This window comes from Rhinopithecus roxellana, chromosome 20, assembly GCF_007565055.1.
Source record: "Rhinopithecus roxellana isolate Shanxi Qingling chromosome 20, ASM756505v1, whole genome shotgun sequence".
Classification (NCBI taxonomy): domain Eukaryota; kingdom Metazoa; phylum Chordata; class Mammalia; order Primates; family Cercopithecidae; genus Rhinopithecus; species Rhinopithecus roxellana.
In genome coordinates, this window is record NC_044568.1 from 51,207,471 (window position 1) to 51,278,927 (window position 71,457).

The 71,457-nt window shown below is 49.1% G+C and overlaps 2 long non-coding RNA genes across 4 annotated transcripts; one reads left to right on the top strand and one right to left on the bottom strand.

Moving 5' to 3' along the window:
* Window positions 1-17,585: 17,585 nt before the first annotated feature.
* LOC115895254 lies at window positions 17,586-33,359 on the bottom strand. Of its 3 annotated transcripts, XR_004055463.1 has the most exons (5): window positions 33,194-33,359; window positions 32,761-32,862; window positions 27,868-27,927; window positions 19,107-19,433; window positions 17,586-18,435 (listed from the first exon to the last, which is right to left on the bottom strand). It is a non-coding gene; the product is annotated as an uncharacterized LOC115895254 (long non-coding RNA). The 3 variants fall into 3 exon arrangements; XR_004055462.1 differs by lacking the exon at window positions 32,761-32,862; XR_004055464.1 differs by lacking the exons at window positions 27,868-27,927; window positions 32,761-32,862; window positions 33,194-33,359 and adding an exon at window positions 19,905-20,055.
* A 5,777-nt stretch (window positions 33,360-39,136) lies between these two features.
* LOC115895172 lies at window positions 39,137-40,404 on the top strand. The gene is made up of 2 exons (XR_004055337.1): window positions 39,137-39,332; window positions 40,092-40,404. It is a non-coding gene; the product is annotated as an uncharacterized LOC115895172 (long non-coding RNA).
* The last annotated feature ends 31,053 nt before the right edge of the window (window positions 40,405-71,457 follow it).

Consider the following 71,457-nt stretch of genomic DNA (forward strand, 5'->3'; position numbering starts at 1 on the left):
AAAGGCCCCAGAGATGTGCTTGAAGAACGTATTTTGGGTAGGCAGAGCCCTTGGTTAATTACTGGCTCTCTGAAAAACTCAGTGACCCAGTACTTTGTGAAGCTGAGGTGGGAGGATTGTATGAAGTCAGGAGTTCAAGACCAGCCTGGGCAACATAGTGAGACCCCATCTCTACAAAAAATAAAAGAAGTAGCTGAGCATGAAGGTGTGCACCTGTAGTCTCAGCTACTTAGGAAGCTGAGGTGGGAGGATCGCTTGAGCCCGGGAGTCTGGGGCTGCAGTGAGCTATAATTGCACCACTGTGCACTCCAGCCTGGGTGCTGGGTGACAGAGTGAGACCTTGTCTCTAAAACTAAAGAAAAAGGGAGAAAGAGAGAAAGTGAAAGAAAGAGAGAAAGAAAATTTTTAAATGTCAAAACAGAAGGAAAGAAAGAGAAAGAAAAGAAGAAAGAAAGAAGGAAGGAAAGAAGAAAGAAAGAAAAATTTAAAATATCAAAGACCTAATTTGATTAGATGCCTTCAGTTTCACGGATGGAGCAAATGGGCTCGAAAGACCAGTGACGTTTTCTCACAAACAGGGACACCCATTTCTCTTCCTGGTTTTGCCTGCTCCCTTTCAAGTTCTTTCTATTTCCCAAAGAAGAAGCTGGAATCACCCAATGCAGCCCTCTGACACTGCCGACTAATGCACACTGTCTGAAGCATTATCATAGCAGTGATGATACTAACATGTCCCTAAAGGGCGCTTATACCCTGTGCCTGGCACTGTACGAAGCACTCATGCACTGACCCCATCTTCAATGCCACGTGATACAATAGCTTTAATATCCCTCCTTTACATATGATGAAACAAAACACAGAGAGGTTAGCTGACTTCCCCAGAGACGCACAGCAAGGAAGTGGGAACCAGAACTCATACACAGGCAGCCTGGCTCCAGATCCCACACTCTGGAGCCCATGCAGATCCCACACTCTGGAGCCCATGCAAGCCATAACTGATCTAGAATAAAACACAGACAAATAGAGGGAGTCCATTCTTAACTAGCCCTTCCTAGATGCACCCTCAGACACAGCTAACCAAAGACCAGGTACCAGCCTGCATTTTCATTGGATGGGTGGGTTAACCTCAGAAGTTATCAGGGGTTAGTCAGTGGTTCAAGATCTCTTGGTTCAAACCTCTTTGCTCTAGAAACACATCTGGAGAGATTTCTTGCACATTTTCCACTATTTCCTGGTTTATTCCAGATAGAAAACTCGTGAATATGGAAGGTAATAAGCTTTGCCCCTTATATCTGCTAAAATGTAGCCACCCAGAAACGGGGGTGGGAATTAACATTGCAAACCCCACCTGGCATCTTTAAGAGATGCCTTCAGGCTGCTTCTCATTTCATCCACATCTTTCCACCCATGGCCAGTGAAGAACATGAAGAACACGATGTGGTACATTTTTAAACTGTCTGACCCTGTGATCAACCGATAACATGTGTTCACTTGAGCCCACCCGACACACTGGCCAGCCTTTCATCATCATCTCCCAATCACCAAGCAGACTGCCACCCAGGAAGGCTTCTGGGGCAATCTCAGGGCGACGTGTGAACTTGGTAATCTTGAAAGCATTTTGCTCACACAACTTGACTTTCTTTGGAACTTGCAGCTCGCTTCTGTTCAACTGGCCTCAAAATTGCCTGTGTCGTGGAGATGTGCTTGCAGGCTGTGACTGTGGCTCCACACTGGAACTTTTAGCTACAACCTCCACAAACACTGAGAATACTGAATGGGGTGCTGGGGTGAACGGAGGAAAACTTTGGATGCTGAGGAAACGATGCAAGCTCAGTGGCTTCCCCATCCAACTGGAGGGGGTCCGTGGGGATCAGAAGAAGCAAGGCTTGAGTGGTTTCCATTTTCCTGAGCTAACGGCCACAAGCTTATTCCAATGGACCCTTGTGATTTGAGATGGTTTGTGCTAGCTCCATTTGGAGCTCCAGCTTCCATGGGAGTTGGAGCGGAAAGAACCCTGAAATGTCCTCTTCTTGCTGGGAGCCGTGGACACCTCTTCTGGAGAAGGGTGTGTAAGGAGCCCAGATGTGAAAGCAAAGTATTCCAATCCCTCCTCTCAGCCCGGAAGGAGTCCTGCCCCCTGGGAGTGCCCCATGATGAAGAGTTGGGCCAGGTGCGGTGGCTCATGCCTGTAATCTCAGCACTTTGGGAGGTGGAGGCGGGCGGATGATGAGGTCAGGAGATCGAGACCATCCTGGCTAACACGGTGAAACCCCGTCTCTACTAAAAATACAAAATAATAATAATAATAATAATAATAACAATTAGCCGGGTGTGGTGGCTGGCACCTGTAGTTCCAGCTACTCAGGAAGCTGAGGCAGGAGAATGGCGTGAACCCGGGAGGCGGAGCTTGCAGTGAGCCAAGATCGCGCCACTGCACTCCAGGATAGGGGGACAGAGTGAGACTCTGTCTCTGTTTCAAAAAAAAGAGATGGCAGAGAACAAGGTGGGGGGAGCCTGAGAAGAGCCCCAAAGTGAGGGCCACCGTGGGATGCTCGGTACACTCTGTGACCTGGATCAATTATCTTCTCTCTCTGGCTTAGGTTTGCTTGTCAATAGAAATAACAATGACAGCAGCAATCATAATTGCTGAATATGGATAGTCCTCCCTCCCTGTTTGCACAAGACTACTCCTTTGCCTCTGTCATTATACAGAACTATGCCCATCATAACTTCGTGAAGCAGACATAAGCATTAACCCATTTCTACAGATGAAGAAGCTGAGGCACAGGGATGTGAAGTTAACTGCCCAAGTGGGTGACAAAGTTGGGATCGGAACCAGGTAATTCAACTCCAGACCTGTGTTCTTCACCACAAAGCTATCCTGCCTCCCTTGTGAAATAGGGGTTTGAGCTGGAGCTGGGGTTCTCAACCTGGAGTGACTAGGCAGTGGGTTTAAGGGGTCCTGTGAGCCTCCGAAATGGACTGGAATGTGAATATACATAGGCATTTCTGCATGTTCGTAGATTGTGCTAGATTCTCAGAGGGGTTCCTAACCCCCCAATAAGACCATGAATCCAGAACCACCAAATTGAGGACCTGAGACCCCCCTCACCTCCCAGCATAGAAAACTTTCATCTCCAAGACAGAAATGGCGTGATCCATGGACACATGGCCACAGGCTGCTGTCCCATTCCTGCCATATTCTCTGGGCGTCCACTCTCAGTGCCGCCCCCCCACCCCACCACAGGGCCCCCTCCTGGTCATGAGCAGGCCAGCAACACCCTCCTCTGGCTCCGTCTGGATGAGCCTTGTGCAGGCATCTCCCCTCATCTCTCACACCTCTCATCTTGTGCTTCTCCCAGTTCTCCTGCTTCTTCATGACCTACTTCTTGTTCTGTTCCCCATAAAAGAACAGAAGAAAAAAAAAAAAAAAAAAGCCTCCGGACAGCCCCGTGAGCACCTTGCCCTGGATGCGTTCCTCGTTCTGATTTTCCATGTTAGTGCAGCAGATGTTGTGTTGGCTCAAAGCAAAGACACTCAGGTTTCCACGTGGGTAAGAAGAATCTGCAAAATTTGCCTTAAAAAATGCCAGTCTCCTTTCATTCTGATGTAATTAGCAGGTATTTACGATTGTGATGCAATCAGTCTCGGAGACACCCTGAGAAACGCCACCTAATGGAATCCATCCCTCGGGACAGAAGCCGGCCGGTCTTCCCTGCCCGCACCCACTTGCCCCACAGAGCACCCCCTCCTTGTCAAAGCCGTCGAGTCTCCAGGCTTCTGGTGCAGACAATGTGGTCACCACATGCACAGCACCCAGCATGCAGGGATGCTGGGCAAATGTTATTACAGCGATAACAGTGATTCTGCTTAGGATAACAATGATGGAAATCTGTATTAAATGACTTGAAACTGCTGATGCCTTTCCTTTTCCCCAAAGAGAAGAAAGGGATGCGAATCTGTCACTTGAACCGGCAGCTGCGGTTCATCTGGACTCCATCGTTCCTGCCATCATCTTTATTAGTAGCATTGTTTTTAAAAAAATAGTAAGTTTGAAACCACCAGGTGTTTTGAATTTTTATCTTGTTCACTTGCTTACATGAGGTAATTCAAATGGAGACCAATGCATTAATAAAAGCCCAGTGGAAGGAAAGTGCCACTTCTCTCCCGGGTGGGGGGTGCTCCCTGCCCTCCCTGGCAGGCTCCCCCCAGTTCTGGGTTCTGGCTGCAGTTCCAGCCCCGGCCACCAGGAGTTGATCTCCGGGGCCTTATCTGTGCGGCTCCTTCTCAGTCCTCCTCTGAGTCCGCTGTGACTTCAAGCAGTCTTGCAGGCTTCCTTCTCCCTCCCTGTTAATCCCCACGGAGGGGGCAGGCTTGGTGTGACTGCCCCCCAGACTCACAGGCCCTTCCTGGTTATTTCTGCAGAATCCACTCTCCCTGTCAGTCTGGGAAAGAAAGGAGAGAGAGAAAAAAAGAGCTGCAGCATCAAGGGGACTGCCAGATCCCGCAGCAACCCTTCGTGCTCCAGGGTCTCCTTCGGGAGCCTTGCAATCTCAGTGCCAGCTGCTGAACACCTAGAGTATTGTTCAGTGGAGGATGCCAAGGGAGGCTTTAAGCCTGAATTAGCCCCATGAAAAGGGTCTTGCTCCCCGCTCAAAAGCTGTGGTCCAGGGAGCAGAGGCAGCTTACCCAGGGGGACCACAAGAGCCCACAAGCAATTTGGTGACCCCCTTTCCCTCTGTCATTTGGTCACCTCTAGCTATTAGAACAGGATGCCATTGGCCAGGCGCAGTGGCTCACGCCTGTAATCCCAGCACTTTGGGAGGATGAGGCAGGCAGATCACGAGGTCAGGAGATCGAGACCATCCTGGCTAACGCGGTGAAACCCCGTCTCTACTAAAAAAAAAAAAAATTAGCCGCGCGTGGTGGCGGACACCTGTAGTCCCAGCTACTCAGGAGGTTGAGGCAGAAGAATGGCGTGAACCCGGGAGGCGGAGCTTGCAGAGAGCCGAGATCATGCCAGATCATGCCAGATCATGCCACTGCACTCCAGCCTGGGCAGCAGAGTGAGACTCCATTTCAAAAAAAGGAACAGGATGCCATTGATGTTTATTGCCGATACACAGTGTGTGTGTCAAAGGCGCCATGATGGGGATAGAATGGTATTTCTATGCAGCCTGGAAGAAAAAGTGAGAAAATACCCATTTTACTGGGAAAGCTCTGTCCCCTTCCCCACACTGTGTAGACTGCAGGGTGGCCCTTTCGTGGTCTTTCTTATCTCTGCAAAAATCTGGGCAAGGGCAGGAGGATGAAGCAAAGCCCAGCTTTTTAAGTCTCGTACTGGTAGCTTTGTGGAAACAGGTTTGTGCAGGAGGTGGAAATTAACTAAAATGAGGTGGGAGGATTACAAGGGGATTTTACCTACTCAGGCAATCCTGAGAAGAGAGGGGTGACTTCAGCAAAGGGGCACATGCTGAGCCTCCTCTCGGGGGAGAATTAGACTTAAGAAACCACTTGCTGATAAGGGTTAATCCATGGCTAAATGGGACAGTACCAGAAGTAATTAACATTCCTTGACTCAGTTTCCCTTTGGCTACACAGCACTTACCTGGTGAACAAAAATCTCCATTTGCTGTAATGAGCCCATCAGCCTAAGTCTTTGAGTTCTGTGCTGTTTTTCTGTAGCTCTTCTGACCCATGGGGCTAGGTTTCAGCCACTGCGATAACTGGGTGTGTAGCAGAGCCCTGAGGAGGTGGCCCATCTCCCGTCCTTTCGCACTACAACAGTTAATCCTGAGCCACAAAAAAGTACTGCAAGCAGCAGAATGCACTGTTAAGGGATTTTCTCAGACAGTGTCCAAAACAAGAAAGGAATGAGGAGGCCATTTACATGGATTAGGACCCTGGGGTTGTGGAAACACAGGGTTTTTATTCTGTTTTTCTGTTTTTTCTTTTTAATTGACATCATCTCTTGATATACCCCAAACAGACTCTAACTTTCTTATCCTATTGGAAAACTCTAAAAAGGAAGGGTAAAAGAAAATTCCAGAAATGCAGTTTCTGGAACACTCGAAAATAACAGTTCATGAAAAATAAAAAATTAACTGAAGACTAAAGTGGGCCCATGTGCAAGACTTAAACGGAGGCATGATTTAGCACACTTTGAGTTTTGCACCTACATGAAGCACTTAATTTGTCTGGGAAAAGAGAGTTGGGGGTGGGGAGGGCCATATGCTGGAAAACGAAACCTTAGCTGATGTGAAAATAAAGAAGATGTTGTGCCTTTCAGGTTATTTTTAAGCTTCTCTTTTAAATGAATGAATTTTTTTTTTTTAACTGCGCCCGATTCCAGATTATCTTCTATAATTGCATTATCCTGAGATTTACCAGGATAAAGTGACCCAGCTTAGTTGCAATAATCAATAGCAGTTGTAACAACAACCACATGTGCAGGCTGCCTTCCTTCACGCCTACTTCCCGGCTCCCTTCTCTGTCGGGATAGGAGCATGATGTCTCCAGCTGCCCGGCACTCCCCTGTGAAATTACAAATTACCAGTATTTTTCCCAGCCTGGTTTCATCTGATTCAACACAAGGACCTGTCACCAAATCCCCTAATAGCTGTGACCGGGCAAAAGTTCTTGATATCCAGTTTGATTTTTCCTTTGCTCCATCCACTCATTCATTCTGTTAATCCAAATTATACCGCCTGGTACCGCGGAATAAGGTCCTGCTTCTTGGAAGGAAAAGATTTTTCTCTGTTGGTCCACACAGATCACTTGTTACATCTTAATTCTAGATGAGAAATGTCAATAAACGGAGGGCCTTTCAGTTTACCGGCGGCCACTGTGAGTCAGAGTTAAGGAGAGACGTGGAAGAAATCTGGGAATACGGAAACAGAAAAGTGAGGACGATAGTCCTGATAGCTGCCTGCACACCCAAGTAAGGGGCATGGAAGCACGTACACCCTTGGCCTTCCTTTATTCTCACAACATATTTCTTAAGAGATATGTATTAGTGTGTGAGGCCAAGGCAGGTGGATCATGAGGTCAGGAGACCGAGACCATCCTGGCTAACATGGTGAAACCCTGTCTCTACTAAAAATACAAAAAAATTAGCCAGGTGTGGTGGCGGGCACCTGTAGTCCCAGCTACTCGGGAGACTGAGGCAGGAGAATGGCATGAACCCAGGAGGTGAAGCTTGCAGGGAACCGAGTGCCACTACACTCCAGTCTGGGTGACAGAGCACGACAGAGCAAGACTCTGTCTCAAAAATAAATAAATAAATAAATAAATAAATAAATAAATAAATGTATTAGTGTTATCCTTACATTAGGTTGACAATACCATAGGTTGGTGCAAAAGTAATTGTGGTTTTGCCATCGCTTTTTCTTTTCCTTTCTTTTTTTTTTTTTTTAAGTTTCTCTCTTGTTGCCCAGGCTGGAGTGTGGTGGCACAATCTCAGCTCACTGCAACCTCCGTCTCCCGGGTTCAAACGATTCGCCTGTCTCAGCCTCCCGAGTAGCTGAGATTACAGATGCGCGCCACCATGCCTGGTTAATTTTTGTGTTTTTAGTAGAGATGGGGTTTCCCATGTTGGCCAGGCTGGTCTTGAACTCCAGTCCTCAGGTGATCTGCCTGCCTCGGCCTGTCAAAGTGTTGAGATTACAGGCGTGAGCCACTGTGTCCTGCTGACGTCACTTTTAACGGTGAAAACCACAATTACTTTTGCCCAACCTAATATTACAGATGTGGGAACTGAGGCCCAGAGAGGGTAAGTAACTTGCCCAGGGTCACACAGCTTGAGCAAGTTGCTACCTAACAGTAGATCCTATCCTGCTACTTTTTGGAGATGTTAAGACAAGGGTTACCCAGGGTTGCTTTCCGGGGGCAGTAATAACAGAAGTCAGTGTGTGGGGTCAGTGCAGGAAAGCAGACACAGCACAGCGGGGTCAGGAGGGTGCGGTGGCGGCAGGTTCCTTCCAAGCTCTGCCCAGAGTCCTGGGACCTGCTTCAAATCCATAGCCAGGCCCTTACCCCGGACTCACCCTCAATTTCCTTTGAAACCTGGAATGCTCTTCAAAAAGTCAAGGCTGTTTCCTTCCCGGTTCTCATTTTTCTTCCACACTCCGACCACAAAAAACCCTTTCAGAAACACCCGCAGACACAAACCCACCAGCCAAATTCAAGAGAATCTGAGATAAGGTTGAAAACCCCCATTCACTAAGGCAAGGGCTTTTTGCCGCTTTCCACATCCCTGGCCCGTGGAGGCCGTGTGGGGACCTCATGCTGCCAGCCAGACCGTGCTCAGTGTGAGAGGGAAGGACAGTGAGTGGTGGGGGCTCCACAGAGACAGGAAGCAGGGAGAAGGGGGAGCACCATCGATCCTAAAGCAGGTGTTAATGGGTGCTCATTTTCCCGTGTTAGGTGCTTTGCAGGTACTTTCTCAACCCTCATTATCTCAACAACTCATGCACTCTCTAGTAAGCTGACGCTGAAAGGGGAAGCTGTTCCAAGCCTTCCGGGCAGAGGCAGGGCCCTTCACTGCCTCCAGGTGACCTTCTCCTAGACCAGAACAAGAAATCCTTTCGCTGGAGCCAGAGCGCCTGACTCCAAATCTTGGCTTTGTCTCAGCTCCTTGCGTCTGTTTCCTCATCTATATAATGGGAGTGAAAACTGTACCTCCACCATACAGTTCCCACGAGGGTGAACAGAGTGCATGTTTATGAGAAGCTCAGAGGAGTGCCCGGCCACAGGAAGCACTCCACAGTTAGTGAAATCTCATGGAATCAAATAAAAACGAGGCTGGGTGTGGCGGTTCATGCCTGTAACCCCAGTACGTTGGGAGGCTGAGGTGGAAGGATTGCTTGAGCCCAGGAGTTTGAGAACAGCCTGGGCAACATAGTGAGGACCCCCGTCTCTACCAAAACACTTTGAAATTAGCCAGGCATGGTGGCATGTGCCTGTGGTCCCAGCTACACTGGAGGCTGAGGCGGGAGGATCACTTGAGCCCAAGAGGTGGAGGCCGCAGCGAGCTGTGATTATACCACCATACTCTAGCCTGGGTGACCGAATGAGACCCTGTCTCAAAAAAAAATAATAATAATAATAGAGGCCAAGGAGGGTAGATCACTTGAGGTCAGGAGTTCAAGACCAGCCTGACCAATACAGTGAAACCCCATCTCTGCCAAAAAACACACAAAAAGTTAGCCGGGCATGGTGACATGTACCTGTAATCCCAGCTACTCAAGAGACCAAGGCATGAGAATCGCTTGAACCCAGGAGGTGGAGGTTGTAGTGAGCCGAGATTGTGCCACTACACTCCAGCCTGGACAACAGAGTGAGATTCTGTCTCAAAATAATAATAACAATAATAGATTTGATAAAATAAAAAATAAACGAAATGAATTGGTAACTAAAACTTGACAGTGAGACAGGGCACATACATGGTTCAGCCCAGACAATAGGTATGGGATGGGTACTCCGGGGTCTTCGAGCAGCTTCAAAGTAGCATTCAGGTGGAGACGTTTGTTTCCGCTCTTGTTGCCCAGGCTGGAGTGCAATGGCGCGATCTCGGCTCACTGCAACCTCTGCCTCCCGGGTTCAACGAATTCTCCCGTCTCAGCCTCTGGAGTAGCTGGGATCACAGGCACGCACTGGTGGGATTACATCACATCCGGCTAAGCTTTTGTATTTTTAGTAGAGACGGGGTTTCACCGTGTTGGCCAGGGTGGTCTCAAACTCCTGACCTCAGTTGATCCACCAGCCTCGGCCTCCGAAGTGCTGAGATTATAGGCGTGAGCCATGGCACCCAGCCAGGTGGAGATTTTTTTAAAAGAGCCTGCAATCCAGTTCCTTACTGCTGCCTCCATCCACCTGGGGGAGGCCCCTGCGCAGTGGTGAAGAACACTGGATGTGGAGTCAGATGGAGCTGGATCCAGGCCCGGCCTCGGCTGCTTGCAGCTGCGTGACTGCAGGCCCGGGTTTCCACCCCCTGGGCCTTGGTTTCTTCCTCTGTTGGCTGGCGGCAGCGAGTTCCGGGAAACTGGCTGTGATAAAAAGCAGCGGAGCGCAAGGACCGAGCCACACTCTGCTAAGCCAGATACCAAATAAAGACAGAGGCAAAAATGCGGACCAGGGCCACTCTCCTCGCCACATTTTTTGGTTTTGTAAGATAGTTATTTCTTATAAAAATATATTTTTCGTGTTAATGTGAAATGGGCTTATTCTTACTTTAAAATGAATCAAGACGTGGAATATGTTAAAAATTACTTTGTTGGCTGGGCGTGGTGGCTCAAGCCTGCAATCCCAGCACTTTGGGAGGCGGAGGCGGGCGCCTGTAGTCCCAGCTACTCGGGAGGCTGAGGCTGAGAATGGCGTAAACCCGGGAGGCGGAGCTTGCAGTGAGCTGAGATCCGGCCACTGCACTCCAGCCTGGGCGACAGAGCGAGACTCCGTCTCAAAAAAAAAAAAAAGACTTTGTTTAATTTTCTACTACGATGCATATTGATGGCTATGACTGCAGAGGGGACAGTTTGAGGATCCTCAGTATTTTTTATAAGTGTCAAGTGTTCTTGGAGCAGAAGAGTTTTCACACCATGAAGTTAGAAAAGCACCAACTTCCATGATCTCTGAGACCCTCACATGTCAAAACAAAACAAAACAAACAAAACAAACCCCACACTCAGTTCCACGTCCTCTAAGTTCTCCGTCTTCAACGATCACGGTTGTTGCTGAGTTTTCCTTTTTGTGGCCATCACACGGGTTGTTTGAGAGAATATGAGGTTAGACCTTTCCAAATAAATAAATAGAAATGATTTTGTAGTTACAGAGTGTACACATTACCGACCACTAGTAAATGTCTCTCTCTTTCTTTTAAGCTAAACACAGTCAAAATATATTCATTTTGAAGCTGAGTATGAAAGGAGAGGGAGAAAGCGTTCAGAGCTGTTTTCAGGGTCCTCTCTCAAAGAGAGTGAATTCTACCTCTTGCTTGCTCAAGAAAATGGTTCTTCCCACTGAGTCTGGAAACCTACCATCCTAACAGTGACATTTCCCCAAGAGCCTTTAATCTGTCAAGGGAGGCAGCTGTGGTTCCACAGAAAGTGCAGTCCTGGATGAAAAACAATTCCAAATTCCAGCTCAGCCTCTTGTGATCTGTGCACCCCTGGGCAAATCACCGCACTTCTCTGAGCCCATGTCCCCATCTGTAAGACAGCACTGACTCCAAGTGCCTCACAGGGGAGTGGTGGAAATGCAATGAGATAATGCATGTAAAAGTTCCTAAAAAGAGTTGAAGATGTAGGCCGGGCGCGGTGGCTCACATCTGTCATCCCAGCACTTCAGGAGGCCGAGGCAGGCGGATCATGAGGTCAGGAGATAGAGACTATCCTGGCTAACATGGTGAAACCCCATCTCTACTAAAAAAAAAAAAAAAAAATCAAAAAATTAGCCAGGTGTGGTAGTCTCAGCTACTTCGGAGGCTGAGGCAGGAAAATGGTGTGAACCCAGGAGGCGGAGGTTATAGTGAACAGAGATTGCGCCACTGCACTCCAGCCTGGGTGACAGAACAAGACTCTGTGTAAAAAAAAAAAAGGAAGGAAGGAAGGAAGGAAGGAAGGAAGGAAGGAAGGAAGGAAGGAAGGAAGGAAGGAAGGAAGGAAGGAAGGAAGGAAGGAAGGAAGGAAGGAAGGAAGGAAGGAAGGAAGGAAGGAAGGAAGGAAGGAAGGAAGGAAGGAAGGAAGGAAGGAAGGAAGGAAGGAAGGAGAGTTGAAGATGCATTATTGTTTTAACCATAAAATGTGATTACAAAAGTAATGTATGTTCCATATACAGAATTTAGGAAAAAAATAAAACAGCACAGTGCAAAGGAGGGAACAAAAATTGCCAGGACTCCCATTCCACTGTTAAAATGGCTTGCAAACTCCATTAGGTGGGTAGAGAGGTGCTGGCCGCGCCACCCAATCAAGCTGACTTCACTCTGCATGGCATGCGTTCCAATACATGTGTGCCCACGGGTGTGCACTGAAGCTCCAGGAAACATGGTGTGGTGCCAAGTCCCCACCATACAGCAAATGATTTCATCATTACAAAACGAAATTTGGAAAACTAATTTTTAAATAAAAATGTAAATGGCTGAAAACAGGAGTAGAGCATCCTCAATGTTTCTTCTCTTCAACATCTCTGAGCACTTTCAACAAAAGGACTCTGTGCATAGTAAACATCTCGTAGGCCGGGAGGCTTGCTAGATGGAGCTGCTGCTCCTTGAAGACTTGTCAGCCTCTTTCCAGGGACATGGATGGCGCTGGAAGGCATTATCCTCAGCAAACTAAGGCAGGAACAGAAAAACCAAATGCTGCATCTTGTCATTGATAAGTGGGAGTTGAACAGTGAGAACACATGGACACGTGATGGGAAACAACACACACGGGCCTGTTTGGGGGGTATGAAGGGAGCGAGAGCATCAGGATACATAGCTAATGCATGCGGGGCTTAATACCTAGGTAATGGGTTGATCTGTCCAGCAACACAGCCTGGAACATGTTTACCTATGTAACAAACCTGCATGTCCTACACGTGTACCCTGGAACTGAAAAATTGAAGGGGGAAAAAAAAAGACTCGTCAGCTTGTCAGGCTTCTAAAAGCCTCCTCGTATGTCCAAAGTGAGTCTTAATGTTGGCTTCTGGCCAGGCATAGCAGGGATGAAGTGTGTGTGGGCTCCATTAGATTGTGGAGTTGCTCCTTTCCTGTTGGAGATACAGGAACACCAGCTAGTGTGCGATAGGTTTTCAGAAGGCATCAGGCCCCAGGCTCAGGCCCTCAGCAAGCTGGGTCTCCATCCCTCCTCCACAAGGTAATGAGGAGTGGATTATGCTGCCTGTTTTCCAGATGGTTTTTCAAGGCGTCCAGTTGTGTTTTTTTTTTTTTTTTTTTTTTTAAGAGCGCACACAGTCGAAGTGGGAAAGCCATGCTGTGAAGGCCTGCGCCAGACCCCAAAGGGACGAACTGTCATGGGATGCTGGTTCTCTTCCAAAGCTTCAGGGAAGCCAGCCTCCTCCCTGGGGCCCTCGAGGCTGACAGGTTCCTCTCCAAGCCTCACTCAAGTGGCTCCTCTCTGCTCCCCACTCCGCCACCCCGGGTCTGTGAAGCCCTGGAGGGAAGGAGCGCCTCTCTCTGTGCACTCTCTTGGTGCTGAGTGACGCTTGGGTCCTGCGGGAGAGGAGCCTCTGGATGAGTCGCATTGCATCAGCCGGCAGCCCACGCAGCGCCCTTCCCTCGCCTTAGACATTGCTTAGTGCCAGAAGAGCCTTCGTGGTTCCTGCTGGTCTAGAGGAAAGGTTTAGGAATAAAACACACAGCCTTGGACAGCCCTGGACACCCCAGGGTTAAGAGCCTTAAGGAAAAATGGGAGGAGAAATGGTTTTTCAAAATGGAAAGTGTGATGCAGACAGAGCTGGACACAGAGCTGCTGTTTGCTAAGATCCGTGAGTGACTTAAGGCCCCTGAACACGCTGCGTTCTCTACATCCCTGCCCTGGAAGCCCTGGGTTCCGACTTCCAACATTGGCTTTGGTGCCTCTCGATATTTGAAAAACTTGATCCTAAAGGATTGATCCACAGATCTGAGAGCTGACTCCATGGGAGTCCCTTCCATGAACTCTCCGGTGGGGTGTGAGGATGTGATGAACCCCGAGGGACGCTTGGAGTCGGGCGGAATGGTTCAGTGACCAGACCTAGACCTGAAACGCTGCAGAACAGGGGGACTGTAGGGGATGGATCAGCCAGGAGAGGCTGCGCCTCACCCAGGTCACAAACAGCCTTGATCTCCAGGTTTATGTTTAAACAGAGAAAAGGCCATTCCCTCTTCACACTGCAGGCCTGTCACAGGAAGGCAGGGGCTGCTGTTCACAGAAGCCCCCACGGACATGGCCCATGCAGTGGTCGCCACCTTGGTCATTTCAGTTGCTCCCCCCACCCCCAAAAGGGGGCTTTGGAGGCCGCCATTTAGCAATTAAACGCCCTAGCCCATTCTTCACTGCCTCATCCTTCACTGGCCGAATTAGGTGCCCCACCCGGCCGCAGTGGGGACTGATGGACGGGCTGGCAGGAAATGGTTAGCAAACAGCACCAGTGACCACCACACAGAATAGAGAGGTTCCTGCTGAATCCTTAATCGCTCGCAGAGAGCCGGGTTGAGGAAGATGCTGAGGTCAGTGGGGTAATGCGTGGCTGCCAACAGAGGGTGCCTGGGGAGGGCTTTGGTGGGGCTGCGTGCCCTGGAACTGCCTCCCCTGACCCACACCAACTCTCCCACTTGATGATAAGAAAATGAGGGTGCAAGGCAGCAGTGGAGGGTGAGGCGAGAGCCAGGGTTTCTGACTCCCAGGCCAGTCTCCTCCCAACTTTGGTCGCGTTGTAACTTCTAGGACTCAGCTGGAAAATCAGACAATTGAGGGTTTTAGATTTCCTGTCCCCGTTACACAGCAAGACTCTCTCCCCTCCTTAAGAAATAACACAGAGGTGCCAGCGTGTGGCCTCTTCCCTCCAATCTGGAGCTGCTGACACAAGGGGGTCACACAGAATGCCTAATCTGGAGCTGCTGAAATCCCTGACATAAAAAAAAAAAAAAAAAAAGACGGAGAGAAAATGTAACTGAATCTCTGTTGTTTGTTCACATAAGAACTCAGATGATCCTGTCTTTTATTCTTCAGTGCAGGGTCATGCGGTTGGCCACATGTTGGCATCTGGGTTTGTAATTCTCACCAAATGAGTCAGCAGAGAGGGGAACATGGAGTTTTTCTTAACAGGCATCTTTCAGTCAGTGCCCACTACCATTTAAAAGAAAAATGCTGGAGTCCCCGCTTCCTCTCCTGTTACGGAGAGACACGGCTGGCTTGTTCCAATGTGTGAATGCACACTTGCTTCCTTTCTGGAGGGCGACCCGGGCAGGGTTTCAGGCACACAGGCGTGGACACAATGCACATGCGCACATGTGTGCACAAACACCTTTGATGAGTTTGCAACTGAAAAAGTGTTTACATCTACCCCAGGCAGGAGCCACCACAGCTACAGACAGGCTCAGCTACAGCTCACCTGCTGGGTCAAGCCCTGAAACAACTGGCACCAGAAGGCCAAGCGCAGCCCAGAAAGGGAATCCTTCCATAGCTTCCATAGCTTATGTATACTAACATGTAAATGACTGACATCCATTTTTTTTCTTTTTCTTTCTTTTTCCTTTGAATAAGCTTTGGTGGGGCAGGGGAGCTGAGGGTCCACAAGGTCACAGATGGCTGGATGGTGGGGAGGGCCAAGGATTTGGGGAAAGGAGTTGCTTTAAAATAAAGGAGAAGGCTGGGCACGGCACGGTGGCTCATGCCTGTAATCTCAGCACTTTGGGAGACCGAGGTGGGCAAATCACTTGAGGTCAGGAGTTTGAAACCAGCCTGGCCAGCATGGCAAAACCCTATCTCTACTAAAAATACAAAAAAAAAAAAAAAAAAAAAAAAATTTAGCCAGGCGTGGTGATGCACACCTATAATCCCAGCTATTCAGGAGGCTGAAGCAGGAGAATTGTTTGAACCCGAGAGGTAGAGGTTGCCGTGAGCCGAGATCGTGCCACTGCACTGCAGCCTGGGTGACAAAGCAAGACTCCATCAAATAAATAAATAAATAAATAAATAAATAAGAAAAGTTTTAACAGAGAAAGATACAGGATTAAAGACAGACTTTTGTCTTTTCAGACATGTATCAAGAAGTGACTTTGAGCTCATCTTGACTTGGTCTGATTGGAATATATCAAAGATCTTTCTCCCCTAACTGCTGTTTCCAGCTCAGGGCTGCACAGCTCCCACAGGCCTTGTATCTGTTCCTTGGTTTCAGGCCCCCTTGGAAAATTCCCCAAAGCACACTCTAGTCAAACCTCTTAGACATCCTTTCGCAATAGACGACCTGTGCTACCTAAACCAGACACTGTGCTTTTACGTGCAGTGTTTAAATGAAAAGCAACGTGTAAGGGATGTTAGGGAATGAATGTGGAACCAGGGAGAAGAAATGGACAATACAGAGAATGACAGCTGGAGTCCTCTCCCTCTCTTCTCTCCAAGTCTCAGAATGCTGGAGAGGAATCTAGGAAAGGGTGCTTGGCCAAAACCGTACTCAGGGCTTCTTAAATCTCTGTGCCTTTTTCCTGGAGTACTAGGTTTCACAAGACTAAAAAGGTATTATTATTTGCAGGCATGGAAAAATGAAGTGGGAGTTGGGTTTGGCTAATATCACTCATGTTCAGTCCCTTCCCTGCTCCCCACGGAGCTCTGTGAGTTCACATCTCTGTATCTGATCTTGAAGAAAATACGCATTTCAGGGGCTCTGATGTGCATTGCTGCCCACGCATGTGTACACGAGCACACCTGGCCACGAGCCCACACCAAACACGTGCTTGCCAGGGATGCTGGCAGAGTTCTGTGGGGACAGCCCCAGGAGGCGATTGACCAGTGGACAGCCAAGGCCAGGTAGGGCACAGGTGATGGGAACCTCATTCACGGCCTTCTGCTGACCCAAAGCCCAGTTCTTATCACTCTATGCCCTGAACAAAGCCCTTGGTGGATACCGCCCACCTATAGGATAAAGTCCAGGCAAGTGTTTTCCCCTGGCTTTCAGAGTCCAGGACCCAGCATCACACAGTGGCACTTACCATGACAAGCAAGGCCCCTCAGCAGCTGCCCTGCCCCTCTAGTCCCTCTCCCATCCACTTCCCTATATGCTGGTCCATTCACTGACAGGTCATAGATACCCTCTTTGAGCCTCAAGTAGCAGTGAACAGCATGCCCTCCTCGCAGGGGCACAGGAGCAGGAATAGGAGCAGTGCAGCCAGGGCCTGGCACCAGAGGAGGCTTTGGTCCTGGTACTGCTCTGGCTTCTCTCACCTTGGCATGCAGGATCCCTGCCCAGATTCCTGGCCTAACTCTCAAAGTCCCACCCCTCTGTGCTCCTGGGAGCACCCACCTCTGTCCCGGGAGCACTCCCAACCGCCTGAGCCTCCTACGGTGCCTCTTGGAGCTCAGGAGGCATCAATGTGCCTGACTGTGCCTTGCCCCAGAGCTAGTGGATTATCAGGTCCCAGCCACAGCTGTCCCTGAACATCTCTCGGCCACTGACTGAAGGGAGCTGGGGTAACTGGGGCAGGGGTCTATGCTGTTGTCCAGGGCCCCCAGTGGGATTTGGGTCCAAATGCCCTGAGTGACGCTGGGTGGCATCACATGCCCTCAATGGGCCCTTCCTTTCCCTGCCTCCCTCCCACCCTCCTACAGGCGTGGCCGGGGTCACCTCCCAGATACACGGATCCTTGATCGAGAGTTCGCTTCTGGCAACTCAAACCAAGGCAAGAAACTTTTTTCTTTTTTCTTTTTCTTTTTTTGAGACAGATTCTCGTTCTATCACCCAGGCTGGAGTACAGTGGAACAATCTTGGCTCACTGCAACCTCCACCTCCTGGGTTCAAGCAAGTCGCGTGACTCAGCCTCCCGAGTAGCTGGGACTACAGGCACGGGCCACCACGCCTGGCTAATGTTTGTATTTTTAGTAGAGACAGGGTTTCACCATGTTGGCCAGGCTGGTCTCGAACTCTTGACCTCGTGATCCACCCCCCTCGCCCTCCCAAAGTGCTGGGATTACAGGTGTCACCCACTGCACCCAGCTGGCAAGAAATGATTGGTGGTAAAAAACAGCATATTTGAAATGCTGCCATTTCAGAAAAAAAAAAAAACCCAGAACACAGGATCACATTCAGAGGCGACACGAAGTAAAGGCAGATGAGGAAATGAAGATCTTGGTGGCTCACAGGCTATAACCACACAGCCTCCTATGGCGCGGTCCGCAGCTCTCCAACGGCAAGGACAGTCTATGGTCATGTGTCCAGGCATCAGTTCTGGTCCCACCCTACACTGGCCTGGTTCCAACTTCTGATTCCTTCAGAAGGAGGCGATGGCCTTTGCTGCCGTCTGTGAGTTGAAAGCGTGGGCAGCCCATCCACGCTGCCCCAGGGCACTGACAAGGCCCAGCATGGTGGGTGGTGAGCCTTGCCACAAGATGAGTCTGCAGTGAGTTCAAGCAAGAAAATGAGATCTTGATACGCTGTCCAAGAGTCTTCCAGGAAAGCATGCAAGTGGAAAATAGACATGACTTCATGATGAAGGCTGAATATGCCCAGGAGGACGTAGAAAGAGGAAGCTGGCAAGTGTGCCTGGGGGAGAACAAAAGACAGAAAAGGGGGTGCAATTTGCTTGATATGGTTACATTAGTTCATCGAGTGATCTTTGCTATTCTGGGTTTGTCTGCTGGAGGAAGATTTGATTTTGTACTCATTCATCTCCTGTTCCTGGAGAAACTCTGTTGTGTGTCAGGTGCAGCTGAGCCTCCCTGCATAGTCTCCTCTATCTTCCACCTACAGAGGAGGAAACGGAGCCTTAGAATCGGGGCCTTTCTCATTTGTAAGAAACATCTATTAATGCCCAGCTCCCCCTCGAATGTCAGTGCTACGTCCCACCATGCCACACGGTGCCGATGAGCTGGCTGGACCTTCATAGCAATGGTGGCCCTCTAAAAATAGGATCCCCCACCCCGAGGAATGGGGCGACCACAGGAAGCAGCTCAGACCACTTCCAGGGGACATTCTTCTGCCTCCAGTAAGCTGGGGATAGAAGTGGAGCCGCTGACGGATGAATGGACTGTTTGCCTGAGTCATAAATCAACAGGGACCAGCCCTGCATCCGAACAATTCTGGTCTCAACACTTCGCTCCTGAACACAGGCCGCAGAGGAAGCAAGTCTCCCAGGCTGGGGCCGGTGTCGGATCCGACGCTGCCTTTCCCTCTAGCAGCAGCTCCTGCAGGGAGGGTCTCCCCGTCCCTAGAACCAGAGCGTGAAAGTCAGCAAAGTCCCATAAATCGCAGGAAATGAACTTCTGCCTCTTTAAATTCCTGCCGCCGTCCCCATCCCGCCCACAGCCACAAATAGATTTCTTTCAATATTGGCTCTGACCTCAGCCCTCCCCGCCCCCATGTCTCCTTCTCCTAGGTCCCCCCCGCCCCAGCAAACCCTACAAGGCAGAACTTACCCCGCTGACCTCACCAGCGTGGTTTCTTCTGTTGTGTGTCTGTTTTTGTTTTGCTGTGACACTGATGACTTGTGGTTTGCCTCACACTTTGTAGCGTGCGTGGCAGTCATATAAGAAAACAGCAAATTTGTCAGTGAGCCTTGTTATTTACTACAGGAACCACCGCGATGCCAGGCAGCCAGGCCGGCCTCTCCGCCCGCCACCTATCCCATGGCTGAAGGGACTGCACTGGCCGGGGATGCCGGATCAAGGCCCCAGATGAGAGGCATGGCTTCCGAGGGTGACAAACGGCGAGGTCCTCGCAGCTGCCACTCTTCAGACACAATGCTAAGGAGAGAATGCTTTTTGTTTTTGTTTTTAAAATTTCTTATTTCCATTGGTTTTTGGGGAATAGGTGGTATTTGATTACCTAAGTTCTTTGGTGGTGATTTGTGAGATTTTGGCACACCCATCACCCGAGCAGTATACACGACACCCAATTTGTAGTCATTTATCTCTCATCCCCTTCCCACCCTTCCCCACCGAGTCCCCAGAGTCCACTGTATCCTTCTCAAGCCTTTGCATGGGAGGATGCTTTTAACTGGTAAAAGGCAAAAGTAGAAGTAACAGCGTGAGGCCTCTCCATGGTCAATGCCTCCCAAGATCGCGAGGGCACCCCTTCTCCCGCCTCCCCTGCCACCTCCACCTAGGCCACACGGGCCACGCCGGCCCCAGTGCTCCTGTGCCACGGGCAGGACACAGCTGTGCCTCAAAACCCTATGCCCAAGGTGCCTTTTCCCAGGCTTCCTTCCAGCTCACCTGTCACCTTCCTCTGCACTTGGCCCAGACGTCGTCTTTGAAGTCCGGCCTCCCCTGGACCTCGGCTTCTAAAATTGCCAAGCACCCACACTCCAACACGCCTCTTTTGCCTGGCTCTCCTCTGTACCTTCGTCCCCACCTGCGTTACTGATCTCTGTAACTTACTGGCTCCTTCCCCCTCAAGGGTATGAGATGCGCAACAATGGCTTTGTATCTTTGAGAAGCTCCAATGTATTTGCTGTTTATTATGGGCTGGGTTGCATTCCCCCCAAAGTCACATGTCAAAGCCCAACCCTCAGGATGTCAGAATGTGACTGTTTGGAGATAGGGCATTTATAGAGGTAATTAAAGTAGAATGAGGTCACCAGCGTGGGAACTAATCCAGTAGGACTGGTGTCCCCATAATTAGAGGAGATGAGGACACAGACACGCACGGAGGGCGACCTTGTGAGGACACAGAGAGAAGACGGCTCCTACAAGCCAAAAAGGGAGGCCTTGAAGGAACCAGTCCTGCTGGCACCTTGATCTCAGACTTCCAGCTTCCAGAACTGTGAGAAAATAAATTTCTGTCATTTAAGCCACCCAGTCTGTGGTACTTTGTGATGGCAGCCCAAGCTAATGAATACAATGTTCAATAAATACTTACCAGATGAATAAATGAATGAATGAGCCAGGTGTGGTGGTTCACACTTGTAATCCCAGCACTTTGAGAGGCTGAGGTGGGCGGATTACCTGAGGTCAGGAGTTTGAGACCAGCCTGGCCACTTGGCGAAACCCCACCTCTACTAAAAATACAAAAATCAGCTGGATGTGGTGGTGAGTGCCTGTAATCCCAGCTACTCAGGAGGTTGAGGCAGGAGAATTGCTTAAACCTGGGAGGCAGAGGATGTAGTGAGCTGAGATTGTGTCTCTGCACTCCAGCCTGGGCAATGGAGTGAGACTCTGTCAAAAGAGAGAGAGAGAGAGAGAGAGAGAGAGAGAGAGAGAGAAAGGAAAGAAAGACAGAAAGAAAACAGAAAGAAAGAATAGAAGAAAGAACGAAACAGAACGAAGAAAGAAAGAAAGAAAGAAAACGAAAAAAGAAAGAAAGAAAGAAGACCTCAACTACAGACAAGAAGCCGAATAGAAAGAAGAAGAGCCGTGCTGTCCCTCTCTCCCTTTTCACATGCCGAGAAAGAGAGTCAGTGGACCGACCCGGCGAAGCGGCCGCCTCCTTACGTCCGTTCTAACCCTACAGACTTGCCTCCGTCCCCTCAGCCCGCCTCCCTCAGAACCTTCCCCCCCTAGCCCCTTCCCCGCCTCCGCCTTCCTCCTCAAGATCCTTCTTCCGCGGGTTCTTCCGCCTTCCTTCCTGCCTTAGGCCTCCTGCCTTCTAGCCTTACTGAGGAGGAACTTATCAGACACTTCACAAGTGGGGAACCGTTCCTGGCTGGGGCTTGGTGGATTGGGAGGACATTAGTAATGGAGGTGTTTTGCTCCTAAGGCTCCAAGACTGCTTTGCTTCTTCATTCTTTGGACACAATTCTGTGGCCATTCTACTCATTTTTTCAAGGATAAATGATCTCAGTGGTGAAATATTGTCATGGGTGAGCAGTGACTATCTGGGGCCAGCGGCTCAGGGTAAAGACAATTGCAGATAAAGAAAGGCAGATTTAGGCCAGGCGTGGTGGCTCATGCCTGTAATCCCAGCACTTTGGGAGGCCGAGGCAGGCAGATCATGAGATGGTCAAGAGAAAAGGCCATCCTGGCCAACATGGTGAAACCCCATCTCTACTAAAAATACAAAAATTAGCTGGATGTGGTGGCAGGCGCCTGTATTCCCAGCTACTTGGGAGGCTGAGGCAAAACTTCTTCTCAAAAAAAAGAAAGAAAAGCAAACTTATTAAAGTAGGAAAATACATGGCAAGGAGACAACAGGCAGGCCAGCAAGAGAGGAGCTGACGGCAAGGAGACAAAGGCTTGCTGGGGACTTTATAGGGTGGTTCTTGTGCTGTGTGGCTGGACAGAGTGACGTGCAGTACTGATAACAACAAGGTTGTGGTTCGCTAGCTTGCATTTTTCTATCAGCCAAGGGTCTAATGATAGCTGGACACAGGAAGATTGTGAGTTACTTGTGCAGGATGACTATGTGTTCTGGACCATGAAGACAGGCAGACTTGGAGCTTATCGATCTTCTCTTTTTGCTTTCCCTGGGTCCTGCCAGCCTGACTCCCCCTCCCTAATTAGGACTCCACAAACCTCAACTAGACATCAAGTATTTTCTGAGCACCTGTGCAGGGCTGTGGGTGACAGTCGATAATGAGGCTCATCTTCCTCACCATCACATCTTTCTAACCGTTTGGCCTTCTTCTGGTGGTGGCTGCAACCTCGTCAATGGCCAGCATGGAACTAACCCATTGGGTTATGTTTTCATTCCTGTTTTTCTTTACTTTTCTTAAGCAGGAAGTGCAACTGGATCGGGGAGCCTCTCAAGGGGCTCTAACTTTTTAATTCATCTCTGCGATTCTTCAAATTGTAGGTCATTAAACCATGAAGCCAACAGACACCTGGCTGCTTACTGGATTCAGGGCACTGGGATGTTTCACTGAAAATGCCAGTTCAGGGCCCCTCCTCTCCTGGAGCCAAAATTCTGGAGTGGGGCTGGGAGACCAGAAAGGAACAAATTAAACCAGCACTCACTGCTAAAAACAAGCATAACAAGCAGTAGTGCAATTAGATCAAAACACACAAATCGAAGATGGCTCAAGGGCTTTCCCGTGTTGAGAAGGGCTGGACCCTGTTGTTTGTGAGAACTCAGGTTTGAAACATCTGTGCTGAAGGAGGCTCTGGACACTAGGAGAGGTGAGGCGACCCTCAGTCCAGGCAGAGACAGGGAAAATGAAGCAAAGGTGTTTACTAAAACATACAAATAAGTCTGCAGTTTCCACGGCTTTGTCTGCCTGAGAGGTTCCCCAATGCTATGGCCTCCTAATATGCTCATTCTTCTCAATTCAGCCATTCAGGGGTCCTTCCATCCATCTGTCGCAGGGCTGCTCTCTGGGGAGCACCCTCCTTCACAGCACATTGAGACCTGCACGTCCAAAAGCCAGGAGTGAACCACTGCTCACTGCACACAAGCGCTTTGCCGTGAAGCTGTGACTCACAGTGCTCAGAGCTAAGTGAGGATGGAGAACAAACACGCGCACCACTGTTTTAGGAAACTTTAGGCCTGAAACAGGTCCCTGAAACAACAGAAAAACTGTGGGTTTCCTTCTCCTCTCCCCACCACCCCCTGCATGCGGCAGACACACAGGCATGCGTCTGTTTACTTGCATGAATGCATGTCTGTATCTTGACCAAAAGTTAAGTCATATCTGAAGTCTTAGCCCAAGTTTTCCACAGGGCCATGGGCACTCGGGGACAAATTTAGCCTCTAGTAAAAGAGCAAAGTCTTCTGAGGCCAAACATTAAGCCACCATTTACCCAAGGACTGTATGGAGCTGGAAGTGAATACCACATTGTTTCAGACTATGGTCTCATGTCTTTGGTGTGAAGTTTCCTGGTTTCAACTACCTCTAATGATATCCTTCCAGATGGAAGGCTAAGCCAACTTGATTTGGACCACATGTCACAGACGCTGGTATGTGGCATGGTTTGGGAAGGCTCAATCTGCCCATTGATTGAGAGTGTTTTTAGGGACTCGTATCACACAGGCGCTGCTAACCGTTCTCCACCCACCTCCTCCGTGCCGCCGTAGGGAAGCTGCAGCCAGTAATTACAGGCTCAGCCACGGCTGACTCTCACCCAGATGTTTACAGTCTCAGGGACGCCAGATCCCAAATCCAGAGTGGTCACTGCAGACAGCAGAAGGAAGGAAGGCTCCAGCCTGATTTCCTAGGCTTCTGGATCCATGCTCATTGACAGGGCTTTTGTTCCCTCGTGGGGCAGACAGTCCAACAACTGGAGAAAACACTGTGGGGTTTTAGCTTCCTCCTGCCTTCCAGGCATGAAATGATCCATTTCATGGGAGGATTTTAGGGCACTGTCCAGTAGGATCATGGTGGTGGGTGTCGTTTAAGGCTTCAGGGTATAAGGGGCCATCTGACATAAGGAGAACTCTAGAGCTGGACCTCAGGGTGGGCTGGGGTTAGGGCTGGTCAGGTCCCTCCAGGATGGCAGGGCTTTAACTAATCTCCCTGAGAAAGCCAAAGTTGGAAACAAAGCCTAGTCCCTGAAAACAAGGGGGAGAAGGTGGCATCTGGGTTGACACCACCCTTGAATTTCCATTTGTAATACAACTTTTGTTTTGTATCCATTAAGTCAACTGCCACGGTTTGAATGTTGTCCTCTCCCAAACTCATGTTGAAACTTAGTCCCCATGGTGACAGTAAGAGGACAGGAAATCTGTCCTCTGTTATCGGAGAGGTGGAAGCTTTGGGATGTGATTAGGATTAGATGAGGTTGTAAGGGTGGGAACGAGCAGCTTTCCAGGGGGAGAAAGGGAGGGCTTGACTTGCAGGCTCAGCCCCCTTGCTCTGAGATGCCTGCACCCCCATGGGACCTTGCAGAGTCTCCACCAGCAGGAAGGCCCTCACCAGATGCCGCCCCTTCTGGAGACTTCCCAATCTCCAGAACTATAATAAATAAATTCCTGAACTCCCATGGGACCTTGCAGAGAGTCCCCACCAGCAGGAAGGCCCTCACCAGATGCCACCCCTTCTGGAGACTTCCCAGTCTCCAGAACTATAAGAAATAAATTCCTTTCCATTGTAAATTACCCTGTCTCAGGTGTTCAGTTATAGCAACAGAAAACAGACTAAGACATCAATTTAATACACAAATTTCAGTTTACCTGATCATTTAAAAGTGTACAGAATCCCTTTCCATGGTGTTTCTCACTATTCCTTTTTATACTTTTAAGTAATTTTTGCTTCTTACAAAAATGGTAAAGCATGTTATTTGGGTAATTGGTGATGGGTACTTTGTCATTTTTTTCTCCCAGGGTACACACATTATTATTTTTTTATCCTGAATTTCTAGAAGTGCAATAGGACTGTCATATTATCTGTTGAGTCTGGGGCCACGTGTGATGTTGCCGTGTGTGGCCTTGAGCCTCTCCCAGCCTCCAGCCCATGGTAAAATGCAATTATTACTCAAGGAAGGAAGAAATACATGCACATCCAAGTGAAAGAACAGCCTCAGGTTTGGGTTTCCACGTGTGTGGGCTCTGAGTCAGGCCAAGGGGAGTCAGTCACTTCCACTCCCTCACTTACCAACTGTGTGACCTTGAGGACTGTGGTCTACCTCTCAGCGTCCGTCGGGTGTCCACAGGACATTCACTGAGCCTGCTGGGCTGTTGTGAGAACTGCCCTGTGCAGGGCTCTGCACAGAACTGGGCACAGCAACCGCAACCCCATCCCACTCCATGTGCTACGTGGCTGTGCCCGGGTCTCTCTGCCCCAAACAAGGATATGGGTCACAGCCTGTGGATTCCTATCTGCTCACTGCACACTCCCCCACACACCCAACCTTAATAAATTTTGCCGAATTAATAAGCAAGGTCGTCAAGTTCTCTCCTCTTCCCCGCCTCCCTTATCTGTAAGGAGGAAACACTGACCAGCTTTGGTGCTGCCCCTGTTCTCAGGCCAGGGAGCAGTGGCTGCTGTCTCACCAGCAATCTCTAATGGATACAGAGAAAAGAGTTACTGATTGACTTTTTTTTTTTTTTCCTGCTTTGCAATCTCACTAAAGCATTTCCTTTCCCTACCCCCATGCAGGAAGGCGAGAGCAGCATTATTCAGTTTCCAAAGTCTGAGCTCTCCTCACACCCACAGGACTGGGGCCTGCAGCCAGTTGGGTGGGGAGGGGGGTGGGGGGGGGGTGAAGGGTGGGGGAGGGTTTAACACTTGCAGTGTCCCGGGGGTGGGTGACCTGCGCTCTCTATCTCCCACGGAACCATGGAGGCCTGCAAGACGGCGGAACTGCAGAGGGGCAGGACACACACGGACGCTGGGGGACGCAGGAAGAGAGTTACCAGATAAAACAGGAATGCCTTTTTAGTATAAGCATATCCAATGCAACATTTGAATTTCAGATAAACAACAAATAATTTTAATATCTATGTCTCATGCAATATTTGAGCTTCAGGTAAAAATGAATAGCTTTTAGTATAAGTAGGTCTCTTGTAATATTTGAATTTCAGATAAAAAAAGAACTATTTTCGCATAGAATAGGTCCTGCAGAAGCAAAACAACTTTTTCATTGTTATTACGGGTTGAATAGCGTCCACCAAGAAGTTCGTGCCCACCCGGAACTTTAGAAGGTGACTCTATTTGGAAATAGGTTCTTTGTAGAGGTAATTAGTTAAGACGAGGTCATATTGAAGTAGGGCGGGCCCTAAGTCCAGTGACTGATGTCCTCATACGAATGACATGAAGACAGAGGAGAGACGCGCAGGGAAGAGCCCGTGTGAGGGCAGAAGCAGAGGCTGGAGCAATGCGGCCACGAGCCAAGGGACGCCTGGAGGCCCCAGGAGCAGGAAGAGGCCAAAAGGGTCCTGGATCCTCCCGAGGGAGCCCAGCCCTGACACCTTGACGTTGGTCTTTTGGCCTCTAGACTGTGATAATAAATTTCTGTTGTTTTAAGCGCCCCAGATTGAGGTGATTTGTTACAGCAGCCACAGGACATGAATACAATTGCTTATGTAAAATGCACATTTAATTGGGCATCCTGTATTTTTATTTATGACTCTGGCAGCTCTGCTAGAGAATGGCTCCCAGGGAGGAGCTAAATGGCTGGCTGGCCTCCCAAGGCTTCCCGCTGCTCTTCCTGCCCTAGAGTTTGGGTCGGACATTCCTGCGGCTCTTAGCAGGCTCTGGCCGCCCCTCCACGCACCTGTGTCTTCAACAGCTCCTCACGACGGGAGATGTGACTGTGCACCACCGTTGCCTCTACAGTGAGACCCTGGTGGAAGGAGCACCAGACCCCCTCCCCCAAATATTTCTGATGGCTTGAGACCCCCTGAGGCCCTTACCATACTCTGGAGGATGTTAAGGATCTCAGCCCAACCCCCTAAAAGGGTAAAGGACCAAAATTAAATCTCTTGAAAACCCTGATGCATGGGGCTGGGCAGGAGAGAGTTGCAACTGGATTGAGGAGAAACTGATAATAAAGAGAATTTCTCGTACATTCAAATGTCATGGGCTGAATTCGTTCCCGCTGCAGCTATTACAGCATGTGCCAGAGTGATTCGTGCCTCCTGGTAGAACATTTTCCATTTTCTCCTTCCAGGAGTGAAATGTGAACCTCCTCTTCCCTGTCCCGGGAACGGTGGCGGCCCTGGCTCCTGGTCGCCCAGAAATCCTCAGGCGCTTCCCAGGCACTGATACAGAGGCCCGGGTGCCGCTCCCCCAGCTTCCTGCGCTGTCGGGATGCAAGAGGAGGCCCGCGCTGAGCTCACCGAGCAGCTGAATAAATGCACACGTCTGCGGGGAAATGCTTCCTCACATCTAATTGCCTGGTGATTAGGAGACCACCCACCGTCTGAATTGCCCTGGATTTGTGAAGAGCCCTGGCAGCTCTCCTGCGAGATTCAGCGTTCAAAAGGAGGAGGTAATCATCTGGAATTAAATTCCTGGGTTCCTCATCTGTCCTAGACTCACGCGAGGGCCTGGCAGGCTGCGCAGTTATTCACCCGGTTCACCCCCAAACCACGCACAGTTCACACCAAGCCAGCAGAGCTGCTGCCATGCCCCAGCGCCAACAGCGCCTGCGTCCTACCCGGAAATCTCACCGTCTTTCCTACAGCAAAGCAACCATTGGTGCCCAAACATAAAGGGGCAAAGAGGTCCCCGGCAGCCTTGCCTGCGACAGCTCCAAACTGGCAGAAGCCTGCAGAAATGAGCGCTACTCAGAAATGGTCAAACAATTGCACCTCCCAACCACACACCGCGGTTTCTGAAGGAGGGGCCCACTACATGCTTACCGGAAAGAGGCTGATGGCATTTTCGAAAGTGAGCAGCAGATTAATACACTCCAAACGTTTCTGCAAATGAAAAAATCGCAGAACTGAATATGTGTTTAGCACACATGCACACACACACACACCCTGACTTGACAGCCAGGTAGAGAACCACGCTGGCTCTGACGTCTGCCTGTTTCAAAGTCCTCCTCCCCAACTCACTATTTCTGCTCACTTTTTGGTGTGTGATTTTTAAAAATTATTCTGTGCATGCTTTCACGTCTGTGAAATGGGCGCAGTGGCAGTATCTCCCTACAGGTTGGGTCTGAGAACTGAGAGAGATGGCACCCACAGTGCTCAGCCCAGCGCCTGGCTCTAGTGAGCTGCGCTGGAGAGCCCCGCTCCAGAAGTACCTTTGTCTATACTATTTTAAATTAGTTACAAGGTGGAAGTTTCATCTGATAATTTTTAAAACTGACTGATGTCCATCAACACTTTTTTCCAAAGCTCATTGAACAGCAGAAATCCACACTATAACTCCTTTTTCAGTGGCCATGAGAATAACTAGGTATGTCTAGAATCTGGGGTCCCATGAGCTCTGAGACTTGGGCTAATTCCTTCTTCCTTTGCTCAAGGGACAGAGGGGATGTCCCCACCATGGTATTTCATCTTGGGACCTCAACCAGGTCTCTGAGTCCTTTTGGCATCCTTGACGATGGTGCCCCCACTGTGAGTTCCCACAGATCATCTCCTGTTGATATGATATGTGGACAACACCAGGTGGAGAGGTACCATTCGCAGTCGTAAGTCTCTGCTTCTTGGATGTATCACCCTATTTCTAATCTGGGATCAATGGGGCTTTAATGATCTCAGTGTCAGGAACATAAACAGCTCCCTAGGACTGGATGTCTCGCAGGTGCCCCGTCGCCCTGCACAGCAGCAGAGTCTGAGACAGAGGGAGGTTCATCACAGCCACACCTGCCTGGCTCTGACAGCCCCTCCTCCATCAAGGCTCCAAGCATCGCATCACCGCCTTCTCACATGTCACCTGTGAGAATTGGTAGGGTCCCCTCTTTATTTTAGCCTCCTAACACCTTCGCAGATGGAGAGAGTCCCACAGACTAGGGATTTCCTGACATCACTCAGCCCCAAACAGCTGAAGAGCTGGGCTTTGAACCCAGATCCTGAAATCCACATTCCATCATCTTCTATATCAGAAATGATACATCATCTGAAAAATATGTGTGGAGGGCCGCTTCAAGCACTGAGCTGGCTGCTAAAAACTGTCAAAGATGTATCCTGAACTTGAACCTGCTTTGGAAGAAAGTTCAGATTCATTAATGTTTAATAAAAATCTACTGTTTTCCCCATTTGCTAATCTAATCTCTGGAGGAAGTTGGGAAGGCCATCCCCAAAGGTGCCTGACTCCTCTTTGGACCTAATTGAGCGAATGTGGCTTCCTGCAGAGCCCCGAGGTGACAGTCCCTCCCCCATAGCACAGGGCACTTCCAGCTCCATCCTCCTGCTGCAGCCAGCGCCATTTTAGCGAGCTTTTAAGGCTAAGTCTCCCTAAATCGCCCTCCTTTCCCATCTTTAAAAAAAAGTGAGGGAGGGTGCCTGCAGAAATGGATGCAGCTGGAAGCCATCGTTCTCAGCAAACTATCACAAGAACAGAAAACCAAACTCCGCATGTTCTCACTCATAGGTGGGAATTGAACAATGAGATCACTTGGACATGGGAAGGGGAACATCACACACCAGGGCCTATTGTGGGAGGGGGGAGGTGGGAGGGATTGCATTGGGAGTTATACCTGATATAAATGACGAATTGATCGGTGCTGATGAGTTGATGGGTGCAGCACACCAACATGGCACATGTATACATATGTAACAAAGCTGCACGTTGTGCACATGTACCCTAGAACTTAAAGTATAATAATAATAATAATAATAATAATAATAATAATAAAAAGAAGTAGTAATTCCTAGGACACAGAATCGGCATTCTGGGTAGGGGAGGCAACCCCTCTGTGGTTTTCCTTGAATAGGCACTGCCGTTGGTATTTAAAGTTGTCAAAATGCTTCATCCTTTCCCTTTGATGTAATGCAGACCCCAAGATGCCAAGATGCTGAGAGTCCTCAGGCTGGGACGGAATATTTACTTCATTCATTATGAGCTAGAGTTGACTCCAAGCGGATGGTCAGTCCCTAAAATGCCCGTGGGTTTTGCAGGCTCTTTTTCTTTCTCCTCTAATCATTCGTTAAGTTCACACAAATGGATTTCTTCAGCCTTCCCAAGCAGCCTTTTTTGTACGAGCTCAGCAGGTGCTTCCAGTCCCTAGGACAGCTGTGCCTGCCCCAGAGCTGTGGGCACACTCCTTGTCCCTGTCTGCTGGGCAGCTGGCCTTCTCTTCACCGGAGCTGAGACCTGCAGCAGGGGGTGCCTGGAGAAACAAGAGGCTTTGGAAGCGTCAGGTGACAGGGCCTGGCTGTGGTTTACATTTTTCACCTTAATTTTAACAAGTATTTCAACCCCCTGGAAAATTGCTTCTCTACAATAATAAACAGAACCTGCAGTGAGTCTGCAGCAGGCTCCCAAGCCCGGGCAGGGCTGGGGATCATTCCCAGTAAGCTCTGGGAGACCTAACAGTAGTCAGGAACGCACGCAGGCAATGGGGAGGGCTCAGAGGGGCTGCTTCAGCCCAATTGGCCCTAATTTAACAGAGGTGCAGTGGGGTTGGTGTGGCAACCTAAGGTTTTGAGTTACCCATAAGCAAGTCAAATAGCATATAAATAATAGAGGTAGCATGTTACAGGGGTAAAGGGGGCCAGTGTCTGCCTGCCCGTCTGGTCTGTTATTCATCAAGTCAATGTGGTGCCTTCTGTGGCTTGTTCATCTCTGTTCACAGCTCCAAAGTAGCCAAGGGCCTATTGACAAGACTTGGAAAAAGATGCTGAGATCCTGGTCCTGAGAAGCAGGGCGTTACCATGGAGACACCATTCATTCATGAGCATTCGTCAAGCACTTACTATGTGCTAAGCGCTCTTCTAGGCAAAGGGGGTCTGGAGTGAATGGAAACTCAATGAAATATGCCCCTTCGAGCCTCGCCTTTCAAAATGTGATCCACGACTAGCGCCATCTGCATCCTCAGAAGTCTCTAGAAAGGCTGTATCAGGCGCCACTCCAGACTGCAGAGCTGGAGCTAGATTTTAACAAGATCCCTCAGGCCATTTGAGTGGGCCGTAAGGTTTGAGAATCATTGCATTAGGCACGAAGAGAAGATCTAGGAAGGAAGATCTGAGCGGCCCCAGTGGAGCAGAAGTACTCTCCGGTGGTGTGGGGGGCAGCCAGGGTGTAGGGTGGGCTCAGCAGTGGCCGGGGCATGGGAGAGCCTGGCTGGTTAGTGCCAATAACCGTGATGCAGGACAGCCTAGAGACACATGTCTTTCCCCCTGTGACATAAACAAGGTAATGGCCACCAAATGATGTCCACGTTCTAATCCTTGGAACCTGTCAATGTGACCTTACCTGGCAAGGGGACTTTGCAGACAGGATTAAGGACCTTGTGATGTGAAGCTTATCCTAGATTATACTCACAGGGGTCCCCTGTGAGAGGGATGCAGGAAGGTCAGACAGGAGAAGGTGAGGGGGTGACACGAGCAGAGATTGGAGTGGCGTGGCCACAAGCCAGGGGGCGTGGGCAGCCTCTGGAGGCTGAAGGGACAAAGGTGAGTCCTCCCCCAGAGCCTGCAGAAGGAACCAGCACTGTGGACATCTTGACTTGAACCCCATAAGTCTCAGTTTGAACTTCTAACTTCCATCACTATGAGAAAATACATTTGTGTTGATTTTAAGCCCCTGACTTTGTGACAATTTGTTACAGTGGCAACAGGAAACAGGTACTCTCAACAGAGATTTTCAGGTGATGCCCATATAGGATTAGTCTCTGCTTAGGGAAGGGTCCAGCATCCACTTCTCTTCACTTCTTAAACTGGTCCTGAGATCAGCCAAACTCAGGGACCACAGACCCAGGCTGCTCACATCCCCATTTTTGAGGGGCACAGAAAGTTCTGGAAGGAACATCTCAAGTGGTGTATGTGAGAAATAAAAGCATTAAATAATGAAGCCTCCAGGTTCTGTCTTATGCCTCCTCAGGGCTCACAAAGCTCCTAGTGCTGGGTTCTGCATACAGTTGGCACTTAATAGAGCATCTGCTGACTGAGGTCACATGAGCATCCAAGCTGAGCCCTCTATCCCCTCCAGCCCTCAGAGCTGAGGGCTCTGATCCACGGAGCCTTCTGTCCAAGAAACAGTCTCCCCCCATCCCCTGTTCGCTCTTCATATGCTGGTTTACTAAGGTTCTACTCCAAGTCTTCTCACGCTCCTCCTTCCCTGGGAATCTTGTCCTAAATCACCACACTCATCACCGCCTCTCTCCCCAGTCTGCTGCTCTCTCCTGAGTCCCAACCAGCTTGAGGTCCCTGCCTGGACTCCCAGCACCATCTCACCTCTCCTTCTCACCCATCTCCTGCCTGGTAGTCCCCAAGAATCATTTCCAACTCATCCTTCTTTCCACCTTCCATCCAGTCAGCACAGGGACCTGTCAATCACACTTCCCACATGTCTCTTGGATCCCGGCAGCACCTTACCTCCACCGCCCTGCTCCTGCACTCCCTGCCTGGATGCTGGTAGCCACTCCCAACTGGTCCCCCTGCAAGCTGTGATGTCCTCCAACCCACACCTGATCACAGCCAGCTCCTCCTTAAATGACTCTCCATTGCCCTCAAGAGAAAGCACAAATATCCCCCGAGCTTAGCACCTGCTTTCCTCTCCAGCCTTCCTCGCCCACAGCCCCCTCCCCACGGAGCCCCCTCAGCTCCTAGGAATCCACTCAGAGATGTTTAATGCAGGGATACCTGTTTATGCTATAGGAGGTTTTGTTCTTGTTCTTATCTTCCTTCAAATTGTTATTCTCATTTACAAATGCCAAGTGTCTCCACCCAGTAAGAAGTAAACTTCTGCAAAATAACCGTAAGCCATCAGGTACATACAATGTAGCAGGAATCATGCCCACTAATTTACATAAAATGCCTCATTTTAGGCTGAACACTCCAAGCTTCTTTCAGTTCCTAGGCAGGCTATATTTTCTTTCTCCTTGGGGATTTTGATCAGCAGTAATCGCCGGCTAAAACCTCCTCCCCAGCCCCACCTCTGCCAGGCCGACATCTACCTGTCCTCTGGATCTGGAATCCATGGTCTCGTCCTTGAGGACAAGGAGGAGTTCCTGAAATTCGCTCTCTTGGCACCCTGTATTTGCCCCTGGATTTTCCCCAAGAGGAGGACACGTACCTGTTCTCTCACCAGTGGGAAAGCGTGGTGAGAACCCGTTCTTCCTGCCCATCTCTCCTCTTTCCACCTCAAACTCTCTCTCCCCCAAGTAAAAAGGAGGAGGAGTCATACAGCTATTTCGTTTTTTTTTTATTATTATTTTTTGAGACGGAGTCTTGCCCTGTTGCCCAGGCTGGAGTGCAGTGTCGCGACCTTGGCTCACCGCAGCCTCTCATGCAGCTATTTTGAGCAGTGACGTCTGAAGCAAGTGCACAATCACTTGACTCTGTCCTAGAGGCGAGCTCTGTTCTCTGCCTCTTCTTGGAGCAGCTCCCATCTTCACTCCTAGATGTTCAGCACCTCAGCCTGCACCTGGACAGGTAAGCTATATCTATCCTTCCTGATGAGGGTCCAGTTACCTTCAGTTCTGGCAGAGACAGGGAGAAGACAAGGGAAGCACGGGCTATCCCAGAACGCTGTCTTTCCCAGAGACCTTACGTTGGATGTGTCAATAACCCCATTCAAGAATGAGGTTTCCATCCTCATCTTGAGATATACATATTTTTAAAATTTGCTTATTTATTGACTTATTTGCCAACCGTGAGAAACTAAACAGGAGGAGGGGGAACTTGGGCACCCTCAGTCTTTGTTAAAGCTTGGATGATTATCTCCCTTTTTTACTAGACTTAAACTTTCATCAACACAAGATAACAGTCTCGCTCACCCCTGTGTCTTCAGCAGGTAGCACAGGCCTGGAATCAAGTAGGTTAACAGGCTTCGCTGAATGCGTTGATCCAGGGTCCCAATCAATACAAGCAAACAACTTCTCAGAGGGCAGATGACTCCAGAAGTCAGCAGCCACCAGGCTGGATCTGAACCTGTGACCTACTGGAATATTCCACTACCTACATCCACCCACCTCCCCTGCCAGCAAAAACCAATTTGTAAAATTACCCAACAGGCCAGGCAGACAAGCACAGGGATTGTTGGCAGGCACTTTTGTGCCAACATGGCATGAAATACCTGTTTCTCGAGGACCCGGGAAGGCCGTCTCCGTGCTGTGGGCTGCATCTTCCTGCTCCCTTGAAGGTTTCTAAACAACCCACTGGCCCAAGGCCAGGAAAAGTAAATGCATTTCTTCTCAGCTATGTGTAAAAGAGGTTTAGGGTTTGGGATCTTTGGATACCACAGGCTCCGCCTCGTTTCTTTTCTTAAGTAGCCTTGGCTGCCTCATTATTAAATGGGAGAGGATAGGACAGTGGTACCCGTGTTGTGGCGCTGCATGGAGGCTGAGTGGGCATAGTGAGAATTTGGACATGAAATGTTGGGCACATGCTGCTGTCCATCATCTGTTTACACTCATCATCTTCACTACCACTTAGCTCCCCCCAGCACACACACACCCCTACCTATAAGCCCTGTTGTAATCCCTGCTTTCAGATGAGGAAACTGAGGCTCAGAGAAAGGAATGAACTTGCCCAGGGTGGCACAGCTTTTCAGCAGATGGAACAGAGCCTTAGCCCTCCAGGCAGTCTGATGTTACACCCAGGACCTTAATCTCTGCCTTGGTCCAGCGTGTTGGGGCTGAGGGTGCTATGCTGAGACTACAGAGCCCCAGGTTCAAGTTCCAGCCTTAGGCAGCCTTGAGCAACTCACCTTACCCACCACCCCATGCCTCAGTTTCCTCGTGCATAAAATTGGGAGCTCTTTTAGGCAATGTGAAGACTTCTCCCAGCTCTAACAAGACCCAAGCCCAAAGAGGGCTGCAGATATTATGGCCTTTGTTTTCCAGGTTTGAATGTGCCCCCCAGATGCCGTGCAATTTATCAGACAAACTAAGTCACGTCTTCTTATTGGCCCCATGCACCCGTGGGATCAGCAGATGTAACATTCTGACATCACACTTAGAAAACTTCCCCCATCTGGATTTCTGCAACCCACAGGAGTCATTTGCCAAACATTTTACAAAACATGGGCCCACTGTACTCTGACTTGTGGATCCGATACAACCCACCTTTTCCCCAAGCACATGACTCTGGCCCATGCATGCTGTCTGGCTGGGGAGAGAGATGCAAGACTGCTCATGTCAGGGGCGGAGGGTGGCAGCAAATGTGCAAGGTCACACATTGCTAAAAATGTAAGCATGTAACATATTGATACAGACACACAACAGGGGTCAGTGTACAGTGGAGAAGAATTCTAGCATCAAGCCAACTATTGCTGTCAGGGGAACATTGAAAAGCGTTTCCACATATCACCACTCGCTTTTCCAGATGACATTCAAGAGAGGAAGAGGCAGCGGACATCACTGTGGCCAGTGAAGTTAGGAGGTTTGGAGGCTCCAGAGTCATGACAGATGTTTTGAATATTGTAGCCAAACCCCTCCATGCAGAGGTTAAAATGCCCACTTTCTCTGGAGCACAACTTTTTAAAAAATTATTTTTTTAATTGTAGTAAAATATACATAACATAATATTTACCATCATAACCATTTTTAAGTGTATAGTTCTGTGGTCTTAACTATATTCATACTATTGTACAGCCATCACCACCATCCACCTCCAGAACTTTTTCATCTTCCTAAGCTGAAACACTGTCCCCACTAAACGATAACTCCCCATCTCCACTCCATAAGGCCCTGGCAATCACCCTTCTACTATCTTTTTCTTCCTTTCCTTTCTTTCTTTCTCTCTCTCTCTCTCTCTCTCTTTCAAATTTCACTCTTGTTGCCCAGGCTGGAGTGCAATGGCACGATCTTGGCTCACTGCAACCTCTGCCTCCTGTGTTCAAGCAATTCTCCTGCCTCAGCCTCCTGAGTAGCTGGGACGACAGGCGTGCACCACCACGCCCAGCTAATTTTTGTATTTTTAGTAGAGACGAGGTTTCATCATGTTGGTCTGGCTGGTCTCGAACTTCTGACCACAGGTGATCCACCTGCCTCGGCCTCCCAAAGTGCTGGGATTACAGTCATGAGGCACTGCGCCTGGTGCCTTCTACTTTCTGTCTCTATGATTCTGCATACTGTAGGTGCTTCATCAAAGTGGAATCATACAGTGTTTGTCTTGGGTGACTGGCTGTTTTGCAGAACATCCCCAAGGTTCATCCATGTCAGAGCAGGTGTCCGCACTTCATTGCTTGTAAAAGCTGAATAATCCTCCATTACCTGGATGCACCATTTTCTTGATTCATTCATTCATCAATGGAGACGTGGGTTTCTTCCACCTTTTGGCTATTGTCAATAATGCTGCAGCGATTCCCAGGCTGGCTGAGTAATCGATAGTCTACCAAACTGCTTGGCACAGCTGTCCCCAATCTATAGGGAGTGGTTGTGGGTTCACAGAAAACTCACAAGACTTTGGAGCCAAAATACATCTGGTTTCCAATGCTTGCCTGGCCAGCTACAACTTTAGGCAAATGTAATCCTCCTGAACCTCATGCTGCTCATCACCAAAATGAGAATTACAGTAGACAGCACTGGTCGTTGTCCCAGCATTCACACCACCTCCTACATCCTAAGAGAATCATGATTTCTTTTTTCAACTTTCTTTTTTATTTATTTATTTATTTATTTATTTATTTATTTATTTTATTTATTTTTTTTATTATACTTTAAGTTCTAGGGTACATGTGCATAACGTGCAGGTTTGTTACATATGTATACTTATGCCATGTTGGTGTGCTGCACCCATCAACTCGTCAGCACCCATCAATTCATCATTTATATCATGTATAACTCCCCAGTGCAATCCCTCCCTCCTCCCCCCTCCCCATGATAGGCCCCAGTGTGTGATGTTCCCCTTCCCGAGTCCAAGTGATCTCATTGTTCAGTTCCCACCTATGAGTGAGAACATGCGGTGTTTGGTTTTCTCTTCTTGTGATAGTTTGCTAAGACTTTTTTCAACTTTCTTCCTCTCCCAGGTGATCTCAACGGGCTGAGACATCCATTGTTTCAGGGATGGGGCAAGCCCCGCCCCCTTTGCAATGATTGGTTCAGACGCTTAGGCTTCAGCCAATCGGTTGCTGGCAGTGCCTTAGCAACTGTTGCTAGTGTTAGGCTCTTGATCTAAGCAGCCCAATCAGGTAGAGGATGAGCTTTTATTCTAAGTTGGAGAAATGACGCTCCTCGGAGCTGGGAAATGAACACGAGTTTCTGCAGCTGCTGATGCTTCGCCATCCTGCAAACACGAGGGAAGGAGCATGAGAACGAACCCCAGGCACAGAGGAAAGGCAGCCATAAAAGGGTCAGAAAAACGGAGCTGGAGCCTGATCATCCTCCCCAGCTTGGCGCACACTCACACTCACACACTCACTGTGTCTGCGGACTGAGAATCAGAATAGTCAAGCAAAACAGATCTCCTTAAAGGGCAGTGACCTTACCTGAAATTTAACAGGCCTCAAAGAAGTGAATTTACCAGTCTAAGGTCAACCAGGAAGGCTGTGTGCCTTCAAGTCCAACACTCAAAGACGCCGACCAATTCATCTGTCGCCTGTATGATGCTGCGTTCACACACAAGGGTGCACAAGCTCCCCCGAACACACACACACACACACACATACACACACGCGCGCGCACCTGCACGCATGCATACACACAATGAGGCTGAGAAATTAAACCTTAAAGTAATAGTGGGCCTCAGTTATCCTTCATAGCTGTGAAACAGATGGCTTGTTAGCTAGTCACTGGAGTATTGCTTCAAATAGAGACTTACTAGAGAAAAAGCAGCACATACAAAAGTTTCTATGATCAGTATTACTGCTGACTGTGGAGTAAGACATCATTGGAAGTGCACCAGAAATGAATAATGCAGGAACTGAACAGAGAAGCTGAGTGGAAGAGAAGCCAGGTAAAGAAGAAACACATATTTTTTCAGCCCACAGTTTCATCCATTTTCAGCGAAGCAAGGATTTCCTTTAGGGTGAAGGGAGACTCCTAGGCCTTTCTATTCCATTTCCGGGCATGACCAGACGCCAAAATCATCACAGAGGAAGCTTGAAAAGAAAGACTTCATGAAGACTGTCGGTCAAGACACAACCGGGGAAGAGAAACATCTCAGCAGGTACAGGAGAAGGAATTTAATCCAGGGAGGAGATTGTGGCCGGTGGAGTGTCAGAACAGCCACTGCAGTGTCAAACCACACACAGTGAATTATTCATTCAGATCTCATGACAAGGAAACTTGGTGTCTTTGTCCACCTGGGCTGCTGTAACAAAATGTCATCCACAGGGCGGCCCATGCACAACAGAAATTTATCTCTGACAGTTCTGGAGGCTGGGGTGTCCAAGATCAAGGCCCTTGCCGCTTCAGTGTCTGGTGAAGGTCACTTCCTGATTCATAGATGGCACCTTCTCGAGAGTCTGCATGTGCTGGAAGGGGCAAGAGGCCTCTCTGGGGGCTTTTTTTATTATTTTATTTTTATTTATTTAATTTTTTGAGACGGAGTTTCACTCTTGTTGCCCAGGCTGGAGTGCAATGGCATGGTCTCCACTCACTGCAACCTCTGCCTCCTGCATTCAAGTGATTTTCCTGTCTCTGCCTCCCAAGTAGCTGGGATTACATGGATGCCCACCACCATGTCTGGCTCATTTCTGTATTTTTAGTGGAAATGGGGTTTCGTCATGTTGGTCAGGCTGGTCTAAAACCCCTGACCTCAGGTGATCCTCCCACATTGGCCTCCCAAAGTGTTGGAGTTACAGGCGTGAGCCACCATGCCCAGCCTTGAGGCTCTTTTATAAGGGCGCTATTCCCATGCATGAGGGTTCCACATGAACCACTCACCTTCCAAAGACCTCACCTCTTGATAGCATCACATTGTGGGTGAGAATTTCAACATCCAAATTTGAGGGAGACACACACATTTGGACCATAGCACACAGTTAGGTCATAAAGCCAGGGCTCCGAGGCAAGTCTGAGGTCACCAGCTGAGGGTGTCTGCATCGGACAACACTCAGCTCGGGATTGGCACCCAGCCAGTGCCCTACACAATACAAGATGCCAGTGTAGGGACAGGGATGACCTCTAGCAAGGTGGCCCCTCAGCGGGCCAGACAGGGCTTCTGAAGAGAATTTCTCTAGCTTTTTGGTGTTTCCTGCCTGCTACTTTCAAACAAAGATCCCGGTTTTAATGTTCTCCCAGTAATATTTTATGAATGTCACTGCGAATGTAAAGGAAATTGTATTTTTGCTCTTAATGTTGTTCACTCTATTCTCATTTAGCAATTAATGTTGAAAGGTAAGAAAACCAAGAGAAAGAGAGAGATTTGAATGTGGATTTAGACGCAGATATATAGAAATAGATACATAGTAGAAATAGAAAAGGGTTAGCTATGGAGAGGGCTACACAGATAGAGATAGCAAGACAGTTGGACAGACAGGTTTTTTTCTTAAGTAATAATAGGAACCAGAGGATCATCAGGAGAGGGGAGGAAAAGCAAAAGATGAAAGCCCTGTCTAACATGACCACAAGTTCTCTAGTTTGCATTTGTTCCCTTGGTGAGCAGAAGGGTCTGCGTCCTCTCACTCACCGTGATGTCAGGAACCTGTAGCATCCCAGTGCACAAGATGGTGAAGTTGGCCATCTGTGCCCTTCTCTGCCTTGTACCCTAGGCACGCCCCTCCTCTAGATCCCAGTTTCTCTTTCTGCCAAAAAGGGGGCAGACCTGGTGAGTAGCTAAAGTTTCTTCCAGCCTGAAGGCCCCTCGAAGATCTTCTCCTGTGCCGTCCCCACAGCCCTGGTCCACACTCTACTGGGATTTGCTGGGCTAGATTCTCAGAGGAGCTCAACATTGATCGAGTCCCTAGCTCCACATTAGATCTTTGGGAAATTAACTACAGATCTCCTAGTAAGATACTTGTAACTTACTACATAAGGTGAAATAGTGACTTTACAGTGCAAAAACTACAACCAAAGTATTACCACCAGCAGAGGGCTAAATCAACACCAGAGGCCCCGTGATCGATCTATATGATCAGGATGTCACATCCTGGTGTTCTTGCCCCAAGTCTTGATGTGAATCTGACCACAAGGACAATTCAGACAACCCGGAATGGTCAGACATTCTACAAATAAACATTAATGTCATGAAAGACTCAGGAAGTTTTCCATTTAATGGAGACTAAAGAGATACAACAACTGACTGGCAGACATGATCTTGGATTTTCTTTTGGCTCAAACAGTGTTAGGACAATTGAAGAAATCTGAATGAGGTCTGTAGCTAATAGAATTGTGTCAATGCTACATCCTTGATTTTGCTCTTTGTACTGTGGTTACAGAAGAGAATCCCTTTGGTTTCAGGAAATGCACACAGCGGTATCTAATAGTAAAGGCATGTCTCGTCTCCAACTTCCTCTGTGCGTGTGTGTGTGTGTGTGTCTATGAGAGACAGAGATGCAACAAATATGTTAAATATTAATTTTGGGGACTCTGGGTGAAGGGTATCTTGGGATTTTTGTGCTCCTCTTCTGTACATCTGAAATCATGTCAAAAAATAAAAAAGGTGTGGCTCTGTCTACACTGCACTTGGCACTGAGTGCAGTCCGATCAGATGCAGCATGAGATTGCTTTGTTCCATTTTCTCAAGGCCCACTCACAGGGCCCACAGGTACCTGCACGTTCCAGGTCCAGGTCCATCGTCGTTCAATTGAGCCACCATGAACTGAAACAACTGCATCTTTCAGTCGTGTCCTCCAGTTTGCCCAGAGCCATCCGAGCACAGATTCAGAACCGGATCTTTGCCTCTCTCAACCAAGTACACAGGGGACTGAAGCATCCAACTCAAGTGTGGTGTTTTAAATAAGGAGGAAGAACGTAAATTCATCCACTGACCCGTTTCCATAATCGTCAAAGTCACATGGTTTTATCGGCATTGTCATTTCTGTGTCTAACTTAGCTTTTACGGGCTTAAAAAATAAGAATAAGTGTTCAGGTATGCTTGAGAACCAAAGAAAGAGCACAGCTACTGTTTTCTCACATTGCCAAACTCAAACAAACAGCTGTGACAGATGAGCACCGCCTACTGAGGTCACAGCTCACCTTTCTGCACAAGAGCTGATGGCTTTGTTCTCTGTCTGGAAAGCCTTTCCGTCTCCCCGTGCTGTGTGTCCTCTGGCCTCTTGGGCCCATCCTTCCACACCCAACTCAAGGGCCATTTCAACCTTCATCTTTGGAGGGATGCCCAGGGACAGATGTGTCCAGGGGACCCCCAGCACACAGAGTGACCTTTCAGGGCTTACCCTTCAAAGATGCCGTGTCATTTTCCTGTGCCCTGACCTCCACGCTGAGGTCTCGCTTTCCTTACTGGCCTTGGCATTGCATGGGTATAAGTGATTGTATATAAGACAGGTATAGGATTTGTTTTCTGATCATCCGTGGGTTTTATATTTCTGCCAAAAGTTATAAGTGAGCAATCTTATATATAATCTGCCAGCTCAAACGGACACAATGTAGGCATAGGCATCTTGTGTTGAGAGGCATGATGGGGCCATCCCTGGGGTCTGCAGGGAAGCAGGCAGCAATTGATGAGTGGCATTCGTCCTGGGACGAAGGAAGGCAAGAAGCAGCCAGTATTTCCTGTTCTTGGTACAATGTTACCCTGCCGCAAAGGTGGACAATCCCACGTTTAAACCTGAAACTGACTTGTTCCGGCCGCCAGCCACTCCCACATCCCCAAACCAGGGGGGTGACTTAAAGCAGTCAGTGACCTGCCAGAATCACTTGAGCTCTTGCTGAAATGCAGGTTCTGAATCAGGGCCTCCATGGCAGGGCCTGAGACTCTGCATTTATAACAGGCTCCTGGGCAATGTCTGAGGACCATGCCTTGGGTAGTGAGGACCTAGAGTGAGTGAATGAAGAGAACTTACACAAGAGCCCAGCACGTTCTTTTATTTATTTATTTATTTATTTATTTTTGAGACGGAGTCTCACTCTGTCACCCAGGCCGGAGTGCAGTGGCGCGATCTCGGCTCACTGCAAGCTCCGCCTCCCGGGTAAATGCCATTCTCCTGCCTCAGCCTCCTGTGTAGCTGGGACTACAGGCGCCCACCACCGCCCAGCTCATTTTTTATATTTTTAGTAGAGATGGGGTTTCACCGTGTTAGCCAGGTCTTGATTTCCTGACCTCGTGATCCGCCCGCCTCTGCCTCCCAAAGTGCTGGGATTACAGGCGTGAGCCACCGTGCCCGGCCAGCCCAGCACATTCTAATGAGAAAGGTGACATCACCCACCCCTCTATCATTCACCAGCTTAGGACAGCTGGGTACCTCGTGGCCACCCTCAGTCAGCCCCACCTCTCAGGCCGGGGCCTACTGTCTTTGACAAAACCCCTCTGTCCCTCCCACGCCTGTTACTCTTCAGCCCACCCAAAGTCGCCCATGAGGTGCTGGATGTCTCAGGCTTGGGCCTCCTCGTCACTGCCTCTGTTCTTCCTCGGTACCCTGGGAGCTGCCCACGTGGGCTCTCAGTGGCCCCTGCTCTCTGGCTTCTGGCAGGGGGTCGGCCAGGCAAGGCAGGCAGGGACAACCCCCTCCCCAAACGGCGCTCGTGTCTCCTGGAGACCTGTGAAGTGTGAAGGCAGGGGGCTTGGGGAAGGGCCAGGGCCTGGTGAAGGAGGACTGCTGCTATTATTTATTAGAACTCTTTGTTACTTTTATTAAATCTGGAGGCTGCAGCTCAGTTCCCTCCTCCATGAAGCCTTCCTGGCTTAGCTCGACCTTCCTTAATATCTTTCTTCTTTGAATGCTCTCAGTGAATAATTTAGGCCCTTATTTTGAGCTGTCTTCCTTCTTTTTCCTTAGTTGCCTCCGAGGTTCAGTCTGGTCCCCTCAACATGACAAGAAGTTTTGATTCACTCTCACAGTAAACTTTCGCCGATGAGGAAAACCACAAAACACATCTGAAACTCAAATAACTCAAAAATGGTTTGAAAACAGTCTGTTTCTTTATGTCTCTCCCAATGTTGGTAACACGTGTTTGGGGAAAATGTCTAAAAATAATGAAACACTTTTTTACGATCTATTTTTAAAACAAGGTTTATTGAGATATAACTCAAGTACCACACAATTCAGCCATTTAAAGTAGACAATTCAGTGGGTTTTAGTAGATTCACAGAATTGGACAACCCTCAACATGGTCCATTTTGGAACATTTTTATGAATTCACAAAGAACCTGTGAGCCTGTTAACAGTCACCCTTCCTTATCTTCTTGTTTTCAGTCTGCGTGTAAAACACAAGGCAGGAAAAGCCCATTAGCAATGTCAATCCCAGGACGTATTTTTTCGTTTGCGTTGTCTTGGATGCTGATCCCTTTGTTTCAATTTACTGGCTGAGTTTCAGGAGAATCAAATCAATGGCATGAAAACCTACCTGTTTTGCAGAACATCCCAGGGCACCTGCCTCCTTGCACACCTGAGGACTGAAGGAGGGCATGGCACCGCGGCGTCCGCCACCCCACCTGGCTCTCCCACGCCTCTGGCCTCACCCCTGTTGGAGGTGAGCGCTGGTTCCCACCAGTCTAGAAGGAGCTTTAAGCTCTGCCTCCTATGTTGTAACAGAGCCCGGGAAGGAAGCTTTCACTTGTGAGCCAACTGCAGGCTTGACTGACTCAAAAGGGTGGTGTGGAAACAAAGACAACCCTGTATGTTGAAGATGGTCACGACAATCACAATACTGCCATTTACTGAGGATTTGCAGAGTGTCTGGCATGCCACTAAGAACGTTACATGCATATCTGGTTTAATCCTCACGACGACCTTTGGAGGTGGGTCTTACTAGTTCGCTGGAGTTTACTGCTAACGAAGCTTACAGGAAGAGCTTCAGTAACTGCCTGGAGGGTCTTCCCTGATCTTCTCATCAGCCTAATGATCTGTTTGAATAGAGGGAGGGATCAGTCTGAACTGGATGATCTTCTGAAGTCTTCAAAGCTCTCGACTCTGGGAATTCTAAAGTCTACAAAATCTGAATCACAGGACGCCCTTCGAATAAAAGCACTAGATCATTTTAAACCCAAAAAGAAGGGAGACGTGCACGCGGGGGGTGTGGAGAGAGCCTATTTTTAATGTAAGTCAGGAATGTCTGCTATGTGTGAATGACATGAGAGTTCTCAACCTCTGGGAGCCTGTCCCCAGGTCAGCCTTGGTGAGTCTGACCTCAGCTATGGGTGCTCACCTGGGCTTTCACCTGTCCTGAGGTTTACTGTCCCACACCTGCAAGCATGAGGCCCAGAAGCTGCCATCAGCCTTTGGTCTCTGGTATAGGCCCTTAGCTGTGAACTCACATTATTAATGTTAAAGACATTGATGTGATCAGCAGTGGTGTCCCATGTGTCCCATGTGACCTTTCAAGATTCCCAGAGGCTGGAGACAGGACTCCAGATGTGGCAAGGGTAAGTAAGGGGAATCCCTTTCTTCACTTTTAAATGGAGTGAGCCAATAGCAGAGGCATGGAATCAACCTAGGTGCCCATCAATGGCAGATTGGGTGAGGAAAATGTGGTCCATACATGCCATGGAATACTACACAGCCATGAAGAAGAATGAAATCATGTCATCTGCAGCATCGTGGATACAGCTGGAGGCCATCATACTGAGCGAATTAACACAGGAACAGGAAACCAAATACTGCATGTTCTCACTTCTAAGTGGGAGCTGAGCACTGAGCACACATGGACATAAAGATGGGAATGATAAACACTGGGACTAATGGTGATGGGAGGGGAGGAGGGAGACAGGGCTGAAAAATGACCTCTTGGGTGCTGTGTTCACTACCTGGTTAATGGCACCATCTGTTCCCCAAACCTCAGCAGTATGCAATATTCCCATGTAACTACACTGCACATGTACCCCCTGAATCTAAAATAAACGTTGAAACCATTAAAATAAAATAAAACAAATTTTTAAATGGAGTGAGCCTTGCTTTATAGCAGCCATTCAAGCTGGACTGTGGAAAGTCTCTACTGGATCCGGTGCCTGGGGTTGACACTAACCCCCCACTGAGCCCATGAATCCCCATATGTGCCTTCACTCTCCACCTGCCCAGAGCCCCCCTCCTTTACAGTGCTCCCCCCTTAGAAGTATCCCCATCACCTCCAAGCGTGAGGCCACTTCTGAAGTCCCAGAACATTCCAGTTGGTGTGACCAGCTGTGCCTCATCTCCCATGCCACTGCTCTGTGAGAAAACCTGACCTTCAGACAAAAAAAAAAAAAAAAAAAAAAAAAAAAATTCCTAAGTAGGGCATAAGCACTGCAGAAATTTTAGAAGATACAAGTAAGGAGAAAAGAGAGAAGAATGCTCATCAGAAGATACCACTTGGGCATATGATTTGGGGCAGCCACTTTGGAAAAGAGTATGGCAGGTCCTCACAATGCATCACCTGGAGCGATCCCGGGACCCAGCGAGTCACTCCCACCTATCTACTTGGGAGAAATAAAAATGAACGTCCATGCAAAAATAAAAATAAAACAAATAACGTTTTGCAAACTTGTAAACAAATGTCCACGGCAGCTTGTTCACAATAGCCAAAAGCGAGAACAGCCTAAATATCCGTCAGTGATGAACAAACTCTGGTCTTTTTACACAACGGAATGTTCCTCAGCCACGGAAGGAAGGAAGCGTGGATACCCCTGCCACCCACGATGAGTCTGAAAAACATTGTGCCAAGTGAAAGAAGTCAGCCATGGAAGCCCACGTGTTGGTCTTCAGGAGGGACAGCAAGTGCAGGCTGGACATATGTGGTGGGCAAGTTAAAGTAGTGCCTTCAGCAGGGCCTGTGCACGTTGGCCCCATCCCCCTGTGGTATTTAAGACGACATATTCTCATGGCAACCCTGGGATAACTCCCACTTTACAGACCCAAAGAGGCTGAGTGATGTGCCCAGGGCCCCACGGTGCGTCCACACTGAGTCCATGATCCTCTCTGCCCTGGGCTGGCTCTCCATGGTCCCCTTGACTCATCACTCAACCCCCAGCCCCAGTCTGAAGGCCCAGGCATGGGCATTTCAATATCCTCCATCAGCACCATTCTAACCATCACCCAGGCCCACAGGACACGACACACAGGCTAGACTTAGCTTCAGGACTTGTCGCTGTCCACTGGAAATTCATTCATTCCCCAAAAGCAGAGGAAGGGAGTGGCCCAAAGGCTCCAGACACAGAGCTGGGTCCTGAGCACAGCAGTGAAAGGAAAGGAGAGGTGCCCACGGCCCTGGCAGCATCTTCGGGGTATCCGGCAATGCTGGCCAGTTGAACCGGGAGGGCTTGTCCTGCTCAAAGATTGACCAAAAAAGAGAGCACAACAAGGCGTGTTGGCTCATGCCTGTAATCCCAGCACTTAGGGAGGCAGAGGCAGGAGGATCGCTTGAGCCCAGGAGTTCAAAACCAGCCTGTGCAACATAGCAAGACCCCAGTCTCCAGATGCACACACAAAAGACAGAAAAGAATGCAATAATCCAACAGATGATTTTCTAAAGCCAGGGAGACAATGACACTTTTGCAATTTTAATTCTGAGTAGCCCTACGGCTCCAAGAGACAGAAGTTAGAGGAGCAGAGCCACTGGAAACATGACTTGTTCTCTTACAATGAAGTGTTGGGTCCTGTCAGTAGCTGGAAGGCCCGGAACTGTCAGTCATACCTCTCTGAAGATGCCAGGACCTGAGGTGCTTTCTCAACAGACCCAAGATGGGGTGGGAATCAAAGCCCAACCTTTGGGTGGGCTGAGGGGGTCCTTTGAAGTTGTGATCTGCTAAGCACACAGAAAAGGGTCCTGTCTAAATCTTGAGTCTATTTGGGATCTGCACCAAGGAAAGGGGAGCAAACAGGGCTGTCCTGGCCTCTGCCCCTCAAAGCTGGGTGTTCCCAAGCCCAGTGGGACCTTGGGCTCATTGTGGCTTAGCACCCCCCATGGCAAGTGGGGCTGCCTCAGAGCCTCCTGGGCTTTTGGGCATGTCCTGTCTGTAGAGTGCTCTTGGGGCTGAGGCCAGCAGGGTGGGGCTGGCTTGGCCACACAGAGGGTCTCCTGAAGGAAGCCATGGGAATGACGGCCAGCACCAACAGAGCAGTTGCTCCAAACAGGCCCCTTAGGAGCCTTCTCGCCTCCCAGCACCCCGCGAGCAGTTCCTGCCGTCACTCGCCACTTGCGATCCCAGTGCTGGGCTGCCTGGCCTTGTTCCCTGCAACTCATAAGGAGGGAAGCCCCAGACTCCCTGGACTTCTGCATGTGGCTCTCGGGGGAAGCCCCACCATCAGGACCTGCCTCTAGGTGAGAGATCGTAGCAGCCCACCAAGTCCAGCCACGCCAGCACCAAAGCCAGGCTCTCCGGGAGGCACCGGCATCCTTAGCCCTCATTCTTTCCTTCAGGGTCATGACTGCGGGTCCAGCCGCTGGCACCGAAAGCTCGTGGTCGCGGTGGGCGGACCAAGGTTCCCCAGACCAGACGGCATCAGAACCAGACCCTGGGGTTTCAGCTCCCTGCTCAGGAGTGTGGAACGGGGGATACACTTGTCTTTTAGTGAGCCTTGAGGCACATATGGGTATATATGTGTGTATGTGTGTATATGTGTATGGATTTTGTGCATGTTTGTGTGTGGTATGTGGTACGTGTGTGTGTAGGTGTGTATACATGTGTATGTGTGTATGTATGTGTATATCTGTGCATGTGTGTATATGTGTGTGCATTTTGTTCATGTGTGTGGTATGTGGTGTGTGTGTAGGTGTGTATACACGTATATATGTGTATGTGTGTATCTGTGCATGTGTGTATATGTGTGTGCATTTTGTGCATGTGTGTGGTATGTGGTGTGTGTGTAGGTGTGTATACACGTATATATGTGTATGTGTGTATCTGTGCATGTGTGTATATGTGTGTGCATTTTGTGCATGTATGTGTGTGGTATGTGGTATGTGTGTGTGTAGGTGTGTATACATGTGTATATGTGTATGTGTATATCTGTGCATGTGTGTATATGTGTGTTGTATGTGCAAATATGTGTATGTGCATTCTCTGTGGGTGAACATGTGTGCATGTGTGCGTGTACACGGTTTGTGTGTACATGTGTGTGAGTACATACGTGTATGTGCTGGTACATGTGTGTAAAGTGGGTCAATGGGTTGTTACTAAGACACAAGGCAACATGACGCATGTGATGAGCATCCGTTCTTGTTGTGCAGCAGGTCTTGTCCAGGGTTTTCCTTATGGACCAGTGCCCAGAGCCATGTGGTAGAGTGGCCACCATGGGCACTCACACACGGGATGAATGACCAATTAGATGGTTCTCACAGCAGGAGACCAGCTGCCAGATACCCTCGTGGTCACCCTCTGAGACCTGCTTCTGCCAAGGAAACTCCCGCCCAGGGCAACACAGACATAACCCCAAGTAACACAACCAGCTGCGGGGGTCCAGGAGCAGGTGAGCTACCACAGCACCCAAGGTGTTGAAGCAGGGTGCTCGGGAGGGAGGAGGGGGAATACTGGTATCAGGAAGCCCTGGTCCCAGACCTGAACCCCCAGCTGTGTGACACTGAGAAGTCACATAGCCTCTCTCTGAGCCTCAGCTCTCCCATCTGTAAAACAGGATTAATGATCTTTTCTTCAAAGAGCTGCTGTGAGGGTTAATTGAGCAAATAGGTAAGTCCATGGTAGACAAATGTGTGCACCTGTGCGTGTGTGCACCTGTGCGTGTGTGAGCATGTGCGTGTGTGCGCCCGTGCGTGTGTGCTCCTTGCCTGTGTGCGCATGTGCGTGTGTGTGTGAAATCTAACAGAGCCTGGTGCGTGGCATGCACAGGTGCAATCAGTGTTGCTTGTTCCTGTATTTTCCCAGTGTGTGCTTATTAAGCTCCTACTATGTGCTTGGTGGTGCTCCAGGTACTGGGGAATATGGAAGCGAATGAATATGCACACTCTCAGCTTGCGTGTAGTCAACAGTCCAGTGTGGGAGTCAGGAAACAAGCAAGGAAATAGGCAAGCAAATGCTGTGTTCAGTAATGACAAGTGCCATGGAGAAAAATGAGCACGCAAATAAATCCCAGGTGAAGGATGGAAGGTGATTCATTTTGGGGAGACTCTGTTTAGATGTGGGGGGTCAGGGGAGGCATCTGGAAGGTGGTACCATCTGAGCCCAGATCTGGATGACAGGAAGTTGGCAGACACAGGGTTCTGGAGGGACAGCATTCCCACTGCTGGACCAGCAGATACAAAGGACCTTGAGTGGAGCAACCCTGTGGCCCCAAAGCACGCCAGATGTCCAGGGCACACGGCTCAGACATCAGACACTCAGGTTAGTGGCATACCTGGCACCTTTCTGGACCCTGAAGCCACCATCTCCAGCCTCACTGCTTCCCCTCACTGTTAGGGAGGAAGAAGGTTGTAGCTGGCAGTGATCAACGTTAGGCTGCACCTGGATGTAATTTCTCCCTGGTGTTAATTGGCAGAGGGTGGGAGTGGGGAGAGAGGAAAACAAAATAAAGCTTCAAAGTTTGGCTGTTCCTCGTGTTAACGCCCTCTCTGGAGCACCAAGGTGGGGCCCAGTGGCTGAGAATGGTTGTCCCAAGTCAGCCTCATCATCTCATTAAATCAAATTAATGGGCACGGCGGGAGTGCCGGGCCCCGAAGCAGGCTACTTCCCCGCTGTTCATGAATAGCCCGTCTTGTTTCCCTTCAAAAATAATTTCTTTAATGTCTTGACAAAACACCCCTCTCTTCTGGGATATCCAAAGTTAGCAAAAAATTGAGCTCCAAGCAGCAAAAAGCTGAGTTGGTGTGCGGTGTGCAGTTTCCACTTCCTTCACTGCCCCCTTCCTGATCCATCTGAAGGAGGGGGCAGCAGATGACACCATGCGGGGTGGGGGGGGGGTGCTCTGCCAACCTGTCCGCATTCCTTTGTTCCTTTGGACAGCTCTGAGCCCCCCTCCAGCCTCCTCTGCCCCACTTCGACACAGGAAAAGCGTCTGGGGACCTGGTCCCTGGCCCTGTCCATGACTGTTGCTCTTTCAGGTGTTTTCTTTTCCAGTTGTCAACAGTGTGTTCCAGGAGTTTTTCTCCCATGGGCCCTGCTTGCTGGTGGCTGCAGGAGTGCTGAGCGTGGCACGGTGGCGGCACAGGGCTGCCCAGATCAGCTGCCTCCAAGAGCGATGGCTCTGTCAGCTCCAGCAAGGGGCCCATGAGTTCTGATGCATCTCCCTCCCCGCCTTGGACGGCCTGACCTTCCTTAGCAGGGGAGAGGCCAGGAGGGGTGGCCCGGAAAGAGCTGGTCATCTTCCTCTGGTCATCCCCAGACCAACCGTGGAGAACAGGATGCAGGAGTACAGAGCTGCTATCAGAGGCCAGGAGGCTCTGCCTGCTGTGGGTGAGGAGCGAGGCTGGAGCTGCCTCGGCCCAACTCTAGTCAGCACTTACAGAGGGTCCTGGTGGGGAGGCACAGGCAGAAAGGCCACCTCGGACTCCATAGGAGCCGCTACCAGGACGTCTCAGGGGACAGGCACTCTGCTCTGTGAGTGCATTTGTATGAAGCTGTATTAGTCCGTTTTCACGCTGCGGATAAACACATACCCGAGACTGGGTAATTTATAAAGGAAAACGAGGTTGAATGGACTCACAGTTCCACGTGGCTGGGGAGGCCTCACAATCACGGTGGAAGGTGAAAGGCGTGTCTTACATGGCAGCAGGCAAGAGAAGAAGTGCCAGCAGGGGAAATGCCAGACAATGCTTATAAAACCACCAGATCTCTTGAAAACTCATTCACTATCACGAGAACAGCATGGCCGAAACCAACCCCATGATTCAGTGATTCCCCACCTGGCTCTGCCCTTGACACGTGGGGATTACTGCAATTCAAGGTGACATTTGGGTGGGGACTCGGAGCCAAACCATATCCTTAGCTTCTCGGGGTTTTTCAAACGAAGTGTCATTGTATCAGACCTCTAACTTCACACTTTTCAGAAGTATCGATGAAAATAGACCTTAACATTCAGACAAGGTTATGTTGTTGCACCTTAAAGATTTGGGCCTGGGACTATGATGCACATGTCCAGTGCATGGGTGGAAGAAAAGAGCAGAGTGGGACTTGATCCTGAAGGAGTGGGGAACCACCATCCCGCTTCCAGTCCCTGCTTCTCTCCAGTTTCACTGCTCACTGCTTCTCCCCAACGGGCCTCTCTTGCATCTACCCTGAGGGTATTGCCATTCTTCCACCGTAAAGCCAGCTTGCTTGATGCCACTTCTGTTCAGGCCGTGTCCTCTGCCCACTCTTTTCTTGTTACCATCTCCTCCTCCCTGAGCTTCTGCATGGGCCTCACTGGCCCAAAAACTGCCCCTGATTTCCCTCCCAGCGTGGCCCCTACAGTGGCTCACACCAGATTGTAATTGCTTTTAGGCTCTGTCTCTTGAACTGGATTGGGACTCCAGGAGAACAGGAAGTGCCTGTTTTTCACTGTGTGCCCCCAGCACAAGGCACGGAGCATTTCATCCCCAGGGATCTTGACTCATTGTTGCAACATGGCTGCTGAAGCTCCAAGCATCACATCCTGTTCTGAGACCACCTCTCTTTGAATGTCTCTCTCTTACATAAGGAGGAAAAATATTCCCCAGAAACAGACTTTTTATGTCTCATTTGGGAGAACTGGATCAAATGGCTACTCTAAACATTGAAAGAATTAGATGGAGGGAGAGAGGGAAGGAGGGAAGAAGGGAGGAAGGAAGGAAGGAAGGAAGGAAGGAAGGAAGGAAGGAAGGAAGGAAGGAAGGAAGGAAGGAGGAAGGGAGGGAGGGAGGGAGGGAGGGAGGGAGGGAGGGGGAGGGAGAGGAAAGAAGGAAGGAAGGAAGGGGAGGAAGGAAGGAAGGAAGGAAGGAAGGAGGGAGGGAGGGAGGGAGGGAGGGAGGGGGGAGGGAGGAGGAAAGAAGGAAGGAAGGAAGGAAGGAAGGAAAAGAAGGAAGGAAGGAAGGAAGCAATTCCCTGAATTAATTGCTTTTCACAATGCTCAACTTTGATTATATTGTAGGTTTTACAGGAATTGCAGCCAATTGAATTGGTGACAATATGGGAATTGCTGACAAGAAGTCAGCAAATGGGAGACCTGGATTCCAGGTCTGGTCCTGACTTGATAGAACACTGTGAGAAACACAGACAGCCTATCTCAGCCCAGCTTTATTGTCCCCGTCCTCAGATGGCCCTGGGGCCTAGTCACAGCTTCCCACTCAGAAGCCCCACCCAGGAGCTTCCCAGGGCAGATATCATGAGTTGTCTCCCCACAGCCAGCCCTTCCCTTCTTGCAAACAGTCAGCCTCCCATGACACAGGCTGCAAATGCAACATGCTCTTCTTTCAGGAGCTACCACAGCACCCATGGCATGAGGCCAGGTAATGCATCCAGCCACGGGGGTCCAGAGGCACAGCAGGGGAACTACCACAGCATCTATGGTGGGGTCCAGGGGTTCACTGAGGAAGGGTCTTTTGACCCAAGTTGACATAAGGGAAGTCTGCTTCCAGAAAATGCAAAGATAGGCCCCCTGCCCCACGCTGGCTTTGGATGCTGTCTTGAGAGGTTGAGATGCTCGAGTCTGTGGTCCCTTCCTATAACCTGAGGACAAAGTGCCATCACACCGAGTCTGGACACACCTGGGCCTTGGTGACATCATTAGGGCCCTGAACACACCTGGGCTCACTGTGTCTATGCCTCTCAGAAGACAGCGTTAAAAGTCATGTTTTCACTACAGCTACATTTCTCACCACTTGTCGCTGAGACATCGTAAGTGAAACATTTCTCTTTGAGAGTGGCTGCAACTTTGTAATCATGACCTTCAAGACATTCGGAAAGTAGGGATGGCTGGGAGAAGGGTGAGCTTCAGTGAAAATGCGACCCTAAGAAATATTAGTGTTTATGTTGCTCACATAAAGCCCGTCTGCTTTGTACTTGGCCTTCCGAAATCAGAGTCCATACACTGAAATGTCTCATTCAGCCGTGGGATAAGAATCTAATGACAGAAAGTAGAGTATGAGGTCCAATAAAATATATGGGAAATCCAAAAGGCGTTGGTGGAGTCGTTTGCCAGAATCCTCCGACCCGGGAGAACAAGACTTAGAGCCCACAGCTCCCTGAAGGTCAGGTCCCTGAACGCTGGCTGTCTTCTCTGGTCATGTCTGACTCAGCAGCCTGGGCTTCCATCACGGAGCCATGCAGAGCCCATTTGGTATAGACGGCCTGCAATCCATGAGCCTTTCCTTGGGATTGCACTGTGTCATATCTGGATTTCCAGTAAGTTTCTGTGCTTGAAAAGAGGGAGTGCTGTGAACACACACAGCTCTCAGACCACCTCGCAGGTCCACAGATGTGCCAGAGCATGGTGGCCCTTGTTTATGCCCATGAGAGGCTGGTGTTTTCCTGTAAAATTCTTGTTTTCTTCAAAATGAGATATGCCCTGACTTGACAGGCTTTGGCAGGAGGTGGAAAATTCCGGTAACTGAGTAACCCAAAAGGCAGCAACTTTATCGAGCCAGGATGTCAGCAGCTGTCTCCTGAAGGCCTATGCTCACATCTGACACTTTGAGGTATCACTACAGTCACGCACACCACGAGGGGCATGAATGAACGACGCTCACTTGGTTCTGCTCCAAGCCAGGCTGGCATTCAGGAGCACACCGCAGTGGAGTAGAGAGTTTATTCAAAGAAAGGTTGAACCCCTCAGTGCTTCGCAGAGTTAGATCAGAGGTATTTTTGCACTCCACTCAAGATTGATGAGGCCGTGCCAGGCTGCACACTTCATCCTACACTCTGATATCTCTTGATTCCAGAATATTCAGACAGTGCTGATCAATCAGGGGAACTACGGGGTCGATAGCTGTCGAGACCCACTCCGTGTGCAGCTCACGTGCTTCTCACAACTCCAGGAAGTGGATGTTGCTCTTATTCGTCACTTACAGTCGGGAAAGCTGAGGTCAGCAGGGTGAAATCACCTGCCCCCAGGTCCGACAGTGGTTCCCGTATGGGGCAGAGTGGGGATGTGAATCCAGGCTGCCCAACTCCAGGCCCAGTCTCTCTCTCCATCCAGGGAGCCAACAGCTGACACCCATGAGCCGGAGTCCTCCCGAGCCGCCGCTTGGCTCCAGAGCACAGCCCCTACTTCTCCCACTGCCTCCCACGGGTCTGCTCAGTCCCCAGTCCTGCCTCAGACCCAATGGGTTACAAACTGACCTTGGCCCTCACAATGGGAAGGTCAAAATTCACTCATTTTGTCTTCCTAAGGACATAGGATGAGAAGGGTGAGGAGCTTCCCCTGTCACAGGTCCAGGCTCCTGCTGCAGCCACCACTCTCTGAACCACCCCATTCAAACCTACCTGGCTGGGTCCCCAGAATTCTCCCTGGAGCCTGCTACACAGATGCCAAATCAGTATCGCCGAGGTAAGGGACATCTATCTGGGTACCCCACCACTTCATCTGTTCTCCCAGGCAGGGATGTCCACATTCCCCTCTTAAGCACACACATTAGGGTTGCAGCACTGGCCTCCGGCCACCCCCAGGCTTCACAGGCTTCTTCTCATGGGGAAGGAGGGGTGATTTATCTGGTGGGTCAGCCTGGTGTTCCCTGGGCCAGGAGTTCCACCTTAACACACAGCCAGGGGCATCCACGGTCGGAGGATGCGGGAGCGTCTGTCCCTGCAGCTGGCTGGTGAGGTCAGGGCCGTACAGGTGAAGATCTAGGTTCCCCAGCAACAAAGGGGATTCTGGACTTTGATCTTCGTGGTTCCTCAAATCTGTGCTCTGTGCTTTTCTATCCCAGAGGAGAGGTGATGTGATTAATTCTAAATTCCTAAGCACCATCCTTACATAAGCTCTGGCAGAAGAGATGGGACAGAACCTTGTTCTGTTTGCCCACATTGCCTCCCTCTCCTTCCAGAATTCATGACTCTCATTTTTTTAAGACATGATATTTTAGAAAATTGGCCCGTTTTCTAAGAAAGAATGCAGACATTGGCCAAAAAAAATTTAAAATTCTAATTAGGCATTTATTAGTCCATTTTCATACTGCTATGAAGAAATACCCAAGACTGGGTAATTTATAAAGACAAAGAGGTTTAATGAACTCACAGTTCCACACGGCTGGGGAGGCCTCACAATCATGGCAAAAGGCAAAGGAGAAGCAAAGTCGTGTTTTACATGGCGGCAGGCAAGAGAGCCCATGCAGGGGAACTGTGCTTTATAAAACCATCAGATCTCATGAGACTTATTCACTGTCATGAGAACAGAAAGGGAAAAACCTGCTCCCATGATTCAGTTACCTCCCACTGGGTCCCTCCCACGACACGTGAGAATTATGGGAGCTACAATTTAAGATGAGATTTGGGTGGGGACACAGCCAAACTGTATCAGGCACTTTAGGGAAGACCCACGAAGCCCCTCTCCCAAGCCTCTCTCCCACCTGTATCCAGAGGTGGATACAGGTCCACCTCTGTATCTCACTGCCAGGACCCTGGGCCATGCTGCATCACCTTGTCCAGGACCATCCCACAGCCTGGACGGGGCTCCCTGCTTCCCACCCCTACCCAGTCCATGTCCTGCAGCTCAGCAAAGGTTTATTTATTTATTTTGAGATGGAGTCTCACTCTGTCACCCAGACTGGAGTGCAGTGGAGCATGGGTCAGGATTTCCTTCCTTTTTAAGGCGATCTCAGCTCACTGCAACCTCTGCCTCCCAGGTTCAAGTGATTCTCATGCCTCAGCCTCCCAAGTAGGTGGGATTATAGGCGCACACCACCATGCCTGGCTAATTTTTGTATTTTTAGCAGAGACTGGGTTTCACCATGTTGGCCAGGCTGGAATCAAACTTCTGACCTCAGGTGATCCACTCGCCTCTGCCTCCCATAGTGCTGGGATTACAGGTGTGAGCCACCGTGCCCAGCCACAGTGGGGTTTAAAGAAAGGTTAAACCACTTGTTGTTTCACAGTTAAGCATGACTCTGAATGATCCAACACCAATGCTCTTCTTTGCTTAAATCCATTCTAGTGTTTCTGGGTCCTCAAGACCCATGCAATTTGAAGCCACCAGTGGGCCCTGCTACACCCCAACCCCATCTCACCTCTACCTCTGCTGGTCTTCCTCTCTCAACGCCCACCGCCGAGACAGAGTGGGCTCCTCCTCTGCTCATTACCACTCTTCTGCTCCAGGCTTCAGTGTCACCTCCACTAGGAAGCCTTTTGCTGTCTGAACTCCGGACCCTCATTACTGGGTGCTCCCTCTGGATTTTGTCAACCTTGTCCCCTGGGTGAACAGCTTCATGAGGGCAGTGATTGTCTGTCCCTCACATCCCATCACCTTGGGCTCACCCACCTGGGCTTCCTGAAGGTGCCCACCCGTTCCTGTCCTCGGTGGTCAGGGCAGCAGAAGCAGTAGGGCCCTGCAGCCTTGTGAGTATTCCTGGTAAAATCAGGATTGCTTCCTGGGAGGAGTGGGTCCTCTTGAGATGCTTTTAGAGTTGGTTTCCAAAGATGCATTTTTAAAAAACAAAGATCCAATCTGATAGAAGAAATCCTACTTTCCTTTGCCATTTAGAGAGAAGGCATTGAGTTTGGCGGCAAGGGTCACCTTCAGGGAATTTGGGGGTTTACTTCTTTGGAGGAAGAGTTACCGTTGGGGGATTTTGATTCTCATCCTCATTCTTTCTTTCCTGGAATGTATGTGGAATTCCAGGAGCACGGCATGCACTTTCCAGGGAGGCAGGCTGCACACTGTCCACTTGGGGTCCTCGCATTGCTGCTTCTGCTGTTGGATTTTGGGATTTGGGGGGCCCTTCTCCCTCACCTCCCCTGAGCTCTGAGGGCTCACCTCACACTCTTGGGACTTCCAGGGAGACAGTTACCATCCCCAAGAACCCATCAGCCTCTCCCTGCGTGCCCTTTTCACTCTGGTAGAACATGATCAGCCTCTTCACGCCCCTTCCTGCTCCGGGGCCTCCCCCGGAGTCTTGCCTTTGAAGTGCATCTGAGCCCTGGCAGCTTTCAGGTGAAGTTACACCTCTTCTTATCTTCCCAGTGTCTCTAGGGGTAAGGCCTTGGCAGCCGCAGGCCTCTGTGTGGAGGAGCCTGTCCCCTGGGTGACCTTGGGCTTTCTGAACATGGCACCTGGGCTGCAGACAGATGGATCAGAGGACCCTGCACCCAGCACCTGCCTTGTCTACCTGTCTGCTTTCATAGCTCCTTCTCTGCAAGGCGGGCGCCACATGGGTGGAGGGTGGCAACGGTGACACCCTACACAGGTGCTAGTGGCTGCCAGACTTTTATTTAACTGCAGCAAAATATACATGATATCACCATTTAAACCATTTTTATTCATATTGCGTTGTAACCATCACCACCATCTACCTCCAGAATTTTTTTATCTTTCCAGACCGAAATTCTGTCCCCATTAAACACTAAGTCAACACTTCCCATGCATCCTCCCCCAGCCCTGGCACCCACCATTCTACTTTCTGTCTCTATGAATCTGCTACTCTAGGCACCTCATATACGTGCAGTTGTACAGTATTTGTGTGTGTGTGTGTGTGTGTGTGTGTGTGTGCCTGCCTGACTTATTTCACTGAGTATAATGTCCTCAGGGCTCATCTGTGTTGGAGCCTGGGTCAGGATTTCCTTCCTTTTTAAGGCTGCATAATATTCCACTACATGGATTGACCACACTTTGTTGACTCATTTTTCTGTCAATGGACACTTGGGTTGCTTCCGCGTTTCGGCTGCTGTGAATCATGCTGCTGTGAATACGGGTGTTCACAAATCTCTCCAAGGCCAGGCGCGGTGGCTCACACTTGTAATCCCAGCACTTTGGGAAACTGAGGCAGATGGATCGTCCGAGGTCAGGAGTTCGAGACCAGCCTGCCCAGCATGGTGAAACCCCGTCTCTACTAAAAATACAAAAAATTAGCCAGGTGTGGGGGTACACACCTGCAGTCCCAGCTACTCAGGAGGCTGAAGCAGGGGAATCGGTTGAACTCAGAAGGCAGAGGTTATGGTGAGCTGAGATCACGCCACCGCACTCCAGCCTGAGCGAGACTCCATCTCAAAAAAAAGAAAAAAGAAAATAAATTCCAAGACTCTGCTTTTAGTTCCTGTGGGTATATATCTGGGAGTGGAATTGCTAGGTCTTATGGCAACTCTCTAATTTTTGGAGGAGCCTCAGACTGTTTTCCCCAGTGGCTGTACTATTTTACTTTCCCGCCAACTGTGCACAAGGATTCTGCTTTCTCTGCGTGCTTGCCAACACATGTTATTCCCTGCCTCTTTCAGAACAGCCGTCCTAATGGGTGTGACACGGAATCATTGTTTTCTTTTTACTTTTTTTTAAACAAGGTCTCATTCTGTTGCCCAGGCTGGAGTGCAGTGGTGCAATCTCAGCTCACTGTAACCTCGACCTTCTGGGTTCAAGTGATCCTCCCACCTCAGCCTCCTGAGTAACTGAGATGACAGTTGTGTGCCACCATGCCTGGATACTATTTTTAAATTTTTTAGTAAAGCTGAGGTCTTGTTGTTGCCCGGGATGATTTTGAACTCCTGGGCTCAAGTGATCCTCCCACCTCAGCTCCCCGAAGTGCTGAGAGTATAAGTGTGAGCCACCATGCCTGGCTCAGTTTCTAAAACCTCTGTTCTCAAAAACTGTTGGTCATCTTGTCCTGGAACATTATTTTAAAGTATTTATCCCTCTCTCGTCTCTATTATTGAGGAGGCAGTTTTTAAAGCTGTGGTCCTGCTTTGGGTGCCAGAAACTAGCTGTTGTCATTGTGATAAAAATGGGAACCCAGGTCTCCCCATGAAGCTGCTTAGATACTCACACTGGAGGAGGCAGAATGCGGGAGGAGGCAGAATGCGGGCAGCAGTGCTGGTAACAACCCGGGCCTGCTGGCTGTGGCTGGCCTGCAGATCTCTGACTCTGTAGGTATCCAAGACTCGAGGACCACCTGAGCCTCGCCCCAGAAGGCAGTCACGATTCCCTATTGTACCGAAGAGGAAGTCAGAGCTTAAAGGGAAGCTCTGCACTCAAAGCTCTTATCTGAAAAGCACGTCTGTCTTCAACCACATCCAAAGTGCCGGCCACTGATCTTCCACATGGTCTCCCGGAGGGGGGCGTCCTGGCCTGAGGAGCAGAGCCTGAGGCTGCAGTGGGGTCTCTGCCTCCTTTTGTGTCTGCCGCCCAACTGGCTTCCGACAGGAGCAGGTGTGGGGGGTCCCTTAGCTCTTTCTGTGACGCGCGCTGGTTCATTCCATCAGCGTTTCCGAGCACCTGCCACATGCCCGCAGGGCACGTGCACAGAGGGTACATCAGGGAACAGAAGGGGGAGAGTCCGTGCCCTCCCGGCTCGCCAGGGTGGAGGTGGGTAACGAGTAAATTAGTGCGATGGTCTCGGAGGGCACTGAGAGCCACGGGAAGTCAACTCAGGGGACTATGGGGTGGGGCTTCCATTGGCTGTTCAGCAAAGACCCCTCTGAGGACAGAAGAAGCCGCCAGGGAAGAGCTTGCCAGACATGGGGGACACCATGTGTGCGGGAACCCTGCGGAAAGTCAAGAGGACAGAGAAGGCCAGGGTGGCCTTGGGGAGTGGGAAGGGGAAGGGGAAAAGGGGAGCAAGGGGGCAGGTCCTGGGTCATGCAGGTCTGTGGGAGCCCAGAGAAGCCCTCTGGATTCAATTCCAAGGGCGATGGAGAGCCATGGCCCAGGCCACTATGGGACAGGGACTGCAGGTGGCAGGGGATGGAGGAAGTAGCTGGCTCTGTCCTCCAGGAGGAGAGGATGGAGCTTGGCTTAGGTGTGGAGGCTGTGGAGCTTCTCGGGTACCATGGAAGGCTGCACGGTCCACATTCACGGACGGCTGGATGGGGGAGTTCAACAAAGAAATCTCTGGGAAGTGGAGGGTGGGGTGTGCTTTTCAGAGCTGTGGAGGAGGAGAGAAAGAACAGGCCTGGGCAGAGCCCAGAGGTCCCGTTTGGCCATTTTACATTTGAGATATCTCCAAGATGAAAACTCGGGGCATCTCCAAGGTGTCTGGACCTGGGCCTTCCTGAACAGGGACTCGACAGGCCTTCCTGATTCTGGGCCTGGGCTGCGACCTTTGCGAGCCATTGCATTTCACCCTCCCAGCAGCTCCCTGCTTTTCACTCCCTTGCTTTCACAGGTAGGGCGGGCAGCACGGCTGGTGAAGACCAGTGAGTGGGGCTGCAGGTTTGACGGCAGCTCCCCTGACACTGCCCTGGGCTTTTCTCCAGGACCAAGGGCTGGAAACACATGCAATTGCCCAGGCGAGTGGAATGGAAGAAAAAGGATGGCACAGGAGGCTCCCACTTCTCCCCACCCAGCCCCCTTCTCACCAGTGAGCCCGGATTTCAAGTTGACATTCCGTTGGAATCCATCCAGTAGAAGAGCTCTTGGTAGAGAACTGTCTCTCAGCATGATTCATTCTTATTTTTGAAAAGAGAAGACAAAAATGTAAAAGCAAAGAAAAGCTTATCCTCTTTATTTGAGGTCCTGCAGCTGAATTCATGAAGAAATGCGGGGAGGTCATTTTCTGTCTCCTTCTGCCACTTTGAGGATGTGCAGTCTTGTTTTCTTTTGCCGTTTCAAGCCCAGCCTTTTAAAGAAAGATATTTCACTCTATCGATGTTCAGTTTATTTTGTTACATAAAATCCCCTAAACCTGACCTTGTAAAAACCCTGTTGAGCTCAGTATTCAGAAAGGCAACCAACTCACAATGAGCTCACTGTACAAAGAGGGTGTGTGTTGGGGTGTGCTGCATGTGAGCATGGTGTGTGTGTGTGTGTGTGAGAGAGAGAGAGGGAGAGAGAGAGAGAGATTGCGCATGTGCAAGCTCTAGAACATTACAGCCAGAAATAGCAGAGGCCATCCAAGAGCACCCCTAAGAAGTCTTGCTGAGCGGGAGAAGTGACCTGGCCGTCTTCACCTGTCCACAGGTTGGCCTACAATGTGCAGACCCCCAGAGGTCACCTGCCAGGGTGTTGGTGGCCCTGTGGGTTAGGACCATCCCCTGAATATCCCCTGGCAACCTTTGCACCCTGCTGTGAGTCCTGGAGTTTCTGTTGTCTCCTACAGTAAGATTTTTTTGATGTGGAGATTATAAGCTGGCCAAGGAGTAAGACTTTTTGACCGGGTGCCATGGCTCATGCCTGTAATCCCAGCACTTTGGGAGGCCAAGGCGGGTGGATCACAGGGTCAGGAGATCGAGAACATCCTGGCTAACACGGTGAAACTCCATCTCTGCTAAAAATACAAAAATTAGCCAGGTGTGGTGACAGGCGCCTGTAGTCCCAGCTACTCGGGAGGCTGAGGCAGGAGAATGGCATGAACTCGGGAGGCGGAGCTTGCAGTGAGCCGAGATCATGCCCCTGCACTCCAGCCTGGGCGACAGAGTGAGACTCCATCTCAAAAAAAAAAAAAAAAAAAAAGACATTTTCAGGGGCCTCCATAAAAAAGATATTTGCTCATCAGCACTAAGCAATGGGGCCATGTCATCACACAGAACAAAGGCATCGGGGACACAGTCAAGATCAGGAACATGAGTGGGAGAGGAGGGGGGCGGACGCAGCGCAGGACCTCATCATCTGGTTATTGAACTGAGACTTGGACAACCAGGGCACAGCTGGAAGAAGCAGCATGTCAGCTACACCTAAACCTGGTTCCAAACCCTCCTGACCTGCTTCCCATCAGGTAAAAAATGTTGACTCCACACAATCCACGCTCATTTATCATAAATTTTATATAGGCCCTTCATGTGCATCGTCTACTTTGTAAAACAAAAATAGAAAACATTAAAAGAATATGCTAAATACAAAACAATAATTAAGTATCATTTTATTTTATGTTATAAACAGTAACAAAACTTTTGCTATCTTTTTTTTTTTCAGGGGCACTGTGATTACAGATACAATGTTGTTTTGAAAATCTTTCACACTTTTTAACACAGAGATTAAAGAATCTGGTTCTAAACTTAGTTTATTTCAATATTCCTGTTGAGTGCCCCTCAGAGAGAGAAAAAATTCTCTTACATTTTTAATAGAGTACCTCCAAATGGAGGAAAATCTCACAGAATGCATGCCATGGGGTCAGTGCCTTCATAAGACTTGGTCTCTTTTACTTGGAGATGAAAAAAGATGTAAGTAGAAGTTCTGTTCTTTTCCTCCCCCTCCAGGAGGTCACCTCTGAGGTGGTCTGATCCACCAGCACCCACTTTGGAGACCATGGGTTTTGAGTGAGAAGGTGGCCAGGCTAACTGGGAGGTGGGGTGGTGGTAAGACAGTGTCCAATGTGTCCAGGAAAGCCCATCAGAGAAGGAGGCTGTGGGGCCCACTGCCTCCCATGGCCCACCTGGATGCCCCCCACAGCTGGAGGGGGCAGGTCCCCAACACCACCCTGCTTAACAGGCAGCAGGCTGGATGTCCAGACAGTAACAACCCAGGAGCATCTCCGAACCACAAAGAACAGGAGCTGGCAGACTCAGAGGAGGTTCTGCGTGTTCCTTGGGGGTCTCCAGCAGAAACAAGACCCCATTGCTGAAATTGCCCACACCCTTTCACAGTTTCCTTCCACTCCACCCCTTCTCCCCTGCTTCCTGGGATCACCAATCCCACCCCAAATCAATTACTTGCATCCAAATTTTTGTCTCAAACTAATTCCAGGGGTAAGGAACTTTTGGGGCCAGATGAGGGCTTTGAAAGCTCAGAAGAAGGGTTTGGAATCCTGCCAAGGACCACAACCACAGCAGCCGCGCTTTCAGCCAGGAAGTGACGAGATGGGACTCAAGTTTCAAAAGCTTCTTTCCTTCGGGCAGTGGAGATTGGAGTGTAGAGGTGGGAAAGGGGAGAAAAGGCAGCCCTGTGGTCAGGTGGCCTCAAACTACAATCACTAATTGAATGGAGGCAAAAATGTAACAACATGTTTTCTTCTTAACTATCCCCAAAAGTTATCAGCTTTTTTCTCTTATCCTTCATAATAGAAACTTAAACAAGGGGTTTAAAAAGTGTCATTCCCAAAAACCTGTATCTTTAGTTTAATCGTGAAAAACATCAGGTGATCAGGCCGGGAGTGGTGACTCATGCTTGTAATCCCAGCCCTTTGGGAGGCTGAGACAGGCAGATCACTTGAGGTCAGGAGTTTGAGATCAGCCTGGCTAACATGGTGAAACCCTGTCTCTGCTAAAAATACAAAAATTAACTAGGCGTGGTGACACGTGCCTGTAGTCCCAGCTACATGGGAGGTTGAGGCAGCAGAATTGCTTGAACCTGGGAGGCGGAGGTTGCAGGGAGCCAAGATCACGCCACTGCACTCCAACCTTGATGACAGAGCAAGACTCTGTCTCAAAAAAAAAAAAAAAAAAAAACAGGCGATCAAATTGAGGGGTGTTCTACAAAACACCTGACCAGTCCTCGTTAAAACTCTCAAGATCATCAAAGACAAGGAGAGTCAGAAAGCGTCACAGCCACGATGACTAAATGCAATGCGGGATCCTGGGACAGAAAAAGAACATCAAGTACAAACAAATCTTAAGTATGGACTTCAGTTAATAAAAAGCCTCATTCTGCATTGATTGTAACAAATGTTCCACCAAACTAATGTAAGATGTTAATAATAGGGGGAGCTGGGTGTGGGGTGTATTTCTCTGTACTATTGTCACCATTTGATCTGCAAATACAAAACCATTCTAAAAGTTGAAAGTTTTTTTTTTTAAGCATAATTATGTAGGGAACATCTCCAGCTTTCCTAGTAAGAAAGGGACCACAGAGATGGATGTCGAAGTGCCCGCTGTGTTTGATGCAGTTAGGATTAGGTGGATTCTGTTTCTTCTTCTCATTCGTGTTTTCAAATTGTCTAGAACAGAAAGAAAAAAGTCATGCGGCTGGGTGCAGTGGTGCACGCCTGTAATCCCAGCACTTTGGGAGGCCAAGGCGGGTGATCACCTGAGGTCAGGAGTTCGAGACCAGCCTGACTGACATGGTGAAACTCTGTCTTCACTAAGTACAAAAAATTAGCCAGTTGTGGTGGTGGGCACCTGTAATCCCACCTATGTGGGAGGCTGAGGCAGGAGAATAGCTTGAACCAGGGAGGTGGAAGTTGTAGTGAGCCATTGCATTTCACCCTGGTCAACAGAGTGAAATTCCGTCTCAAAATAAAAAGAAAAAATAAATAAATCATGCTTTGATGTTGGAGAAAATAAATATCAGTTTGTGCATTCTCTCAACTTTTATTTTACTACGCCATTTTTGTCTGGACTGTAGGTAACAACAGACAAGGGACAAAGGGGAACAGTCGGAGACTCCAGCTCTGCAGACAGGGGTTGAAGCTGAGAGCGAGACACATCAGTGCATGCTGTCTGTCTATAAGGATGGGCTCAGCAAGAAAGCTGGCTGCTCCATCGTCTCCTATGTCAAACCTCTGTGGCTCTGTCTCCTCAGCTGTCCTGAGTGGGCACTTCCCCAGCAAAGGCAGCAAGCTGCAAGAAGGCTGGAATAAGATTGATGACACTGGTTAGTAGATTCAATGCATGGCAGACCTACTGCATACAGGGTCTGTGAGTAGCCTTCAGTTCCCTTTGGAACAAGATTGAGTTTGGTTGGATGGATGGGTACATGCGTGGATGGATACATGGAGGGACAGTTCAACGAATTGCTAATGATTACAACAGTGCTGCAAGGTGGATACTATTGCCATGATTTTATAAGAGTTCCAGAAACATCGAGAGCCTTGCTTGAGGTCATACACAGGTATATGAATGGCACCTCACCCTGTCTTGGGTCAAGGCGATATTTTTTACAATGCACTAAGTGTCCAACTGCTGCAAGATATTTTAGGTCATACACTGACTTTTTAGGATAGTTGCATATTTAATATGTATCTTAAGATCTTATATTAAGGGCATAAAACTCTTAATTTTGCAGTAGTATTTCTTGACTTGAAGCTAACTGCATTCTTACAAAAAGTGAGTTGATTTGAAGTCAAGTACTAAGTAAATAGCAATATGTAATTGCATATTTCAACAAAACCCTAGTAACTTGTGCTTACCCCTTACCCTTCAGCATTTATAAACCTTGGTGGGTTTGGGCGCATATGATAGCAGGACAGATTTCCCACAGCAGAAGCACCAGAGACATGCCAGGCAGAGCCCGTACAAGACAGCGCTGTTTCTGCAAACGCCAACTGTGAACAGAGCCCATCTGATGACCACCATGCTTCTAGCCTGGCTGATTGCGTGACTGGTCACGTCTCCAACAATGATGAACAATAAAGAATACAGAAAGGGGCAGATCTGGGATCCGAGGAGTGGGGTTACCGCCGGGCCTTGTTTGGGCGTATGAGGTCCTCCCCCACAGTTAGTTCCACTCTCTTCTTTTCCTCTCGAGCGTGGTGATGTGTTTGTTATCTCTCTTGTTTGTCTGTTTCTCCTCTTGCTGTGTTGAACTATACATTTGTTCATTTTGTAGAAGGATCAAGGATCACGGTGATCATCCCTTTGTGCCAGACAAGGGTTGCAGGAAGAAACAGGTGATGCTCTCAAATAGGGCCATTGAGAGAGTTTAATGAACAAGCTGCTTACACAGGCTTGGCCAGGACTAAAGGAAACCATAACAAGGAAGATGCAGCCCAGGCTAGCAGTAGTGGGAGTGACTGTCACGGGGCACAGAGAGTGAGCTTCCCTTGCAGGAGAGGGCCAGCCAACGTGTGCCTTTAGTCAAGGGAATGTTGCCAGCCCAAGGCAGCACCATGGGCGGTAAATAAAGGGGTAAATACTCCTCCTGCCTGCTGCTCCCCTGCCAAGGTCCAACTCTTTTCGCTCACCTGAAACCCTCTTCCCCAACCTGGACCACTCCTCTTCAGCCTTTGAGTCTCATGTCAAGCAACACGTCCTCAGCAGATGGGACGTTGCAGCCCTATGTGGATGAAGGCTGTTTTTCCTGAGGAACCCCAGTGCTGGTGAAGGCAGAGGGCATGACGGGCATCCTCTAAAGCTGATGGCAGAATTCAAAATCACCCCCACCTTTCTCAAGAACAGCTTGGAAATGCAGGTCCAAATGTGAGGAGAACAGACCCTTTATAGAACAACATTTGTAGGAATTTGTCACGAGTAAATGTATTCAGACTAGATTGAAAATGCAAATGTTTATCGGACGCTTTCAATAATAGCAAAATTAAGTAAATTAAACAAATAGATGACAACCCAAATGTCCACTTGTCCCGTCAGTAGACAGTTGGTTTTGAAGTCAATGGTCCATCTGTACCGTGAACTATTATGCCATTAGCTCTAGCCAAGGAAAAAGGAGCATGATATAGATGGCCCCGAAAGCATTCCTTAGGAGAACGTGATTCCATTTTTGTGGAATCTTCTGCCTCAAGCTACAATCACTGTGCTGGCCAAGGAACAGCCTCCCATCTCCTTCCATGCAGCCCTGGTCTAAACTGGAAAAATTCTGCCCACCAAGAGGAATCCTTATTTAGTGGTGTTGTCAACGTGGCTTTTCAATAGCACATTCATTCTCCGCTCTCCACTTCAGCCAGGAAAGGGTGGGGGGGAAGCGGGGAGAAGAAAAAGAAAAAGCTGAGTGTTTGTGTGAGCATTTTGGAGACTGAGCTCAACAAGGCAGGTGTGTTGTGCGGGTTCCTTCAAGACCACAGGAGCAAAAGAAGCAGTGAGAGCGCGGATTAAAAGGTGCCAAATATTTGAAGCTCCGTAAGCCCCAGCTGCTGAAACCCAGAGGTCAAAGTGCTTAAGGATGCATAAAATGCGGATTTTTCCATAATTATTTAAATATGTGTTAATGAGTGCTCAGAACACAGTCAGAGTATGTCTATTAAAGGATTAAAAATAAAGGGAAGTGGAAAGGGAATAGCTCAAGCAGGAGCAAAAGCACTCATTTGGGGGTCAAAATTCTCCCAAATTTCTCTTTGGCTCTAGTTCTACCACTCAGAGCAAGTCACCCAGTCTCAGCAGGGCTTCCCTTTCCTGTCTGAAAATGAACAGTGGATGGGACAGATTGATCAATGCCCTCAGCATAAAACCCCTTGTTCATGAAAACCAGCTCATCTTCTATATTGAATTGAATGGGGAAATAAGAATTTTTGAAAGCAAGGGAGCTTGCAAGAGGGCTGTGAAGTGTCCTAAGCTTTCTCAGGTCTCTAAGCAGAGGAAGGGCACTATTTTGTAACCAGCAGACTCCGAAATACAAATAAGCCCCTGAGAAAACCCAGAAAAAATCTGATGTGGGGGGAGATTTCAAATCTGACCTACGCCATTAACCCCTGTGGTCCTCTCATCCACCCCGCCTAGAAGCCCATCAAAGTGTCAGCTCAGCCTAGAGTCCCTGGTTAAGGAGCCAGGCATTTACACCATTTGCTAGGAGTGCAGGAAATATAGGAATGATATTTCCATCCGCTTTCTTCCCCAAGCAAGAAAAGGGCGGCAGGGGCAAGAAAGAAAGAGAGCAACCGCGTCCGAGGCTTGGCTGCATCCCCTGTCTTTGACACCTCACCTAGGCTTTTATGGGAACTGCTACTTCCAAAATAAAGAAAGTAGTGACTTCAGGGTATATTTTGCCTCCGTTTTTGAGGATGTTTTGGGCCTTTCATCTCCTCTGAAGGCGTGTCACCTAATTATACCCCTTTCATCCTTGTGTTGCTCAGGCAGAACATGCCAGTCTGCTCTACGGCCATTGATTATGACTGAGGGCTTTCCACGTTCCAGCTGCTGCCGAGAGCCTGGGTATTTGTGAATACCTGAATAAACTCCTTTAATCCAAAAACAAACTCCTCCTGAAAGAAACAGCCTGAAAAGGCCTTTCATAGAGTGTTTTCCAACTCACTGGTTCATAGTTTCTTTGGATTTCACTGTGCTTCCTGAACTAATGGTCTCTGAACACATTCCCAACTGTGGCTTACTGGTCTACCCAGGTCGAGGTCCCCGGCACGAGGTCCCTGGCATTAAAGGAGAAGAAGGAAAAAAGTAACACAGCACATGCTTATAGGAGCTGCCAGGACTGGATGGGTTGAAACTGAAAGGAAATATATGTGGGTGAGAGTGTTATGTTGTTTCTACGATTTTTATGAGAAATGCTTCTCCAGGTAACGCTTTAAAAACAAAGTTACAATCACACAGGACACACACGTGGGGTGTGGCTTCTGCTAGATTGAAAGCAGATTGCTTGAATTTGCACTGGAAGTCCATAACTACAGAACCTGATGACTCTCTTCTAATTGATAGATTTGCTTTAAGATTCACAATTTGAATTGGAAAAAAAAATCTGCTATTGAGATTACAGTGGGAGCACTAAGAAAGCACAGAATTGACTTAGGAGCTTCCCAATGGGCAGCCGACAGGTTCAGACTGGAGCCCTGACTTGCAGTTGTCAGATTCTAGAGTGAGAAACGGCATGTTCACTTACTAGCCTTGTAAACCGTCCTCAGCTCATCACTTCCCTGCTTCGCCTCTGTATCCTGATCTCCAAAACGAAGGGGCGAGGCGAGACCAGGGGAACTTTTCTCCAACAAATTGAATTCCTCTCACCTGAGAAAGTAGGGAGGGAGGGAGGGAGGCTACCAGAACCCCCACCATGAAGATCCTCACCCTGCCCTCTCTCTGCCTTCCGGGGATCCCTGGCATGGTCTAGTTTGGTTACTATTGCTACATAACCAATTACCCCAGAAACCAGTGGTATCAAACCATTGCCCTTTTGCTCTGTTCATGATTTGGTGGGCTGGGATTTAGAGAGGGCTTGACTGGGCAATCATGACTTGGAGTCTCTCAAGAGAGTACAGCCAGGTGTCAGCTTGGGCTGCGGGCAGCTGGAGGCTTGACAGGCTGCGTGCGTGTCCAGGGTGTCTTGCTCACGTGGCTGGTGTTGATGCAGGGGCTTCACAAGTGGCCTCTCCAGCATGGCGGCCTCAGGGTTGTCAGATTTCTTACTTGGTGGCTTGGCTTCCTCCAGAGCAAGAGTTTCCAGAGAACCAGGTGGAAGACATGTGGCCCACGTGACCTACTCACAGGAGTCACACAGCCTTACTTTCACCACATTCTTTTTTTTTTTTTTTTTTTTTAGAGACGAGTCTTGCTCTGTCGCCCGGGCTGGAGTGCAGTGGCCGGATCTCAGCTCACTGCAAGCTCCGCCTCCCAGGTTCACGCCATTCTCCTGCCTCAGCCTCAGGAGTAGCTGGGACTACAGGCGCCCGCCACCTCGCCCGGCTAGTTTTTTTTTGTATTTTTTTTTTAGTAGAGACGGGGTTTCACCGTGTTAGCCAGGATGGTCTTGATCTCCTGACCTCGTGATCCGCCCGTCTCGGCCTCCCAAAGTGCTGGGATTACAGGCTTGAGCCACCGCGCCCGGCCACTTTCACCACATTCTATCGAAGGTCAAAGGGCCACCAAATCCAACCACAGGGAACACAGATCCCCTCTCAGTAACAGGTGAGGCAAGACCACGTTATGGGAGAGCCTACAGGCATTGGGTATGATTGTGGGCGTCTTTACAAATCACAGTCCACCCCCGGTTCCAAGAAACACAGTTGGAAACCACGAGGTTAGAAGGTCTCTAACATCTCTTTCTGTTAGAAAAGCAAAAAACTCGAGAAGAGCAACATTTACTTGTCCAGACTCTTTCTTTTTTAAAGAGCTTTACTGCTTTGGGAGGCCGAAGCAGGAGGATCACGAAGCCAGGAGATTGAGACCATCCTGGCTAACACAGTTAAAACCCTGTCTCTACTAAAAATACGAAAAAAAAAAAAATAGCCGGGCGAGGTGGCGGGCGCCTGGAGTCCCAGCTACTTGGGAGGCTGAGGCGCGAGAATGGCATGAACCCGGGAGGCGGAGCTTGCAGTGAGCCGAGATCATGCCACTGCACTCCAGCCTGGGCGACAGAGCAAGACTCTGTCTTAAAATAAATAAATAAATAAATAGAACTTTACTGGAGTGTGCAGACCTCCCTTGTTTTATTGTGCATAAAGTGCTTTACTGTGCTTTGCAAATACTGCATTTGATACTTTCTTACAAACTGAGGGTTTGTGGAGACCTTGCATGGAGCAAGTCTATCAGCGCCATTTTCCCAACAGTACATGCTCATGTCAGGGCTCTGTCACATTTGAGTAATTCTGACAGTATTTCAAACCTTTTCATTATGATTATATCTGTTATGGTGACCTGTGATGAGTGAGCTTCATTACTATTGTGATTGCTTGGGGGCACCGTGAACCACGCCCCTGTAAGAAGGTGAACTTACTCGATAAATGTTGTGTGTGTTCTAACTGTTTCACTCACTGTTCCCCCATCTCTCTCTCTATTCTCGGGCCTCTCTATTCACTGCAACACAATAATATTGAAATTAGGTCAGTGAATTACAGTGGCCTGTAAGTGTTCGAGTGAAAGGAAGAGCCATAGGTCTCACTTTACACCAAGAGCTGAAACTATTAAGCTTAGTGAGGAAGCCATGTCAGAAGCCAAGGTAGGCTGAAACTAGGCCTCTTGTACCAAACAGTTGGCCAAGTTGTGCATGCAAAGGAAAAGCTTTTGAAGGAAATTAAAAGTGCTACTCCAGTGAACACATGAATGATAAGAAAGTGAAATAACCTTACTGCTGATATGGTGAAAGTTTTAGGGTTTGAATTAAAAGATCAAACTAGCTACAACATTGCCTTGAGCCAAAGCCTAATCCGGAGCAAGGCCCTAACTCTCTTCAATCCTATGAAGGCTGGTGACATTGAGTGTCTTTTCATGTGCTCATTTACCATGGGTGTAATCTCTTCAGTGAAATGTTCCTTCATGTCTTTTGCTTAATTGGATCATTTGGTTTAACTGAGTCTTGACAGTTCTTTATATATTCTGGATACTAGTCCTTTTTCAGATACGTTGTTTGCAAATATTTTCTCTCACTCTGTGGATCTTCTTTTTATCCTTGGAAAAGTATCTTTCAAGAGCAAAATATTTTAATTCTGATGCAGTTGAATTTATCATTTTTTTTCTTTTGTGAATTGTGCTATTGGTATCAAGTCTTAAGACCTTTGTGCCTAGGCCTAAGACATTTTTCCTGAAAGTTTCATAGTTTTATATTTTACATTTAAGTACATTATACATTTTGAATTGATTTTTGTATAAGGTGTAAACCTTACATAGATGTTCATTTTATTGCCTATGTGCTATTCTCTAGCACTATTTGTTGAAAAGACTCTTTTTTTCTCCATTGAATTGCATCTCTGTTAAAAATCAGTTGGGCATATCGGTGTGGGCCTATTTCTGAGTCTTTCTTCCATTCCATTGACATATGTCTATCCTTCCACCATT